General features: G+C 40.7%; 3 protein-coding genes across 3 annotated transcripts; 2 read left to right on the top strand and 1 right to left on the bottom strand.

Moving 5' to 3' along the window:
• Positions 1-1129: 1129 nt before the first annotated feature.
• Positions 1130-4707, top strand: LOC104441616 (metal-nicotianamine transporter YSL1). Its single transcript, XM_010054768.3, has 7 exons — positions 1130-1823; positions 1936-2108; positions 2198-2292; positions 2399-2533; positions 2644-2833; positions 2931-3051; positions 3442-4707. Exons 1-7 carry the CDS (start codon positions 1454-1456, stop codon positions 4365-4367), a joined length of 2010 nt encoding a protein of 669 aa, XP_010053070.2. The 5' UTR covers positions 1130-1453; the 3' UTR covers positions 4368-4707.
• A 23-nt stretch (positions 4708-4730) lies between these two features.
• On the bottom strand, positions 4731-14617 carry LOC104441617 (protein HLB1). The gene is made up of 14 exons (XM_010054769.3): positions 14179-14617; positions 13063-13188; positions 12731-12800; positions 12059-12172; positions 11672-11755; positions 9131-9181; positions 8896-8925; positions 8563-8625; positions 8364-8429; positions 8093-8221; positions 7647-7682; positions 6941-7060; positions 5890-6078; positions 4731-5118 (listed from the first exon to the last, which is right to left on the bottom strand). The coding sequence occupies exons 1-14, from the start codon at positions 14271-14273 to the stop codon at positions 5008-5010; spliced, it is 1284 nt and encodes a 427-aa protein (XP_010053071.2). The 5' UTR covers positions 14274-14617; the 3' UTR covers positions 4731-5007.
• A 28805-nt stretch (positions 14618-43422) lies between these two features.
• Positions 43423-44361, top strand: LOC104441615. The gene is made up of 2 exons (XM_010054767.2): positions 43423-43660; positions 43843-44361. The coding sequence occupies exons 1-2, from the start codon at positions 43442-43444 to the stop codon at positions 44173-44175; spliced, it is 552 nt and encodes a 183-aa protein (XP_010053069.2). The 5' UTR covers positions 43423-43441; the 3' UTR covers positions 44176-44361.
• Positions 44362-51808: the final 7447 nt, after the last annotated feature.

Genomic DNA, 51808 nt, shown 5'->3' with positions numbered 1-51808 from the left:
TCTTTGGGAGCTTCAAATACGATAATACGAACTTTACAGGCACGAGGGCACCGGTTGCACGTGCATCGACAACTATTAAAGAACTGCAAGTGACTGTATTTGCACCCGTCAATCTTAAGGAGCTCATGACTCTCTGATTTTTCGATAAGGCTTCATGATTAACCCACTTGATGGTTGGTGAGTTCTGTGGTTTCAATCTCTGCAACCAAGCCTCTCAGTTGAATTCTGGAGTGCCGGGGCAAGATGAAGCTTTTCAATGGGCAAGCATGATGTCCATATCAACTCAGTTCAAAATGAGGAGATCTCTCAGGACCCTTATTGTCAAAGAGTTTCCTAAGGACATGAATTAAAGACGGAGAGGGAAAGGCAGTAGACACGTGTTGCAGAAAAAGGCCAAAAGATGAACCAATTGAAGCACAAGTAATAAATGATGAAAGTAAAATTGAAATTACATGAGATGTAAGATATATGTGGAAACCCAAAATGGGAAAAATCATGAGAGGAGAGAGGTGTTTCACTATCTATAACAAAGAGCGTGAGAGTACAATCTAAAAGCTCAAAAATTCACATGGTAAGTCATAAGATCTAAAAATCCAACAAGAAGATAGGAAAAAACAAAGAAGGGAAATAACATGGACGCAAGGGTTAGAGATGTGACATGAAACATGTTCCTTTTCTAATCTCCCTTAAAAAAAAAAAAAACTAAAACAAAAATGAATGGTCTAAAATATCTCTCTAATTTAAAAGTAAGAACTCAACAACACACCATCTGATAATTTGAGATATTTACGCATTCACTAAATGATGTAATGTGCCAAGGAAGAGTACCTCTAGCATCGATGCACTAAGCAGGCTTTGTGCTTAATAAAATATTTTTTTTATCAAGATATATATAAAAATTTCAAATCACATTCCTGTATCTCACCTTTTCAGCTAGATAGCATCCATGCACTAAGCAGGCTTTGTGCTTAATAAAATATTTTTTTATTAAGATATTATATAAAAATTTCAAACCACATTCCTGTATCTCACCTTTTGAGCTAGATATTCTAATTTTTATTTAATATCTCCTGAGCTAGGTTCCTGCGTCAGCCGCTTCCCGCCACACTTATATATCACGGTCCCTATGGCTCGCTGCAGCCACACGCAGGCATTGGTCTCCCCCATGTGCATGAAAGATATAGTTGCGTTATGCTCTTGAGAAAGATTCCAAATTGCATTAGGTTCATGGCCTCAGTTACTTGAGCAATTTGATAGGAAGAGACACCCATTGAACCAGTGCACAGCCAACCAAACACTTATCTGTCCGGATTGCAAAATTGTTCTCACTAGTGGGGTCTTCAAGAACACGAAGAACCAACCTTAAAACTCTCTCTCCTACCAAGGGGATTTCAATATTTTTCTGAGTGCAGGTTGAATTAGTCCTCTGAATCTCTGAGCTTTCTTTACCACAATGGAGAACAAGGAAACCATGCACGAGAAGAAGGAAATCGAGAGAGACAACTTGGAGAAGTCGTCGCAGGAAGGGTCGGAGTCGGGTGGCTCGGGAAGGACCCCGCCATGGACGAAGCAGCTGACACTGCGCGGGGTCGTGGTGAGCATCATGATTGGGATCATCTTCAGCATCATAGCCATGAAGCTGAACCTCACGACCGGGCTCGTCCCAAACCTCAATGTGTCGGCCGCGCTCCTTGCCTTTGTGTTCATCCGCACATGGACCCAGATGCTCCACAAGGCCGGCTACGTTACGAGGCCGTTCACCAGGCAAGAGAACACCATGATCCAGACGTGCGCGGTCGCATGTTATAGCATTGCTGTTGGAGGTTAGCTGGACGTCATTTGAATCAGTGAATGACTTAGCTAAAGGTTTTGAAAGCATCTCGTTCTTGCTTCCTTTCTTAATCAAAATGGCTTGTTTTCTCTTTTTGCGTTCAGGTGGATTTGCCTCATATCTGTTGGGCTTAAACAGGAGGACGTATGAGCTAGCAGGAGTGGGCGCTGAAGGAAATTCCCCAAAGGCTGTGAAGGAACCTGGGCTTGGATGGATGACTGGTTTCCTCTTTGTGGTCTGCTTTGTGGGTTTGTTTGTGTTGATTCCACTCAGGAAGGTACGCTGAGTTTGAGCTTCATACGGTCGGCAAAGAGTTTGTGTTTGATACAAAGAAACTATGGTTTACAAGGAGTTCTGTCGTGCCAGATATTGATCGTCGATCTCAAATTGACCTATCCCAGCGGCATGGCGACGGCGGTGCTCATCAACGGCTTCCACTCACAGGGAGACAAAATGGCCAAGTATGTATACATTAACCCAATACGAAAATCTTTCAGACCATAGATACCATGAATTGTTCTTAAACAAGCAAGAACTCTAAGCAGCAAATGCGGTCGTTGTGCGCAGGAAGCAAGTTCGTGGGTTCATGAAGTGCTTCTCTTTCTCATTCCTGTGGGGCTTCTTTCAGTGGTTCTACAAGGGGAAGGATAGTTGCGGGTTCGCGCAGTTCCCCACTTTCGGCTTGCAAGCTTGGAAGCAAACGTGTGTGGTTTGCGCATTTTTTCCGTTCTTATGCTCAGAACTTCCATGAATGTAATTATGACTAACTAGTTAACTTCACTGCTCTTGTTTGCTGAAACTTGGTTCTTCAGATTCTTCTTCGACTTCAGCATGACTTTCGTGGGAGCGGGGATGATCTGTTCCCACCTGGTGAATCTGTCTCTGCTTTTCGGCTCAGTGATCTCCTACGGCATCATGTGGCCGCTCATCGATATCCACAAGGGAGACTGGTTTTCCAATGGCCTGGAAGAGAGTAGTATGAAGAGCTTATATGGCTATAAGGTCTCTCTCTCATTCTCTAGTAAGCATAGGTGAAAGCAAAGAGATGCCGTTCTCAAATCTTCTCGCTCTCTTGTTCATTTATTCATTGGTCTCGCAGGCGTTTATCTCCGTGGCTCTGATCCTCGGCGACGGGCTCTACAATATTGTGAAGATTGTGTGTGTCACAGTCATTAATATCCATGGAAAGATGAAGAACAAAAACCAAAACCTTGCTAAAGGTAGATACTGTACAACCTTAAAGATCAAATCGTCTTCATTGCCATGGCTTGTCTAGTTGGTCAATAAATTCATGTTGCACAAATCTAGCTGTAGGCCATAAGGACTGGCATCTCGCAGGATCTAATGATCAATCATATTTAGATGAAGTCAAATTGCGAGTTTTATGCCTTGCCGTGGAAAAAGTGATCAGGACAGCATTTTTAATCTGTGACATTCCAAGCTTTAGTTCAATTGAAGTTGCCCGTTGTCAAGTGTTTTTAAGATGCTTATGATAGAACTCCAAACTTCTAGCACATTTCTTCTCTTTAAGCAGAGGTGTGTGCCTGTGCATTCCCTAAGTTTGTCTCCTGGATTCTTCTTTCTGATCTAATGTTTCCACTTCTATCCAGCTGAAGACGAACAGAGCCAAAACCCTGAGGACAAAAGACAAAACGAAGTCTTCCTGAGAGAGAGCATCCCTATGTGGATAGGACTCGCCGGATACGGCCTCTTCTCTGTCGTATCCATAATCGTGATCCCCATCATGTTCCCTGAGCTTAAATGGTACTTCGTCCTCGTCGCGTACATTCTCGCTCCTTCTCTAGCTTTCTGCAATGCGTATGGAGCTGGACTCACTGACATGAACATGGCCTACAACTACGGCAAAGTGGCTCTCTTCATCCTCGCCGCCATGTCGGGCAAGGAAAACGGCCTAGTTGCCGGCCTCGCAGGATGCGGCCTCATCAAGTCCGCCGTCTCCGTGGCATGCATCCTAATGCAAGATTTTAAGACGGCCCATTTCACGCTCACATCCCCTCGAGCGATGTTTCTCAGCCAGGTCATAGGCACAGCCATAGGATGCGTGGTGGCTCCCTTAAGCTTCTTCCTATTCTACAAGGCGTTTGATGTGGGCAATCCTGATGGAGAATTCAAAGCGCCGTATGCTCTGATCTACAGGAACATGGCGATCCTGGGTGTCCAGGGGTTCTCGGCTCTGCCTCGCCATTGCTTGCAGCTCTGCTATGGGTTCTTCGGTTTTGCAGTGGCCGCGAACCTCATAAGAGATCTTGGGCCACGGAAGGTAGGGAAGTGGATGCCACTTCCGATGGCGATGGCTCCTCCGTTTCTGGTGGGGGCATATTTCACGATCGATATGTGCTTGGGGACTTTGATCGTGTACGTTTGGCAGAAGCTCAACGCGAAGAAGGCGGAGTTGATGGTCCCTGCGGTGGCTTCAGGGTTGATATGCGGAGAGGGGCTGTGGGTTCTTCCAGCTTCGGTCCTAGCCTTGGCCAAGATAAAGCCACCCATTTGTATGAAGTTTGTGCCTTCCTAAAGGCCCTAGCTTAAACGTTGGATAGTTACGATAGAATATTATTTTTCTGCTAAGTAGATGACAGCATGGAATCTACCATTGGAAAGCTCTTGTAATACGCCTAGGAGCGGGAAACTCATAGATTTATGATTATCAGTCCTCAGTCCTCCCACTAGATCCTAAACAAAGGAAAAACCATATCCACGGTTCTGTAGCTCTCCAAAAGATGCCTGAAATGGCAATACGAGACCCAGAAAAATGCCCATGTAACAAAATCAATAAGCCCATTTAACGGTATGTATTTTGCAGAAAATCAATTTACATGTAGAGCGACTCATTAGTTGATCGCCCTTCATGAGAATAATGCTAATGTTGCCGTGATCATAGAGGCGAAGTTCCTTTATTGCCTTACATCATATAACCGTGACATAGAAAAAGTGAATAAGAGCAATTGAACAATTACAGGAGCTGACAGCTAAAGTTCGAACAACTAATTGAACAGAACCCCATGTATGTCGAATCAGATAATTGTCAAAGACCACTTCTGTAGGAAAAGAAAAGTGTGTAATATACAAAAGCCGTCTGGGAAACCGCATTTCTATAACTCATCATGATCTCAAGAAGATTCCCTAATAATACATCCGCAAGTGACATAAAAATTTCAGCCTGTTATGATACCTGCCAATACATCACCCTTTCCTCGTGCATAAATTGTATATACCAAACGGATAGCATCGAGCCAACCATCCAAGGACTCCCAGGAATCGGCTACCTGAATGAATCATGGGCAGATGTCACTTAGAAGTTCCCTTAGACAGAACCTAGCATACTCAGAATAATTTATACATTTAAAGAGACAATTGCACCTACACCAAAAACATGAAAAAGACAAATGTACTGAATTTCACTATCCCAGCTCCATGATGCTTTTGACTAATTATTCTCAATAGGCAAGAAGCATTCAATAACTTAACTGAGAGATATTGACTTATAGTTCACACCGAATGTCGCAAAACCTTTTCAACTTGATAACATCCACAGATGTCAAGATCACAGAAAATGGGAAAAATGCTTTAAATGAGTCATTGACACAAGCCACACAAAAATTGTTCTTTCATAAGAATTACATGCCTTGACCTTTACATGCCATAACATCATCCAACTAGTTTGCATCATAAACAATATAGTTCACACCGAATGTTGCAAAACCTTTTCATGTTGATAACATCCACAGATGTCAAGATCACAGAAAATGGGAAAAATGCTTTAAATGAGTCATTGACACAAGCCACACAAAAATTGTTCTTTCATAAGAATTACATGCCTTGACCTTTACATGCCATAACATCATCCAACTAGTTTGCATCATAAACAATATACTTCAGAAAATGCTAATTGGAATAGCTGTGAAAGTAAGCCAGTAAAAAAAGGAGAGTAAGGGCACTAGATACTAGTCATGAGTCAACCTAACTGTCCCCTAATGATATTGCCCTATAAAAGGTCAAGCCAGCAGTACATTACATCTGAGTTGTAAGCCACTTACCATGAAAACCGGTCCATGAATCGTGTCAATACAGAGGCCTGGACCAGGTGGTAAAGTCAGATCTGAACATGCCGATACAGACACAATATCTGGAATGTTGACTTTTATTGCTCTTCTGTCAGCATGGGCTAACTCTCCAGATCTGTTGGAAAGACCTTGAGGTGCTTGTTTTTGGTCAAAAATGTTAAGCTGCTACGAGAGAAGGGAAAGAACACCAATATTCAGCAGCAGCAGAGCAGTGGACCATTTTCTGGCTCGATAACAAGATGGACGCAGCTAGCACATGGCTTAAGGTCTAATTCTATTGTTGACTCACTAGGGGTCCGTTTGATAACGTTTTTGTTCCGCGGAATAATTTCTTTTCAAAAAGTTTTTCTATTTCTATTCCTTGGAACAATTTCTCAGTAAAAGGACACGTTTAGTAACTATATAAAATTTTTATTCTTGGAATGGGAAAAGAATAAGAATGTGTTCGGTACAACCTATAAAATTTTTTGTAATGAAGAATTTCTTTTAATTTTTTAATAATATTTTAAGATTTTTTTCTTTTTTCTTTTCTTATTCTTCCTTGCTGCTGTCCGCCACTGTCTGCTGGCTGCTGCGGTGGGGGTGATGGTGAGGGGCAGTGAGCAGCAAGGAAGAAGAAAAGAAAAAAAGAAAAAAAAACTTATTTCTAGAAATTATTCCTAGGAACAAGAAGCTATTTTTTTCTACTTCTTGTTTCTATTCCAAATCTATTCCTCGGCCACTTTTCTATTCCGAGGTTCGGAAAATAGAAAAATTAGTTGACATTACCAAATGGATTTTTTTTTTTTTAATAAATAATTCTGAAGAACAAAAGAATAGAAATTGGGAGAAATAGAAACATTATCAAACGGAGCCTACGAGGCTTGGCATTACATCATTTTTTAGATTCAACACCAACCAACCATCAAATTTGGCAAAATGGAAGGCAAGGAATGCTAGGCTACCCAAATGGGAAGGATAGTTCCAGAAACGTATTGAGAGTAGATATACAAGAAATCCACCAGAAAAGAAGGATATACAGCACCTGCTGAAGACCTTCATGGTTTAGAACAAATTGTGATCTCTTCCAATCACTGTGAGGTGCAACCAGGCTCCCCACAGGTGGTGCCATCAAATATCCGACCTTAAGATAAGGCAATGGTAACTGCCAATGCCAGAATAACAATAATTGATCCATAAAAACAAGGAAATCAGGTGCAAAATGAAATCAAAATCCAATATTTGTTCAATTAGAGAAGCGTAATCAAGAGAACCTATGCAAGTATTAAATTGCTAGGGTGATCCACTTAAATAACTAAAAGAGTCATCAGTGTCAGAAAAGTGTGGCAGAACAAGAGAACTTTTAAAGTCATAAAAGGGAGATTGGATCTTCGACAATGTTTGTTCTGGTTCTATCTTATTTCATAGTGACGGAGGTCTAGGTAGGCCCATAGAATGAATAAATCAACATGGGGTTTTTAGTGTTTGCACAAAGAAAACATTGAAAGTTAAGATAAGCAACGTCTTTCGAACTTTGAACTTTGTCACCCCACAAGGCACATTTAAGCCCATATTGCACGCAATTGTCAAAGTTCATTTATAATAACTAGGAACAGACTTCATTACTAGCTTAAGTCTGAATTCTTCATTGATTACAGAAGACAAAGCAGTAAGATGCCACCAACAAGCCTTATGAGATAAAGGGTTGATGAATATATTAAGTCCCATAACTGGTGTACGGTATTACTAACCATGGATCTTACTAGCCTCAAGGCACTGCTGTAAACCTGTAAGAAGGAAAAACAACAAAAGCTTAGTAGCAGCTCAAATATGAAGCAAGTTCTCATGAATACATAAGACTAATGCTCAGGACCACCCATTAATTTCAAAATTATTCAGAAGGGCAATTTTTTCTCACTGTCCTAAAAAAAGGGCAAGTTGTTTTTATTTCAGGATATTACAGACATTTTCTATATTAACTAAAACAAATGCAAAAGATCTTGAAGAGATGGGGGAGAGAGGAGAGGAGAGAAGGGGGGGGGGAGGAATGTCCTAGTTTATGCCAAATTAGTTGATGTCTCAAGTCCATGTTTGACAGATTTTCTACATTTGATAACAGTATAAAGAAATCCTGTACAATCAGGACAAGTGTGTTAGCCAAGCAGACACTCCAGAGGCAAACGAGAAAGGCAAATACCGAGTAACTTGGTTTTAATGCATGAGCAGCTGCAATATAGATAGCTGATTGGCTGTAAAGTTCATTAGGAGAAATTTCTTTTGCATTGGCTGATCCCCCCGTCCTTAGTGTGTCCTCTGCCAACCCATACTGCCAACATTGTTCCAGCAAATAGAATAAGTATCTTCTCTCTCTAAATATATCGTGCAGAAGTTGCAATAGAATTTTTGTTATCTGTATAACACACATTGTTTAACTATCTATCACAGTAAATAAATTATATTATACTAACCAGAACGGTCCCAAGGTTGTAAATTGCTCGATGGAAATCAAATTGTAACTGTATTGCTGCACGAAACTGCATCATAGGCAGAAAAGAGATGCAATGAAGTAGAGTTGGCCAAAATTTTAGAGGAGAATGCTACGGAATTAGATTAAGCTACCCCTACACAATCAGTAAAGTTCTGCTAGTTCTGCAATAATTTGCACACCTTGCTTATAGCAGTTCTCACTATGGTTTGTTTCTCACGAGCAGGAACAATTGCACTGAGTTCCTACATAGAATGCTCAAAGTTAAAACTAAAAGAAAAATTCTCATATTCAGCTAAATAATTCGCCAATATCTGCAGGAATACAATAATTTGAAAATGGATGACTTTTCCTCTGGAGTTTGAGGTCATCTTGCAGAAGGGGCAAAACCCCCTCAGTACCTTTTATAATAGAATTTTTCTCATTCTTCAGAAAGGAAAAAGATAAAGAAAAGGAGCAAACAGAGTACTTTTGCGACAGTATCGTGAATCTACTGGCTGCTCAATGAAACATACCTGTAAAGCAAGCCCCCAGTTGTTAAGTGCCTGGAAAAAAATAAAAAATAAAAAGGTGTCAAGGTTTTCTCAATATATTGATCTGCAACTTCTTGGCTTCATTGTGAATCACTTCCAGAATGAGTCATGAAAAAACCACATTCAAAGGCACAAAATATTGTAAATACTGAAAGCTGTAGCAGATATGCTTAAGATGAAGTTCAATCAATGAAGAACTGAACTACGAGGAGCATACCTGAGGACTGTTCCAATTAAGTTGGACTGCTTTTTCATAGTTTCTGGTTGCCTGCGAAACAAGATGAACAGCTTACAATACAAAGCGGCATAGAGATTTTGAGTAAATCAAACAAATTTATAATGATTTGAAATTGGCATATGGTCTAGGTTCTACCATTTTAGACAAACATAGTATCTCTTAGTATACACAGAATGCATTCTTTCTTATCATGATTGAGAAACATCAACATTTTTAGGCTCAGAAGTACAACTAGTACTACTACCAAGACCTCATCCATGGGCAAACCTAGGATGGCTGGTAGGGTACTCCTTGCCCTGGCCCACCAGTGATTTAAGAAAATGTTATATTATCTTCATCAAATGACTGGGCCCAAAAAGGACTATGCTCACCTAGACTCGCCCGAATTGTAAGGTTTGGTGGGCCTGGATGGACAAGCTAGCTGTCGGGCTGTTGCTACTACTACTATGACGATGGAATGATGATAGGTCCCATCCCATTAAGGGCCTATTTGTTAATTTGCCCAACAGTGAAAATTTCTATTCTTTTGTTCCCCGGAGTAAATTTGGAACAGAAATGCATTTGGTAAAAAATTTGTTCCCAAAAACAAATTTATAATTTTTTTGTTCTCATAAGTAGATTTGGAACAGAATCGAGAAGTTAAAAAAAAAGTTGATTTTTTGTTCCCGGGAACTATTCTAGAATCAAACACCTATTTTCTCTCTTTTCTTTTCTTTTTCTTGTTCTTCTTCCATCTTTTTTCTTCTTCAATTGCCGCCGCCGCTGCCATTGCCATCTGCCGCCATCTGTCGTCTGCTGCCCACTACCATCTGTCACCGGCGACCAGTCCAGCGAACTCGTCGGAGGCTTGCCAGGCCAGGGCAAGGTACAACGAGCTCGTCGGAGGCTCGTCCAGCCACCGGCAGGCCAAGCCTCACTGGTGGCCAAGCGGGCCTCGCCATATCGGGCAAGGCCGAGCCTCACCAATGGCCAGGTAGGCCTTGCCAAGGGCCGGCGACGCTCTAGTGAGGTCACCGGCCCTCGTCTAGCCGATCACCGGTCATCCCAAGGCCGGCGACTAGCAACCTTGAAGCAGTTCTATTCTGGGAATTGAAATTTTGAACAGTTACCAAATGTCTTAAAATACTTAGAAATTGTTCCCGGGATCAGAATAAAAAATAATCATTTATGATCAGAAATTATTCCTTCGGGAACAGAAGCGTTACCAAATGCACCTTAGTTGGCATCAATTATATGGATCCTCTTACACCATTTTCACCTTATTTTATGGCGAATCGTCCATAAGCTCCAAATGATCAAGATGTCTTTCCTTATAGCCTCTTTTCATGTCTTTTTAGGCTTTCTCCTGCCCCCATTTAACTCAACTCTCCAAGTCCATCATTCAGTCGCATTCACGCAGAGCATATATTTGAGTGAGGGCAGAAAAGACAGAACACAGTCCAAAAGTTGTAGATGAGATTTTTAATATGGAAAATTTTTCTTTCACAATGTAAAACAGAAACTTCAAGTAACAAAATACCGATTGCATATCACAAACTACAACTGTAGTCTTTGTGTAGGGAAAACAGAAGTCTAGGCAAGTGAGGCGCAACCAGAAGATGCTTTAGAAAGAAGATTAAAGAAGGTTGTACGTTATTGAGGGGCCTCAAGTCTAAAAGTGGTGAGGCGGATGTAAATAAATCTCAAATCAAGCTTAAAATATATGATCCAAGTAACTGATCGTATTTGGTGGATAGACTTCGATATTGCTGTCACCTAGTTAAATTAAAGACAAATCATTGACAGGAAATGCCCATTTGAGGATAGCAATTGGGTGGAAAAGGAAGAAGTATAAAATTTATTTCACTGTCAAGAGGTCAAAGATAGAGCATGAATGCCCTAGCTGTTCCCAGAGAATCTTACAGGGATGTGTCAATACAGCTCCAGATGGAGCATTTGCCTCAACCGGAAACTACTCTAAAAACTTCTGCTAAAGTACAGTTTTAATGAGGACATAAGATCGGTTTCTCGTCTTGAATAAATATAGGTCAGGATTTAGATTGAGTCTAACTCCCATGAGTAGTCTGACTTATAATTTGATAGTTTGAGTATCTAGGCCGTTGTCAATGGTCAAGCTCCCAAGATATCATAATTGAGTACTTAATTCTTGTTCCTGCTCTACTTTGATTGTCATTATAACAAATTTCGATTGGCTAAAGCATTAAAAAGCATTTCCATTTTGCATCCACAGGCTTCTTAAATTTCAAATGCCTAATAGGTACAAAGTCAGTTTTAGGGGTTTTTGTTTAGATCAAAACATTTAAGAGATAAACAGCTACATTATATTGAATGGAATGCATCCTGTGACTGTTAAGCCCTTGCTGCTTTGTTTGAATGATTAAAAAAACATCACACTATAACTTATCATTATGGCCCTACCAAATATTAGCTCAATTAAATAGCAGCAGAGAAGACTTAACAGACCAAGCAAAAACAACCCCAAATACAAGTAAACCTTTAAAATAAAGATGAGGTGAAAACCTGCTTCCAGAACTCTTCAGCCTCCTTTGTACGACCTCGCATTTTAGCCCTGTCAGATATAGCTATTGCCCAGTTGTAGAAAGCCTGTCAGAATAGTAAAACAAAAAGAAAGCGGTGACCAATGATAAAATGCATTCATGAACCAATGAAGTCATCAGGCACACGGTTAGACATAGTAGATTATCCCAGCTCCTAATGATCACGAGATATCTTATCTAATTCATGTGTAAACACGCAAGACCTTACAAAATGCTCATCAATATGTAATTCATCTAATTCAAAATAATTCTTCAGCTCCAAAGTATTCTCCAACAAAAAATGGGTTTCTCACAGGGTCCTTTATGAGTCAACATGTCAGTCTATCCCAGAGAAATCTTGCTTGCTTACATCATGAAGTGTAGGGCAAAGACGGGTAGCCTCATCATATTTTTTACAGGCCTCCTCAAGTAAAGCATCCTTCGAAGGTGACGTAGAATCAGGACTAACAACATCCGCACTTTCCTGCACGAGTTGAACTCTAGTTAGACATAATAATCACATAGCATAGAGGATGAGTACACAATCTTCTGAAATGACATGACACCAATGACACTTTTTATGATTCTGAAATTACATTACAGAAGAATACAAAAGAAACTTAACCATATGATAATGAGACCATTGTTAAACTCATCAGAGTTCTTATCACATTTGTTATGCTAGCCAGCATAGAGGAAAATAGAGAAAGAGGCTGTGCCAAAGTCCACCTCATACTTCAATATTACAGTTAGTCAACTGTAACTGACATAGGAAAATGTAGAACATAATAAAATATGTCCCCTGGCACTTGGTACTTTCGTTTCATCAATAAAAAGAAGTCTCATGTTAACAAAAAACTATCATGTATGCTCAAGCAGTAGTCCATGTACAATATCACGTAGGCATGATAAGAATCATCATTTTCCACGAATAGGACATTTTCTACAGGACTATGTCACAGCTCAGAGGAGATTTGCTGTGGATCCAAGAAAGTATCATAAATTTATACAATGAAACAATAAAATCAAACAGAATCCAGACCTGAAGAACCAAAGCCCAATTATATAATGCATCATAATCTCCTGGATTTCTGGAAATTGAACTAGCATACCTACAAAATATCATTATTCATTAAGCATCACATAAGTTATTACCTATGGAATTAATAAAGAAGCTCAATCAAAGACAATGCTAGTGCTGATTCATGAGCAACCCTGTATACTTTATGACAAGGAAAGAAATATGATCGAGAAAATGTCATAGGATGCAGTGAGATGAAATTTTTTTTGTGCTAAATGTGTTGGAGAATAGGCATCTGGTTATGATTGAATATCATGGTTCCAACTACTAGTTATTATGATACATGACAGCACCTTCGAGCGGCATAGGTAAGAATACGTTGACGAGACCTGCCCTCCTCATCAACACCAGTAACGCTATCAATCAACTCCATTGCAGCATTATTCTGCTCCGCATTAATTTGTTGCAAGCTTTCTTGACTGAATAATACAAAATACACACGATATGAGGCTTCATAAGATAACACCAAAGAATTATTGGAAAAAATAAAAATTCACAACAAACAATGGCTTCCACTTCTCACAATAGGACGATAAATAGAGAAAGAAGCAAAGAAGGCAGCTATAACTTGACAAGATTATAAATTCATGTAATTATACTGGCTACTTAACCCCAGGAATGAGAAATATCACAAGCTACGAAAATCATCATCAGCTGTGACAGATGCCATTAGAGTTCTCAGAGGCAAGATAGTGATCAATTTTAAATAGAGCTTTTTCATCTTGCAAAATCTCAACAACCATTGCAAATATAGTCGAAGTTGAATAAAGCAGTGTTTTGATGCCCCAAATATGTCAATTTCAGACCAAGTATCCTATAATTACCTAACACACTCCTCCAAAATAACATAGTCAGCTAATTATTAGCACAAATATTGCAGGATATAGTAAAAGTTGAAGCCTTAAAGCTAGAGCGAATGATCCGCCGCACAATTTCACAGTGGAATGCCTAATTCACAACTGAATCATCCGGTGAACCTGAGAAAATTTAACTGCAACAAGGAAACAGCTGCCCCCTACAATTGATGTAAATTTAGAACCATGATCACCCCAGACTAGAATATATCATATTTTCTCGCCCTGAATTAACTGCAATAAACGACCGATAAATTTTAGGATTAAAACTCCGACAAATGCTTCACGTTCAAAAATTGTCTCAAACACGCCCGCGCACGGTAGATCAAAAACCCCTAAACCCCAAAAGTCAGATCCTAACTTTCCCCAACAAACTTGGAAAGTCCCAATCTTCACAACGCCAATCCAGAATCCCCATAGAACTTCACCGGTCCTCGAGGATCCAATCAAAAATGCCACAAAGGATCAGCGCCATTCCGATTCTAACCACCGCGACCAATCATTCCCGCTCACGATCTCAAGCTCAACTCAATCAAGCGAAACCAGAGCTCTGACCTGTACGGAGAATCCACTTCCCGCCTCTCCCCATCCGGATTGTTCGGGCCCTCGGCCGCGTCGTCGTTCTTCAGTTCGTTCAGCAGTTCCCGCATCGTGAACGTGCGGTTCCCTTCGTCCTTCCGCAGCTCCGGGCGCGCGGGCGCCTCCCCCTTCGGAGAAGGGTCGCCCTCGGGCTCGCCGGATTGGATCGCTGCTTCTTCTCCGGGCTCCCCTTCTTGGGATCTGCATCGCCCGGCGCTACCTCGGGCTCCTCCGGTTCCGGCTTTGGCTCCGGGTCGGGTTCGCGGTCGGGTCCTTTATGCAGTTCGGGTTCTTCGGTGGTCGTAGACATTGGCAATGGCGGATCCACAGAGATAGAGAGAGAGAGAGAGAGAGAGGGAGATCTGTTAAACAAGAATGTTACGAAGGAGATGACTGTTGATGTTTGGAGCTAGAGAGGAAAGTACATGTGAATCTGTGATTATTCTTAAGGTCATAATTTCATTTTTGGCCCTCTTTAAATTTTAATAATATACAATTGAGTCCTCTGATAAATTAAACTCGTGCAATCGAGTCCTCCTTCTTCTTTGGCGTAAAATCTCTCTTGTCGCGTGGCTGGATTGAAAGAGGACGAACCGAAGGAGAAAGTGAAGAGGGCGACCAAGTGATGCCAAAAAGTTATGGGGGCAAAGAGCTGTGGCAATACTAATCATTCGTCTTGTCAAGAGCACGTTGCATATGATAAGGGTCCTTGGTCCTTGCCTGAGCTATGTTTGCTAAGGCTGCGTTTGTTTGTATTTCTTTTTTGTTTTTAAACACCTTTTTAGTTCTTTTGTTTAAAGAAAAAAAAAGCAAAAAAACACAAATTTTGTGTTTTGTTTAAAACACTTTTTTTCTTATTTTCTTGTTCTTTTTCTTTTGGCCGGTTGCTCGGCCATGGCCGAGGCCCTACGCGTCGACAACCGGCCAACGAGGGCCTGTGGCCTCGCCCGGCCACGGCGAGGCTCGCCGGCCCACGGCGAGGCTCGCCGCCCCGGCGAGGCCGAGGCTCGCCGTCCCCGCCGCCTCGGCCTCGCCATGGCCGGCAAGGCCGACCTCGCGCCGGCCCGGGCGACCTCGATCTCGCCCGGATCCGGCGAGGCCGACCTCGCCCGGCGGCCGGCGAGCCTCGGCCTCGCCGGATCAAGGCGAGGCCGACCCGCCCGCGACCGGCCAAAAGAAGAAAAAAAAAATGAAAAAGAAAAAAAAAAAAAAGGAAAAAATAGAAAAAATAGAAAAAATAAAAGAAATAAAAATTATCCAAATTTACCAAACATGTTTCGTTTATTTTTTATTCCCTAACAAGTTTACCAAACGCGTTGTTTTGTTCAAAAATTGTTCCCCTGAATGTAAACACTTTTTCTATTTCATTCCCCTAACAATTTTTAAACAAAAACGCAAACAAACGCACTCTAATTAACTGAGCGATTGTGGTAATACTGCCACCAAAATATGTTCTTACCCAAATCAATCAAGAGAATGATTTGATTGAACAAATTGAACAAAATGGAGAACTTCACAAAACAAGAGTTTGAATACTCAATTGTATCAATTATAAAAGATGGAAGATCAAGTACGAAATTGTCCCTTTAAGAAAGTGTCGAATTCCCTTAAAATGCACCAACTTTAGCTTGAGTCTCAACTATGGTCCAAACTTGTGTTTTATCTCATAAAAAAAGCTTCACTTTAACACAAGAACCAATATGGGCCTCAACCTTTTTTTGACTTATAAAAGAGCAACAACTTTAGTTGGAGTTCTAATTTTGGCCCAAACTTTTTTTGACTCATAAAAAAGTTACAACTTTCATTGATATCCAAATCTGGAAAATAAACATCTTGGAAATATATTTTCTTAATTTTAATTGTTTACATCGTTTAGCAAAGTGAGTTAATGAAAAATAATTTTTTAGCAATCGAAAATGTCTAGTTATATATTGTTGTTAAAATAAAGATGTTTTAACCGATTCGTTTTCCAAAGTGATAAAAGCAATTAAAATTAATATATATATTTTTCAATATCCACAAAATTAGCAAATACTTAATATTGATTCATTGCAACCATCTTCATCACATTGTAAGCAAATGTCCAACATCGTAAATCGCAATTCCTTTTAACATATGATAATTATTTGCGTCATTTTTTTGGGTTAGTAAGGGTGCGTTTGGCTGCACCCTATTTCTGTTCCCAAGAACAGAAATTTCTGTTTTTTGTTCCTGGGAACAAAAAAACGAATGCAAACGCGTTTGGGTGCGTTTACCTTTTTTTTTGTTCTTTTGTTCCAAGAACAAAAAAGAAACAAACAAGAAACACAAAAAAGTTGTTTCTTGCTTTAACAAAATTTAGAAACACTTCTCTTTTTATTTTTTTTCTTTTCTTCTTCTTTTTTCTTTCTTTTTTTTTTGGCAGGGTCGCCGGCCTTGGCCATGGCAGGCGACCGGCCGACGAGGGCCGGCGGCCTCGCCCAGATCCGGCGAGGCCGAGCTCGCCTGGCCCGGCGAGGCTCGGCCTTGCCCGGCCACCGCTGTCGGCGTAGCTGCGGTGGCCCGGCGAGGCCGCCGGCCCTTGCCGGCCGGCCACCGGCCATGGCCGAGGCCCGCGACCGGCCAAAGAAGAAAAAAAGAAAACAAAGGAAAAATAAATAAGAAAAATAAGAAAGAAAATAGAAAAATAAAATAAAAATATTTAAAAATTAAAAGAAATAAAAATTATACAAATTTACCAAACGTGTTTCTATTTTTTATATTTCGAATAGATTTACCAAACGCATTTTTTGTTCAAAAATTGTTCCCTAAACAAATACTTTTTTTATTTTTGTTCCCGAAACAATTTAAACGAAACGTTACCAAACGCACCCTAAGTGCGAATGGTAACGTTTCTATTCTTTTTGTTCTAGGAAAAATAAAAAAAAGTGTTTCTTCCGGGAACGGTTTTTGAACAAAAGAACGCGTTTGGTAACGTTTGTTCCAGGAATAAAAAATGAGTAGAAACACGTTTGGTTAAATTTTATTCTTTTTTTGTTTCTTTTAATTTTTTAATATTTTTATTTTATTTTCCATTTTTCCTTTCTTTTTATTTCTTTCTTCTTTCGGGTCGGCGGCCTTGCCCGGCCACGGCGAGGCTCGCCGGATCTAGGCGAGCCCAAGCTCGCCCCCGCCAAAGGAGGCTCGGCACCGCGCCCGGGCGGGCGAGCCGAGCCGCCCGCCGTCGGAGCCGAGCACCCGCGCCCGAAGCCCGCAGCTCGACGCCGTCCCGATCCCGAAGCCTCTAGTGCCGCGCCGCCATCGCACCGTCCTCCGGAGCCCCTCGCCGGAACCCTAGCCGAAGATCTCCCCTCGAGCAAGGCCGAGCCTCGCCTTGGCCGGGGAGCTCGGGCTCGCCCGGATCCGGCGAGGCCGAGCTCGGCCTCGGGGGGGACAGGCTCCGACGAGGCGCCGACCCTCGACGGGTCGCCGGCCCTCGGGCCGCCACCGGCCATGGCCGAGGCCGGTGACCGGCAAAAGAAAAAAAGAAGAAAAAAAGAAGAAGAAAAGAAGAAGAAAGAAGAAGAAGAGAGAGAAGAGAAACGTTTCTTCATTTTTGTTTTCTGGGAACAAGAAACAACAATTTGTTGTTTCTTTTTTTTTTTTTTGTTCTTATTTTGTTCCGGAACAAAAAAAAAAAAGAACAAACGCAACCAAATGAGTTTCTGTTCTTTTTTGTTCCCGGAACAAAATCCGTATAGAAGTGTTCCGGAAACACTTCTTTGGAGCGTTTCCATGCACGCCCTAAATAACGTATTCATTCACTTGAATAAAGCTTGTGAATGCATCTCATTAGCTTCATAGCAAAGCAACTCCTAAAAGCTTTGAGGAGGGTAGGAGGTCTAATCTATTGGAAGCTAATTCTTTTTTTTTTGGGTTTTAACAACCTAATCTATAACCGGTTGGATTTCCCATTAACATGGGCCAACTTCAGCTTTGAATGGGGCCTTAAAAGCTCCGTTGTGCTATTTTTAAATTTTTTTTTCTGGTCAAATAGAGGTATATATCATTACTAATATGAGTTTAAAAAAATCCATGAGAGGGGCATCTAAACATAGCAAAGCCCAAAGGGGTCGAGGCGGGACAAAAAGCCAATGATGAGAAAGGCTATGTAATCTCTGAGCTTTCGCAATCAAATCTGTAATGAAATTAGACAACCTGAGACAATGGGCTAGAGTAATATGTGGGTTGGATCGAAAGGAGGTCCAGGCAATCCTTGATTAGCAACTGCTCTTCTAGATAAAAGTGATTTAATTCGACTTTCGGAGAGTCTTCAAATTGGTGTTTGAAGTAAACTAGGGCTTCAATCGAGGCTCTTGCTTCACAGCTTGTGTCACAGATGAAACCTGGCCCGATCAAGCAAAGCTACCGACTAGGCGGCCGAACGTATCTCCACATACACTGGCGACTGCAACTTCAGTTGTTCCTTCAAAGTAAGCTATATCTATATTGATCTTTATAGTTCCCTTTGCTAGTGGTTGCCATGGTTGATTTGAGTTGGCCATTTGAATCCTTAGTTTTCTTCCTTGCTGTCACACCCCAAATCATATAAGGATGGGGGTGACATAGTCGTCCTTCCACTCGAAAGACACAACCTCAAATCACCCAAAGTCTAGCTCCTGAAATTCCTTATGATGACACTGTCGCTCTAATGGACACTAATTGAAAAACTTGAAAAACATAATAAGACGAAAGAAATGAGCTATCACGGCCCGGTGAGTAATATATTTTTTCTAAGCATATCGAGTAATCATTATGCACATTTAAAACGCAAACATAATTCATTTTCACCAAATTGAGAAATTTAACAAAATTTCAAGACCAAAATGCAATATTTCTTACTTTAACCATAATATGTTCAAAGAAGAAATATTCAAGATAATAATAAGCAAACATCAATAGTCCAGTCCATTAGTCATCTCTTAAAAATATACGTCAATGGTCTATTCTACTAATCAATCTTATAAAAACACACATCAATAGTCCATTCCATTAGTTAATTTCATTTCACACACTAATGGTCTATCCCATTAATCCATCTCATATGAAACTACATGTTGATGATTCATCCATCGATTAATCTTTTGTTTAATATCAAATCATGATCATGACACAACGCCTGAAAACAAGGCAATCAAGATTCTCCTCTTAGTTAGGTCTCCACATACTATTAGCCGGTGGCTCCACCCACAATGATATTTTACATTAATATGGACATATCCATAAGCCCCTCACTTGGCTTATAGCAATGTTGAGCATTAACACCAATCCACAACACTCCACAATTCACAAAGCCAAACCAAAATATAGGTTTCACAAATCAAGACATACAATCTTTCTGCAACTCGACTCATTCACCATAAATATTTTTCATAAAGCATTTCTCAAATCATTTCAAAACTCGTTTCTTAAACTAAAGTAAATTTCTCATACTTTTACAACACATTTCATAAACCAAGGTCACAAATCAATACATATATAAAACCTTTTGCAATAACTTTCCAAAAACATTTGGTAAACCATTTACAAGTACCAAATCATAATAAATGTTCGATCCAGATTTTATGCAACAAAACATACTTTCAATAATTTATTATATATCAAATCTTTGTAACTTTCACAACATGAGTTTATAAACTCATAGAAAAAATAGTATCACTCACTTGAGAAAGCCAAAATCAACCTACACTATGCCTATTCATCAATAAAATGATATATACTTGCCAACCAACGCTTACCCATAACAGAAATATATTGTTGTCCCATATGCCCAGCTCGCACTCTAAATTTGTTTGGGTTATAAATTCTTCCATGTATGTCAGTTTCAAATAAGCATACAATTCTTTCTTTTTTTTGGTCGAAAATACAATTACTATTGATTTACTTAGACAAGTTTGAAGCAAATACATCAAAAGCATCAGCGCATAATAAATCAAAGAGGGCAAGTGGGGGATTAGCTACCCAATTACTAGGAAGACAGTTAGATCTTTGGGCTTTTGCAAGCCAATTTGCTGTTCTATTGGATTCCTTGCTGCAATGGGCTAGAGATAGGCCTGGAAATTCCTTTAACTTAGTCTTGACCCGGTCCACAATAGCCTCCACTTCCCAGTTTATCTCTATCGAAGCCAGAACTCCTTGCATGAGCTATAAACAGTCAGAATGTACTTGCAAACTTAGATTAGATCTGGTGGAGAAGAACTCTAGGGTTTCAAGGAGCAAGAGCATCCGCCTGTTCCGCCGAGGATGCCGCCACCATCTTGGAGAAGCCGTCTACCAGTCAACCCTTGGAATCTCGATAGATGCAGGTGATGGATCCCTTAATGTTCATCCGCTTCCTTGTTCTCTTTGAAATATGATGTTGCGCCTTCGTTCTAGGCAAAGGAGGCATCTATGTTAATTTTCAGCGTATTTGAGGTCGGGGGTTGCCATCTGTAGGTTCGGGCCTCACTTTTCTTCTCTCCTTTTGATTTTCTATTCTAAGTGACAGTTTTCGTGTAAAGCTATGGCCTTGAACAACATTTGTTGTGGGTGTAGGAGACATTGTCCGAAGATGAAATGGTTCATGTCTTTCCAAATACACCACAGGGTTGTAGTGGTTAAATCAAACTTAAGACTTCATGGGTCTTCTTTTAACATATGCAGCCATTTATCGAGTCTTGTTAACCCGATTCTTGTAATTTTGATTTGTAGGGGGATAACGCTCCATATCCGAGCTGTCCATGGGCAGAGCAACAAAGTATGTTCAATGGTTTTGGCTTCCTGTTTACAGATAGGGCATAATGCGTCAGGTACTATTCTTCTCATGTGCAAGTTGTCTAGTGTAGGCTACATTTTGACATGCATTCCATAAAAATAGTTTAACTTTGGGTGGAGTTCCAGAGTGCCAAATATATTTTGGTGAGATGAAGTTGCTATTGTTGTATGTGGGCTGACTGATCTCTCTCTAGTGGTGAAATAACCACCTTTCACTGTATAGGATCCTGACTTGTTAATCCATACTAGTTTATCGTCTGTATTAGGTAGTCTAATAGGGGTTGCAATAATTTCATTCACTTTTTGATCATCAAACAATGACCTTACCATTGGTTCATTCCATTTTCCAGTCCTTTGTTCTATTAATGCGCCCACTTTAATTGGCTCATTTTTTGTTGCTGGGCTGCCAATAGTTCCACTATTTAACCATTTATCCTCTCTAATCGAGATTTTCTTACCATTCCCAACCGACCACATAACTTGCGGAGATATAGAGTCTCTTCTCAAGATAATGCTTTGACATCCCCACGAAAGTCGAGAACCTTTACCAGCTTTCCAAAACTCACTTTGTGGATAATAAAGGCCCTTCATCACTTGGTTTAAAAGGGACTGAGGGTGCTGTGAAATATGTCGAGCTTGCTTCCCTAACATAGCTTTATTGAAAGCTAGTAAATCTTTGAAGCCAAAACCCCTCTCATCCTTCCTAAGTTTCAAAGTTTTAAAGTTTCCCATTTTTTTCCAATGAACCCCAGCAGTTTTGTTACTATTTTTCCAGCATAAATTGACAATTTTCTTCTCAATAGCTTTGCAAATTGAAATAAGGATTTTGAAAATGGACATTGCATATTGAGGAATGGTTTGCACCATTGATTAAATCAATATTTTCTTCCATGCTTTTGACAACAAGTTATCATTCCAGCTTTCCAACTTCATGTTAACTCTGGCAAGAATCTAGGCGAACATATCTTTCTTTGAGACTCCCCAATCCGAGGGAATTCCTAAGTACTTTCCCGTTTTCTTAATTTCTGGAACTCTTAACTCTGAAGCTATATTTCTTCTTAGATTCATTGGGCAGCTTTTACTGAAATATATTCTTGATTTATTGAGATTAATAGCCTAACTTGATGCAAAACAATATTGGTGTAGAATAGCCACCAGATTTTGACATTCCAACATGGTACCATTGAGAAAGAATATAGAGTCATCAGCAAATAGCAAATGTAATAGAGTAGGGCAACTGCTATTAAGCTTAATTCCTTGAAGTGTACCATTTGCTATCGCTTGTTTTATCAAGTGAAAGAGGACGTTTGCCACTAAAATAAAGAGATAAGGGGATAACGGATTACCTTATCGAACCCCTCGTGTTGGCTTGAAGAAAGGCAAAGATTCCCCATTGAAATTTATGATGAAGAAAACCGTTGAAACACATTGCATCACCAATTGTACCCACTTATGACAGAACCCCATCTTGATTAAACATTCTTGGAGGAAGTCTCATTTAATCCGATCATACACCTTTTGCATATCTAGCTTTAGGATAGCTTGGAACTTACTTTTCCTCTCACACGTTCGCAACCTATGAAGTACTTCTTGCACAATCAAAATATTATTTTGAATTTGTCTACCCCTCACAAAAGTGCTTTGTTATTGTTGACACCTAATTTTGGAAAAATACAATTGCATTTTGAACAAATAAAAAGGAAAAAATGAAAATGGGGGAAATTGATTTGATTGAATTATGCAAGGAAATATGGAATTCGATGGATGTCGGATTTTGTTAAATACAAAGAACAATTTTGAAATCAAGTGAAAAATGGGCAAGAATTGAGCTGATTGCCAAATCATACAGATTTGATTTAATGTGACAAGAAATGGTAACTTGGGAAATGCCATGTAAAGAGACCATTTTGAATCACTATAAAATAGAGGCTCATTTTTCATGACAAAGGGGGCGATTTTCGAAAAATTGAGAGAATTGGTGCGAAGAGGGAATTCGTGTAAGAAAAAAAGAAAGGAAACCCCTTGTCATCGAAAAGGGCCAGCCTCTCCTTTCTCTTCTGACAAATACAGAGGAAAGAAAAAGTTAGCGAGTAGCGGGAGGAGAGACGTGAGGGGACGTGAGAGGAGAGAAAAAAAAATAGAAAAAGAAGAAAATCGGTCTTCTTCTACACGAGCTCGCCTCCGCTATTGCTACCGGTTCACCCCCGCCGATGCTTGCGCGGCCACCGTTGATCGAACCCCCCGAAGCCCGCTCGCCGCGCCACCGCGAGCACCGTCGCCACGCCTTGCCGCGGATGCAGCAACCCCTCGACGCCGCCACCGCACGCCTCCGATGCCCACCGCCGCGTCTCTGCGCCCGCTATCTGCTGCTGACCATCCTGACGCCGGCCTCCTCCGCACCTCCACCAACTACTTGAGCCCTGCTCCGAACACGCCTCTGCCGATGCCAGCGCCACGCCACCTCTGCCTGTTCGATGTTGCTGCTGTGTCACTGCTCCACGCACCAGCACCCGCAAGCACCACCGCGCAGCAACCTGCGACCCGCAGCACCCGCGAGCCCTCTCGTAGCCGAAGCCTGCCACCGTGATGCCCCCCAACCCACGCAACGTCACTGCACTCTTTGCCGCCGCAACCCGCGAGCACCAGCAGCAGCTTGCTCATTGCCATTGATCGCCCGGCACCGCGCCGACGCGGGCAAGCCTCTACTCCTTGATCACTAGCTATAGCACCACCTCCGAGCCTCCTTCCGGCGAACCTAGCAGTTGTCGACACACCCGCCTGCTGCTACCCCTCGCTAGTCAACGACTTAGCTCCGAACCGTAGCTCGCTAGCCTTCGCCCGAGCACCAGCAACACCACCCTCCCGCCGCCTCACCCACACCTACACCAGCGACGTCCGCAACTCCGCCGCCACGCCTCAGCCCGCGCCCCATTGCCTACGAGCTGCTCGCCCATGCCTACTTCCATCACGCTGCCGTCCTCCTCAGTTCCCCTTAGGTGGTTTAGTTTTATCTTTATTTTTCATTTATTTTACTTTATTTTATTCATTTTTTAGTTTAGTTATTTAAATTGGAACAATGGATGTCAATTTTCATTTCATAAATCTTGTAGGCATTATCCGCTAGGATTTTGTCCGGAATTATTATAATTATTAATTTAATCCGAGAGACATCGGATTATTTTTTTTAATTATATTAATTTTTGGGCTTTCGGTAGAATTTCAATTGTTAAATCATTATAATTATTAATTTGATCCGTAAGACTTCGGATTAGATTTTTAATTATTTTGGGATCTTTGTCGTGATAATTAGTGTTAGGATAATCGTTAATTTGACCTATGAGACAACAGGTTATTTTTTCGATTATTTTAATCCTTTATTTTTGTTGATAGTTTATATTTAATATTTATTTAATAATTACTTATCCTTTAAAAAAATCAAAAAATCAAAAAAATCAAAATTCTGCATGAGCATATAGGTTTAGTAAATCAGACATTTAGGTTTAGTAAATTAGAATTTTCTTAGGATTACATTTCTAGGATTGCATTTTTAGAAATAAGTTAGGGTTGAACCTAAACAAATTCTTTAGGGTTTTAGATAGTGTTCGCACATTTTAATTATGTCATTTTTCCAAAAAATAATTTTCTAAGAAAAGATAGGGTTTAAGTCAAATTAATCCCTAGAATAAATTGGAAGATTATCCCTTTTTAGATAGATTAATTAGGGTTTTCATAAATTCTGAATTTCAATAAAAAAAAATGCAAAAATACTAGGTGCATGTTAACTAGTTTGCATAATATGAAAATTTAATCAGAATTTGTTCATTAGTGAAGTTAGGTCATGAGGTGCATAATAACTAGGTTGCATAATAATATTAATAAGATTAAGTCATTATAATTTTCAAGAAAACCCAAAAAAAAAAATTATTTGCTTGATGTGATGCAATTTATTTATTGAATGTTTGAGCATCTGTGTGATCACCTTTTTTGCATAATAGTAATTTAGGTTAAAATAAATCCAAGATGCTTGCAGAAATATTTTGAAAATTAAAAAGAAATGGTACCGAAAGGGCATTAGAGAAATCTAGTATCACCAAGTTCCCGTATCCTTAGTCTCTAGTTCGTAGGAGTAAAATAAATTTCAATTTATTTTACTTAGGTGTCTAATCGACCTACCATAAATCGATTAGTGGCGACTCCTAGATAAAATCCACTTGCATATTTAAAAATTTAGATTTAAGTCGCGAATTGGTATGGGTTTGGGAGAGCCCGAGCTAAATTTAAAAACTTACTAGTCCATTAACCTAGTTTTAGATGGTGCACTCGAAAAATAGGTCGCAACAGCTTGACGACTCCGCTAGGGACTTGTGTTAAAATACTTAGTGAACTTAGGCCAATTTTTATTTTTCTTTTAAAATGTTTTTGTTTGGCAGCAAGGATCCCAGGTACGTCCCTAACATTTCTAAGGTGTTAAATGTTCTTGCAGATGGGAGGTATAAGGGGAGTAGTCTATGCTAACCTTTGTCTTGTAGGTTGGAGTGTGGGATTAATGATTTATTTTTCCATGATTAGAAGTGTTGTTTGCATTTAAACTGTTATGCATGTTTTATTGTTTTTAGCACTACACTATTGCACACACAACCTGTGGCTAGACTAGGGCTGCGATAGGATTTCTAGGATGGTGTTGAGAATGATACTTCATCCAAAGCGAGACTGCTATGTAGAGGTTGGCATTTTCTTCCTCGAAAGTTTTTCATGGTGTCGAATGTGTTTGTCTATATCCGCGAGACTGCGTGACTATTGTGCATTCCATTCGACTGAGCCGGAGTTAGGGGGACCTGACACGTTAATGCGAGACTACAACGGTCGGATCATCCTCTTAGCTCCACTTTGTTAAGCCATCTAGATAGAAATCGAGCATCACATTTCATGTGCATGTCTATGAGATTGCTGTTGATTTTCTTTGGTGAAGTAAGTCTTCTATCTCTATAGCATGCAATTTATTTTGTTGTACTTTCGAGTCGGTCCATGACAATCTAGGTCTCATTGATTTAATTCATTTGTCAATTAGAAATGAAATGAGGAAATTGCTGAATCATTTTAAAAAAGAAAGTTTTGGAAAATTTGTTTTCAATTCATGTCTAAGAAATTTGGTCTTGCTAGGGTGTCTATTTTTCTAACTCTCTTTTAGGAAATTCCCTTCTTATACGAACTTTTCATGAATAAATGAATGAAAAAAAAATGAAAAAATCAGATCATTGTCATGGATTGGCTATCTATTTACACTTCGTGCTTATTTTGTTCATTTCTTCGAAATAGGTGACAACGGAGCCGCCAAATTCATCCATTATTACACGATTAAGAGCTAGAATGGCCGATCAAGCTGAAATGCATGATCGCATGTCCTCCGTGGAAGATCAACTCAAACAGTTAGCCGCCTCCATGCAGCTTATAACAACTCAACTTCAATCCCTCCAGGTGAATCCAAATCCTCCACCTGTTCTCTCTGAGATAGTAGTCTCGAGGAACAGGGCCCAAATGAACGATAATGAAATGCCTGAGCTAGAAGATGACTTGGTCCTTGTTGGAAAAGCCAAGCCTGATAGCGTTCCCAAGACAGAGCAGGAGGAGTGCATTGCAAAGCTGGAAGAGAAAGTGAGACAGCTACAGGAGTCACAAAGCTCACTCCCGTTCGACCTCTCGGTCTATGAAAAGGTCAAAATGCCGAGCAAGTTCAAAATGCCGGAGTTTGAGAAGTACGACGGGATATTTTGTCCGAAATCTCATTTGCAGATGTACCATGTGCACATGGCCCAACACGTAAAAAATGAGCCCCTCATGATCCAATCGTTTCATGCGAGTTTGACCGGGCCCGCACTAAACTGGTATGTGATGAAGAACGTAAACCTCCTCGAAACCTAGAACGAAGTGGCAGACGCATTCCTCAAACAATACAAGTTCAACATGAACATTGCACCTTCCCAAGAAGATCTTGAGAGGATGGAGAAGAAAAGGAACAAATCATTTAAGGAGTATGCCGTGAGATGGCGAAATCTGGTAGCTCAAATCACTCATGAGCCTACTGATAAAGAATTGATGAAATTGTTCGTCAAGACTCTCCCGTATGAGTTCTGTAACCGAATGGCTAGCACATACGTTGAAGACTTCAACCAACTTGTTCCCGTAGGAGAATAAATTGAGATGGGGATAAGAGAATGGTGGTTTACTGAGCCATCTAATAAAAGGTTTTCTACCAAGAAGGAGAAGGACCTTGAAGCTGAGATTAATATGACTTATTCTCAACCGAATCGTGGTCACACTCCAGTAATTAAGATTTCTACTAAGCAACAAGGTGGAGACCATCAGCTCCCTGATCGATGGCGTAATGTTAGAAGACAGTTCACACCTCTTCTTGGACCCCTATCCAAAGTTTTGCCTATCCTCCAAAAGAAGGGATTACTCTCTACTAAGCCGAAGCAACCAAATCCCGAGCATTATCATGCATATAATCTCTCCAAAAAGTGTGACTATCACATGGGAGAGGTTGGTCACTCCACTGATGATTGCTATGTTTTGAAGCATAAGGTCCAAGACCTCTTGGATACAAAGGCGTTCTCTTTCAACAATAATCAGGAAAATCCTTTGCCCAACCATGATGGAGGCGCAAACGCTGTCGCTAAGTGAAGAAGTTCTTATCTTCTAAGACTTCAAGTTTTTTAGGATTTCATGCTTTCTGAGATTTCAATTATTGCTTTTGTTTCTAGGGTCTGCTTGTTTGCATTTTCCATTCCAATAATGTAATTCATTTGATTATATTCAATGAAATTATAATTTTATTTCCAATTTTGAGAGCATAATGAGGCACACCAAACCAGTCCGGTGACGATATCCAACAATGAAAAGAAAATATTATCTAAGGAGAATCTTGAGGACCGAGCTTCTTCATGCTTCCTCATCAAAAAAATCCAAAAAAAAAAAGTACTTTTGAAGCCATTTCCAAAAGCATGCATTAGGTTAGCACTGTTTAATTTTCTGACTCATTTACTTCATGTTTCAGAGCATTACTTTTTCGGTCTGATGAGAAGGCATTTGAAAAGGCACATTAGGTTGCAATGATAGATCAATTGGCTTAATTGTTACTCAACATACGTCGAATTGGGAGCACTACAGATTCTAGTAGTGACATGACTGAGATAAAATGAATGTGCAATTTGAATTCACCTTGATGTTGCATAGTATCATATTCATGCACGTTCTCTTGTGTAGGGGCAAAAGTGGATAGGGACAATCCAAAGACATCAACTGCCGAGGCAATCCCATTGTAGATGAATCCTTGAATGAATGTTTAAAACCATTTTGCAGTGTGGAAAACTATTTGTTTTGGAGTTGATAATTTTTCATGCCTAAAGCTGTTGAGCTTTTTTTTTTTTTTTTTTTTTTAAAGGATTTTGCATGATGACTTTTAGCCACCAATTCCACTAAAGAACATCAAGATGGACTAATTTAATGAATGATGTGAAATTGATTGAGCATATTAAATGAGACGAGTCGGGATGATGAAAGGCAAACATTATCCTATACACAGTCCCCTACTCATGCACTTGTGAGATGAGTGTAGGAAGGTTCATATACACAAGATAAAGAGTTCTCTCGCAAAATGTATGGCAGCTTGAAATGATGAGGGGCAATTCATTTCTTTATCCCAAACACTACAGGTGATTCATTGCTTAACCCTTTTGAGCCCATACACTTATGGATATTCTTTTCAAATTACTCCTGTCAAGAATCACCCCACATTGGGGCAAAAGGGAGAAGATTAATTGAAATTTTCTTGCTCTCACTTGCATCAATCTTCAAGTCGTGCTATTGCATTGAATTCATGTGTTAACTTAAGTGCCTTAGGATGACGAAGAGCATTTCTTTCTCTATCCTACATACTTGTACCATTTGCATAGCCCACTTGAGCCTACAATTTCATTTCTTTAAACCCAGTTGGTGATCATCCCCCACATTGAGGCAAGGCAGAAGACAAATGAAAACTCTTGAAAGTTTGAGTGTTATTCAGAGTGTAATTCCTCAACGCATGCACCGTGCGCAAGAATTGAAATCAAAATAGAACTAAGGGGGTGTGAAAAGCAGTGTGCCTGATAAAAGTAAGGCCAATGCCCATGAAAAAGAGATGAAAAAAATGCATAAAAACTAGGGGCATGAAAAAGTGATGTGCCTAGCAGAAGCAATGCCAATGAAAAAGAAAAAGAAAAATTCATGATAGATGACTATCAGTTGCAAAAGAGCAGTACTCAAAGAGTCAAGATCAATGGCGCATCCTTGGCGAAAGAGAAGACCAACGACAATGCCTAGATGATCGTCAGCTTTAACCCTTCACACATATTTTGAGCCTAATGATCCTTTCATTTCCCAACCCATGAACTTAACCTATGTTACGTCCCTTACAAAGTCTCTTCAGATTATGGCACTTGAATTAACGTAGGGGTTCATATGTTTATAAGCATCGTTCGAAGAAGTGCGAGCAAGATTATTTCTTTCTCATTTTGCAAGGTTCTTGACTTGTAAACCCAGAAATGATTGTGAAGCTATTCTTTCAATAGCCTGGACTCAAAGAGTCCTTTTGTTAAGCCGTTGACCAAGCCCACAATATGGTCCCTGTTGAAGACCTCTCAAATTGGTAAGGCCGTACCGCTTGCGAGAATACTCGAACCTCTGTCGATATGGTGAGATGGAGTGATTCTCTTTTAAATGAGAGTGAGTGAAAGTCATTTCTAACCGAAAGTCTCTCATTTAGTATTTTTAAGAAATCCATGTCATGAGTGAAAATTATCTTGAACGGTAATTCTCTAGTGGAAATTTGGGTAAGGCAAAGGTCATTATGCATAAACCCCGATTGAATTGATAAAAACTTCAGTGGATTTTGAAGTGTGCGTTCCAAAATAGCATTAATTGCTTATTTCTTTAGTTAATGCATTTTTGCTCTAATCATGTCTAACAGATAATATTTTTTCAAAGACCCAAGAGTTTCTGACATTGAGGAGGTGAGAGACCTCCACAAGATATCTAAGTTTCAAAGGACATATCCCCTAGAATTAGAGATATCACTAGGTAAGTATATCTCTACCCATACTTTAAATACTTGTCATTGTGCAGGTATTCTCTCCCAAGTGCATCAACACTTGACTCGGTCAAGCTTTCTTCTATATTGACCCGGTGTGCTTTCGCAGCTCGGTGTCCTTTATATTGACCTGGTGTGCTTCTGTAGCCCAGAGTCTCTTTTATCGACCTGGCGTGCTTCCGTAGCTCGATGTCCTTTAAATTGACCTGGCATGCTTTCGTAGCCCAGCGTTCCTTTCATCGACTCGGCATGCTTTCGTAGCCTAGAGTCCCTTTTATCGATCCGGCGTGCTTTCGTAGCCCGATGTCATTTATATTGACCTGGCGTGCTTTCGTAGTCCAGAGTCCCTTTCATCGATCCGGCGTGCTTTCGTAGCCTGGTATCCTATTTATTGACTCGACATGCTTCCATAGCCCGATGTCCCTTGATATAACATGGTGTGCTTCTATAGCCCAAAGTCCCCCTATCAAATCGGCGTGCTTTCGTGGCCTAGAGTCACCTCATTAATTTGGGAGACATATCTTTAAGGATCAGAAATGCCACCAGGTAAGTATATCTCTATCCATATCTTAAATACTTGTCATTGTACAGGTATTCATTTTCAAGCACTAGCACTCGATGGAGTTGCCCCCCGAAGAATTTTCCCAGATTCATCAGGCGACCGTAGAATGGTACGAGTCCTGAAAAATGAATCACAGTTTAGACGACCGTAGAATGGTATGGGTCCTAGACGATAACTATTTAGGCGACCGTAGAATGGTACGGGTCTTGGAAATGAATCCCAGTTTAGGTGACCGTAGAATGGTACGGGTCCTAGACAACACCTATTCAGGTGACCGTAGAATGGTATGAGTCTTGGAAATGAATCCCAGTTTAGGCGACCGAAGAATGGTACGGGTCCTAGATAGCATTCAGGCGACCGTAGAATGGTACGGGTCCTGGAAAATAAATCCCCGTTTAGGCAACCGTAGAATGGTACGGGTCCTAGACAACATTCAGGCAACCGTAGAATGATACAAGTCCTGGAAAATAAATCCCTGTTTAGGTGACCGTAGAATGGTACGGGTCCTATATAGCATTCAGGCGACCGTAGAATGGTACGGATCCTGAAAAATCATTTTTTTCGTCAAGGCGACCGTAGAATGGTACGGTCCTAGACAACCTCAATTCAGGTGACCGTAGAATGGTACGGGTCCTAGAAAACCTCATTTTTTCATCAAGGCGTCATTTTTTCATCAAGAATGGTACGGGTCCTAGACAACCTTAGTTCAGGCGACCGTAGAATGGTATAGGTCTTGGAAAACAGATCCCCATTTAAACGACCGTAGAATGGTACGGGTCCTGGAAAAATCATTTTTTTTTTTTGTTTAGGCGACTGTAGAATGGTATGGATCCTAGACACAACCAAACAATGCCATACTAGGCGACCATAGAATGGTATAAGTCCTGGGAAAACAATCACTTTACGAAGTCATGTTACTATTCCGGGCGACCGTAGAATGGTACAGGTCCTGGGTATGTAACACCAATCTATCTTGAGTTACTCTACCATTCTCGAAGGTAAGTAATTCCATGTAAGTTCCTTTGTCATTTGCATTAACATTTCCATGCATCATATAAATTTCATTTCCAAATGGGATTCATTTAAAAAAAAAATGTCACTCAATACATGTGCATGATTAACATTTAGGTCTCAACTTGTCTTTGAAGGCAATTTCTACAAGCTTACCTTCAAAGAGGGGCAGCTGTTGACACCTAATTTTGGAAAAATACAATTGCATTTTGAACAAATAAAAAGAAAAAAAATGAAAATTGGGGAAATTGATTTGATTGAATTATGCAAGGAAATATAGAATTCTGATGGATGTCCGGATTTTGTTAAATACAGCAACAATTTTGAAATCAAGTGAAAAATGAACAAGAATTGAGCTGATTGCCAAATCATATAGATTTGATTTAATGTGACAAAAATGGTAACTTAGGAAATGCCATGTAAAGAGACCATTTTGAATCACTATAAAAGAGAGGCTCATTTTTCATGACAAAGGGGGGCGATTTTCGAAAAATTGAGAGAATTGGTGCGAATAGGGAATTCGTGTAAGAAAAAAAGAAAAAAAGAAAGGAAACCCCTTGTCATCGAAAAGGGCTAGCTTCTCCTTTCTCTTCTGACAAATACAGAGGAAAGAAAAAGTTAGCAGAGTAGCAGGAGGAGAGACGTGAGGGGACGTGAGAGGAGAGAAAAAAAAATAGAAAAAGAAGAAAATCGGTCTTCTTCTTCACGAGCTCGCCTCCGCTGTTGCTGCTGGTTCACCCCCTGCGCCGATGCCTGCGTCAGCCACCGTTGATCGAACCCCCCGAAGCCCGCCGCCGCGCGCCACCACGAGCACCGTCGCCGCGCCTTGCCGCGGATGCAGCAACCCCTCGATGCCGCCACCACACGCCTCCGACGCCCACCGCCGCGTCTTTGCGCCCGCTACCTACTACTGACCATCCCGACGCCGGCCTCCGCCGCACCTCCGCCAACTGCCTGAGCACCGCTCCAAACGCGCCTCTACCGACGCTAGCACCATGCCACCTCTGCCTATTCGCCGCTGCTGCTATGTCACTGCTCCACGCACCAACACCCGCAAGCACTGCCGCGCAGCAACCTGCGACCTGCGACACTCGCGAGCCCCTTTGCACCGAAGCCTACCGCTGTGATGCCCCCAGCCCACGCGACGCCACTACACTCTTTGCCGCCACAACCCGTGAGCACCAGCAGCAGCCTACTTATTGCCGTTGATCGCCTGGCACTGCTCGCCCGACGATCGCGCTGCGCCGACGTGGGCAAGCCTCTGCTCCTTGATCGCTAGCTACAGCACCACCTCCGAGCCTTCTTTCGGCGAACCTAGCAGTTGTCGACACACCCGCCAGCCTTCGCCCGAGCACCAGCAGCACCGCCCTCCTACCGCCTCACCCATGCCTACACCAACGATGTCCGCAGCTCTACCGCCACGCCTCAACCCACGCCCCATTGCCTGCGACCTGCTTGCCCGCGCCTACTCCCATTGCGCTGCCATCCTCCTCAGTCCCCCTTAGGTGGTTTAGTTTTATCTTTATTTTTCATTTATTTTACTTTATTTTATTTATTTTTTAGTTTAGTTATTTAAATTGGAACAGTGGATGTCAATTTTCATTTCATAAATCTTGTAGGCATTATGTCATGCCCCGAACCCCGAGCGCGCACATCCCACTACGGCCGATCAAAAATGCAACATCCCGGGATATGTCGCCGACCCATTCATGTATTTACGCATGCGGAAGCGAAACAAATCCCCGACAACATTTAACTTGGGATAGAAAAGGTGCAATCAATTACAATATCAAACACCCATTTACAAACACAAAGGGTTTAAATACAACACTGGACTTTCTACAAAATAGACCAAATTTCTCGACAAAAGGGGAACTATCCTACAACCAACTAGCAGGACACGCTCTCCAACCCTTATGACTTCACCTCCGCAACTCCTTAAGGCCAACCAAAGCCATCCGGCCACTCCGTCCACCGGGGACCTGAAATTTTAATCCCACAACCGGGATGAGACGATGTCTCAAAAAGTTAAACCCCTAAACCCCTATTAGAAAGAAAATACACCCCGGGTGGCCTAGCCACATCACACGAAGACTTACCTCGCCTCGGCCTTCATCTGGTTAGCACAATTTATATAATTCAACCACGTACAATTATGATAACCAAACAACCATGGCACAATCACATTATCAACACAATTCAACCACTTGGATCGTCTCAGCGATCAATCGACTCGGCCGATTACATGTCATTCTAGCAAATCAATCATTGCTCTCAATCACGGCCCTATAGGAAGGTTTAACAATTAGTGGCAATCACGGCCCCACTCGGCACGACCTTTAATTAGGTGGTCCATCACGGCCTCACTGGGCACGACCTCTAATAGATGGTTAATCACAGCCTCACTAGGCACGACCTCTCCTAGGTGGTACATCACGGCTTCACTGGGCACGACCTCTCATAGGTGATTCATCACGGCCTCATTGGGCACGACCTCTCATAGGTGGTTCATCACGGCCTCACTGGGCATGACCTTTCCTAGGTGGTACATCACGGCCTCACTGGGCACGACCTCTAGTAGGTGGTCAATCACGGCCAATCTCCCATCAATTTCTACGCTTAAGATTTTATAAAAAAAATCCCTATTATCACAATCACACTCCATTTACCACAATCAATCATCAATATCAAATTCTAAATGCACAGCGATCATCACGAAATTCCGAGAATTTAGGGTCCCAAAATAATTTTTCGGATTATTAAATAATTAAGTTTATTCCGAAAATTTATTTAATAATAATATTCATATTTTTCACAATCCACATTCGATTTATAATATCCAATTGTCAATTTCAAAATCCGACTACACAAATGCGATCGGCACAAAATTCTGAAAGCAACCGGGTCAAAAATAATTTTTCCTTTTTTTTTTTTTAATAATAATATTTTAATAATTTCGGAATATAATATTATAAATTCCAGAATTCAAAATCATTAAATAATTCAAAAGTAAAACCCTATTATGTCACATCAAGGCTTTATATTAAAATAAACATACTTAACTTTAAACTAAACACACTTTAACTTAATTAAACATCTTAATATAATCTTCAACCAAATAAACTAATCTAACCACCTAAACTTACTGAACTTAGACTAAGCACACTTAGGCATCATTAACCGTCTAATAAAGGTTTAGTGAGTTAAACTCACCGGATTAGCGAGCCGAGCGAACCAAAACGACGAGGACGACGCGAGGATCGACTTTCCTCAATGCGGGCCGAGCATCCGGGCTCGGGAAGGCGAGCAAAACGGGCCAAAACCGAGCTGGAATACCCATTTTTCCAGCCGCTGGTTTGGGGCCGAGAAGGGCGGATCCGGCGCCGGTTCGGGTGGAGGAACGGCGGAGGAGACCGGCAAGGGCTTGGACAGGCTGAAGGGGAGGTCGACGGCAGCTCACGGCGGCGGGGACGAGCTCCGGCAGCTCCTGGAACCCACGGACAGAGGTAGACGGAGATGGCTGGGCGACTGTTCGAGCGTGAAACCGACGAAGAAGGACGGCTGCTGCTTGAACGGTTGCTGGCGGTGACTTCGGCGGCTTTCCGGCAGCCTTGGTGACGACGGGCGGCTTGGCACAACGAAGGACGACGGTCGGACGGAGGCTTGGACGAGTGGACGACGACGGAGAAGCGAGTTGGCGGGCGGGACGGCGGTGAGCGAGCGCGGTGCGCAAGCGATGCGCACGGACGACGGTGGCGGCGACAGACTCCGGCGATGAAGCGAGCGGCCAGTCGGGCGTGCGGGCTGGCCTGGTTCACACGGGCAGCTTCCCCCCTGGCCGGTTCCCTCTCTCTCCCCTCCAAGGTCCAAAGGAAGAAGATGATGTTGATGGGTCATCTTTTTAAGAGTTAATCCCCACCGTCCACTTGTCAAGATCTCAACCCTTGGCCTCAACTACCTGACATCATCCCATGTCATCTTCCACTAATTCAAATTCTCCACAACATTTTCCAATGGTTGCATTTTATTTTTCCGCCGGGGCATGAAACTTTGTACATTAATTTCATTAATTTCATTCAATTCTCTTCCAATTGAATCAAATCAAGTCCATAAAATTAATCCAATGTCACCACACTTCAATTCACATCTTCACTTGTCCATAAAATCAACTTAAGTCCCAAAAGCGCGACCAAAAGCGGCCTACTAATTTCTCGAGCCAAATTAGCCATTTCTTGATTATTTTGCTAAGAAGCTCGGCTTGCATGAAAAATCTTCCGAAGATAAGTCAATGATCCTAAAATGATTTGTGACACACCCAGACTTCCAATTTAACCGATCTCAATTCCACGATTAATTTCACTTTGGCACGATACTAGCGCCCAACCTACCGGTAGCCTTTAGAAATTTTCACGCATTTGACCCGTGGTTGATCATCTCAAGCCACAATGTACATCTTTGAAACATTGGCGACTTTCGGTTGTCGGGGTAATCTCAAGGTTTCAAATACGAACACAGTGGTACCCAATCGATAGAAAAGTCGGTCCAAAGATCGATCGACAAGAATTGTGCGATCGGTGGAATCACCCACACTTGATTACATGCCTCTGTCGAGTCGACATATTTCCGATATGTAATCGATTTTAATTGTGCCGTAATGACCCTCGTAGACTAGCTCGGTCGAAAGGTCGCTTCACAAATTCTCAAGTAATGCATTAAAACTCTTAACAAATTTTCCCTGGATAGACTAGTTTCCACATGAGCTAACTCAGAAAAGAACTATATGCGTGCCAACGAAATGCCCGTCTCAATTTATTGAAAATAGGATTGAAAAATCGGGATGTCACACATTATCCACTAGGATTTTGTCCGGAATTATTGTAATTATTAATTTAATTCGAGAGACATCGGATTATTATTTTTAATTATATTAATTTTTGGGCTTTCGATAGAATTTCAATTGTTAAATCATTATAATTATTAATTTGATCCGTAAAACTTCGGATAAGATTTTTAATTATTTTGGGCTCTTTGTCGTGATAATTAGAGTTAGGATAATCGTTAATTTGACTTGTGAGACAACATGTTATTTTTTCGATTATTTTAATCATTTTTTGTTGATAGTTTAGATTTAATATTTATTTAATAATTACTTATCCTTTAAAAAAACTAAAAAAAATCAAAATTATGCATGAGCATATAGGTTTAGTAAATCAGACATTTAGGTTTAGTAAATTAGATTTTTCTTAGGATTGCATTTCTAGGATTGCATTTTTAGAAATAAGTTAGGGTTGAACCTAAACAAATTCTTTAGGGTTTTAGATAGTGTTCGCACATTTTAATTATGTCATTTTTCCAAAAATAATTTTCTAAGAAAAGATAGGGTTTAAGTCAAATTAATCCCTAGAATAAATTGAAAGATTATCCCTTTTTAGATAGATTAATTAGGGTTTTCATAAATTCTGAATTTCAATAAAAAAAATACAAAAATACTAGGTGCATGTTAACTAGTTTGCATAATATGACAATTTAATCAGAATTTGTTCATTAGTGAAGTTAGGTCATGAGGTGCATAATAACTAGGTTGCATAATAGGCCCATTTAATTAGAATTTGCATATTAATAAGATTAAGTCATTCTAATTTTCAAGAAAACCCAAAAAAAAATTGTTTGCTTGATGTGATGCAATTTATTTATTGAATGTTTGAGCATCTATGTGATCACCTTTTTTGCATAATAGTAATTTAGGTTAAAATAAATCCAAGCTGCTTGCAAAAATATTTTGAAAAGTAAAAAGAAATGGTACCGAAAGGGCATTAGAGAAATCTAATGTAACCAAGTTCCCGTATCCTTAGTCTCTAGTTCGTAGGAGTAAAATAAATCTCACTTTATTTTACTTAGGTGTCTAATCGACCTACCATAAATCGATTAGTGGCGACTCCTAGATAAAATCCACTTGCATATTTAAAAATTTAGACTTAAGTCGCGAATTGGTATGGGCTTAGGAGAGCTCGAACTAAGTTTAAAAACTTAGTAGTCCATTAACCTAGTTTTAGATGGTGCACTCGAAAAATAGGTCGCGACAGTTATTTAGCAATAAGGCTTAGTAGCAAAGGTTTGAGTCTATTGGTTATTACTTTGGAAATGATTTTATAGACAAAGTTGTATAGGCTGATAGGGCAAAATTGTTCAAGCTTTTCGGGGTTTGGGATTTTGGGAATAAGGGTGATTTAAGTTATGTTCATATCAAGATTTAGGTATCTAGTATCAAAGAAATTTTGCACTTCCCTGAAAATATCCTGACATATATCTGGCCAATGATTTTGGAAAAACAATCCATTGAGTCCATCCAGTTCTAGAGCTCTAGTAGCTCCTAATTGTTGCATTGCAGTAGTAATCTCCTCCAAAGTAACAAGTTCTACTAACTGTTGGTTCATCGTTTCATTGACTGGGGTTGGAATTTGGTGTAGGATATGCTAAAAATTTTGAGATGCCATTGACTCATATAAATTTTTAAAGTATATCTCTATCATCTCCTTCAAATATTGTTCATCTTTCACCCAATCATCTTCTACATTCTTTAGCAAGGTAATTCTATTTCTGGTTTTTCTCTTAATAGCTGTTGCATGGAAAAATTTAGTATTTCTATCACCCCATTTCAACTAACTAATTCTAGAGCACATCTCCCAATATATCTCCTCTTGCCACCACAATTTTTCAATTTCTTGGATTATCTTCTTTGCTTCCTTACATTCTTGAGAGACTTCTGAGCTATTAGTCAACATTTGTAGTTCATTTCTCAGCCAATTAATTCTCATTTTAGCATTAGAGAATTTGTTTTTACTTCACTTAGCCAGTTGCTGAGTCATTATTTGTAGTTTTTCCACCATATTTAGTCTTTGGGAGGCAGATTTAGCTTAAGTTCTCTTGACTAGATTCGCACATTCCTCATCTTCTGACCAGAAAGCTTCATATCTAAATACCTTCCTCCTCCATTCCTTCCGTGGGTAGAGTGATAGTATGAGAGGACTGTGATCAGAACCGATGGCTGGTAATGCTATACATTTAACATTTGGATATGCAATTCTTCATTCCAAATTACATAAGGCTCTATCAAGTCGCTTCTTGACAAATTGTTCTCCTGCTCTATTATTTGTCTAGGTGAACACACATCCCTTGCATTCTAAATCCAATAAAAAACATTGATGTATGAAGTCTTTGAAAGCTATAAGTCGGTAATTTTCTACTCTTTTTTTACCAATTTTTTCCCAGTGGTACACAATTTCATTGAAGTCCCCCATGTAAAGCCAAGGTAGATGATAATTTACATTAGCTCTATGAATAGCCTCCTATAACATTACTCTTTCTTGAAATTCATTAGGAGCATGTAGAAATGTAATATGCATCTTCTATTTGGTTTCTTTGACTTGGCATTAAACATTAATGAAATTATTCGAGAATGAGTTGATGGATAACAATACCTGGTCATCCCAGAAAATGGCCAAACCCCTACAATTCTTTCTGGATTCACCAAAAAGCTATTTTGAAATTTCAACCTCCTTAAATGTTGCACATTTTGCTCTTGATTTTTTTTGTTTCCATTAGAAAGATGATATTGGGCATTTCCTAAGTCACTAGGACTCTCAAAGCTTGAATTGTCAAGAGTGTGCCAAACTCCTGAAAATTCCAACTTAAAAGCTTCATGGATGATTTGGTGGCTTATTAGGGTTAGCCATCAAAACCCACTGATTTGACTTCTCCACCACTTTAATAGGGGTCTCCACCGGCTATGTATTATCGAACACCGGTACCTTTGAAGTTTGAGCGCCATACGGATAGAATCTCTTCCCTTTTTTTAGAGGTGGATAGCTTGGTACCTTTTGATTTGTGTCTTATCAGTCCCTTTTCACCTGTTGGGGTCTCTATCATATCCACATCCACTTCCTTCAGTTGTTCCTCATAGAGTACCATAACAGACTCTTCATCTATGCAGCAACTTCCTCTCTTTTGAGAGCTTTTTTCTTCCATGATTAGTAGTGTTAGAGAAGATGTAAAATGATTGTTCTCTTGTTGAGTTGGATAGTCAGCATTGTTTTGCCCACAAATGGACATAATTTCATTCATATTTTGATCCTACAACTGCTTTTCTTTTTCAGGAACTAAAGAGATAGGGGTCTTTGCCATACTCTCATCATCTTCTTGTATTAAATCTTGTTTGCCATAGAAGATTTTTCCATACGAACTAAGTTCCCGCACTTCTGCTCTTAGCCATTGCCCAAATCTTCCTGGTGAGTCCTCTGCCAGCCTTGAATTCTCATATGGTATCTTTTTGCAAAATGTGGCATAAAGCCCAATTCTACCACATGAATAACAATAATGCAGAAGCCTCTCATATTTGAATTCTACCCATAGCCTCTTGCTCTTTAAATTGACAATAACCCCAATCTTGAGAGGATTTTCCAGATTTAGCTTAACTTTTGCCTTGCCAATCTTATAATTACTATTCCCTTTTACTTCTAATTTCACCTCTATTACCTCTCCAAGTTTCGATGCAATATATCCATCGACTTCATTAGTAACTCTCCCAAATGGGAAGCCAAAGAAATGCACCCAAAAAGCACAATGATTAAATTCATAACAAATCTCTAGGGTGTTGGGATCGCATTGTTGTAGCACTAGTAGATTACTAGAAAAGGACCATGGCCCAGAATCTAATACTCTTTGTTTTTCAGCTTCGAATTGGAATAAGAAGGAGAAATATCCCGGCTCTAATAATGTACAGGTAACATTTTCAGTCCTCCAAGCTCTTTTCATTGTATTTAAAAATGCTGGAAAATTCACATTCGGTCTAGAGTACATCTTCCCAAATAATATTTTCCGGCATTCTGTCAATTTCTCTTTAGAAATGTCACCTTTTAACATCAACTATATCATCTTTAGACCATAGCTTACCCAGACTTTTGCAAAGAGCCGCCAAACGACTCTCTTCCTCGTACTGACCTGCCATCTCTCGATCTCCAGGAACAGGGGCAAGAAGAAATAAAGAAGGATGCGTCCCTCAGAGGTGAAGTTACTTGGGTAAATTGAGGTAGGAACTGTGTTGATAGAGATCTTTGATTTCCTTCACACAAGCTAGCCTGAGGTGTTTGGAACTAGCTAGAAAGGAGAATACAAACCCAAATCGGTTGAAGGGAGCTCTGATGCAATGGGTGGATTTAGGGTTTCTCGAATGGGGAGAGGGAGGATTGTCAATCTGTGTAACGAGTGTTATGGAGGGAATGGCAATCACAACTGGGTAGAAGGAAATGTGATGGGCATTAGGGTTTATCCCTTACGCTGGGATTTGAACCAGACAACTAGGGTAGAAGAAATAGGGTTCTTATGAGAGATGGATTAGGGTTTGTCATTAGGGCTAAATCGAAACATATCCTTGAAGGTAGGAGAAAACTACCCATGCGGTAGAGAGAACGCTTGCCCGAACCTTAGAAAAAGAGTCCTTTAAATAAGCATACAATTCATAGAAAGCTATTTTGATGTACTACAATAACCCCAACTCAACCACCCCAAAAACTTATGGAAAACAACTGAAATTCAAGCCCAAAAGTTACTATTTGGAACCTAACCAGCACACAAAGAACTTCGAAATTTTGTTCCGGGCAAATCGTCAGCCCAAATCAAGATCCACAAAATCTTATAGTTTCACAATACCCTAAACTATCATTTTTATAAAAATACACAATTCAACGACTCAAAAATTGGATTTCACTGCACGAATCTCTAATAATTTCGAATTTCAAGCCCCTAATTGGAAATTACTCCGATTGAACAAACAAGAGATGTGAATGCTTATCGAGCATTGCGTTACATAATTGAGTTGGCTTGGCGAGTTGTACATATCACAATCGCGGCAATTTTTTTTCTCCTTTCTATTCTTTTCTTTTCTATCTTCTTTCCCCTTTCTTCTGCCCGTGCTCTCTCTCTCTGCTAAAGTCCACTCTTTTTTTCTTTCTTCTCCTCCCCCCTCCTTTTTCTTCCTCTCGCCCGAAAGCTCTCAGTCTCTCTTCTCTTCTTTGACTATTTACCCCTGGACCTACAAGCCAGATCTTGCACTCACAGTTAGCCATCTTGAGAAGTCTTTCGTGCATCGCGCGACCCTCTTCTACTATAAGCTCGGGATCTAGCTCTTGGACCGAAATCAAAATGTGTGAAATCTATATTAAAGCATGCAAAGTGGTTACTTGTGGAACCTTTTCCAATGTGTAATGCATCGTATTATCATAATTTCATAAAGAATCTCTCTAACATATACGTCACGAAAATCAAAAAACATATTCCCAATAAGGGATTGTAGATTAATCCTATAATTCCAATCAATCAATTTACAAACACGTTGCATCAGACTAACGCGAAGGTAATTTTACAAAGAGAGCTGCTACTTCCACACCCCGAAGACGCAGCCCAATTAACATCTACCCACCTAAATATGAAACCTACCCTCGCCCAAGTTCACCATTTCACTTCCTTCTCTCCCACTAAACTAGTCCGACGACGTGAGGTAACCTACACAGCCTTCGCAGTCGCGCGCCAAAGATCATGGGGAGCAGGATTATGCTACCTCTGCACGTCATCTGCCATTCAAGGAAAAGGTCGTGGTCGGGGCTGATCTCCGCATGGCAAGCATGAATCTCTTGAGCCGAAATCCTGGCGGACGCCGATGTTGTCGGCTTTTTGCAGGGTAGACAGCGATGACAGCACAACTGCTACTACCATTGAACCATACGTAAGTGCTCATATGTTGAAGAATCGAATTCTTGAAGCGTATGCAGAATACGCATAATTGCGTATTCAGCAGTTTTCTCTATTCATCGTGTGTTTATTGCACTTTTTAACTATTTTGCCTTTTCAATTTTTTTTTTTTTTTTTTTTTTTTTGCATGAAATCAATAGTTCACGCCCTTTTGCTTCCAAACGTAGGATCCCTTCTTCATAATGTGAAGTTCGCAAGGCTTTGCCATTTCAAGCTGAGTCGCTGGCATTATTTTATGTTGATTGTGTTTTTCAGCAGAAATCATTAGCTCTTTTGGTATTTATTTTTCCCCATTTTGGGCTCTCCAAATTTGCCAATGAGACTATAAAAACAATAATCAAACTATTTGTCATGACATGTGCATTCCTTTTCTTATTATTTGAGAGAAACTCATATTTGTGGATATTTAATCTAAAATTTACAGCATTTAAAAAAAAATTAAAAAAATAAATTGTGCACCTGCGCAGCACCTGCTTTGCATTTAGCTCAATATACATATATTTAAAAGTAATTTCAAACACACACAATATTCTCGATGACTAGCCTAATTTCCTATATGCTTCTCTCCACCTAAAAGGAAGAGGAACTTCAAAGTGGACCAAAACAGGTGACCTACTTCGCTTCAATTGGACCCTCATTATTAGGGTTTTGTTCATCTTTTCTATTTTTAGACGCCTGCAATGCGACAAAAATAAAACTCAGGAATCTTATAGGTAAGAACAAAAATAGACCAAAAGCAAGCAAAGCAGCAATAAATTTTCGATAGGTGAAGAAGCAATCCCATTAGTTGAGATTTATTTAATGGGACTTCCAATGATGGTTTTTTGCTTAAGCCCATCAAACATAAATTAGAAATTTGTCCCCCAGCTGGGCGTTACGTTAGGTCAACGAATTCTATTGGTTCATCCAATTTTGCTCACCAACCTCCTCCTCCCCCTCTTCCCCCTCGTCACTCTCTCTCTCTTTATATGATCAGTAGTTTCGCCACCACATTTCCCACAATCTCCGGCGTCCACCAGCTGCCTCGGTCTCTGCTCCACCGCCATCGGAAGATGTCCACCACCAACAAGTCGGCCGCCGACGAGCGCGCGGGAGCGGAGATCGTGTATGGCGCAGAGGAGTGCCACCGCCAGTCTGTAGAGCTCCTCCAGGAGCTTGGTTTTCCCAAGGGTGTCATGCCCCTTCAGGTGAGGCGTTCAACGCGATAATCTAATTCGACTCAGTCAACTCAGTTTCATCCGATTTCCCTTTCCCTTGCCCATAATGGTCGGCAATTCTTTTCTACAATTACATGTCCAAAGTTTGAGTATAAAGATTTTATGTCTCGCTTGTAAACCTCGAAATTCTCTGTCCGCGGTTTCTCGTCCAGAACTTGGAAGAGTGCGGGCGAGTGCGGGAGACGGGGTTCGTGTGGATGAAGCAGAAGGCGCCGTACGAGCACTTCTTCGTGAACACGGGCACGCGCGTGAGCTATGCGACGGAGGTCACCGCCTATGTGGAGAAGTCGAGGATGAAGAGGATGACCGGGATCAAGAGCAGACAGATGTTCCTGTGGGTGCCCATCGCGGAGATGAGCCTCGAGGAGCCGGCGGCCAGCAAGATCACGTTCAAGACGCCGATGGGGATCGGCAAGTCCTTCCCAGTCACCGCCTTCATGACAGACGAGGAGAAGAACAAGTACTTGTTGGAGAAGGGAAATTGAACAAATCAGTCCGGGGGAGAATAAATTCGAAATCTCTTCAGTTTCTGCTTATTTTGCTCTTTATTTTGGTTAAAGATGGTCCAATTGTTTTCTTGGATCAGACTACGGATATCTTCTGGCCATTCTGCTGATGAATAATCTTTGAATTGCATGGCATATTAATGTCATTGTTGTAGTTTCTCGTGAGGGACTTTTTTTTTTGTTTTGTTTTTTTTTTTTTTTTTGTGGCTAGAAATCAACTTTTTATTTCAAAACAAAACATTACAGAATGAATACAGTACCTATATTAGAATGATAGATAAGAGAAGACTCAATTAATACAATACTTTCAACTCTAGATGGGAGATCATGGAAAAGACAGTGTCTATTTGATTAAAAACCCAATTTGCAAGCGTATAAATAGCTCCATTCTTGGATATGCTAGATATGCTAGTCCAAGCCAAGCTCCAACCTAGAATTTGCTGAAATAGGAAGCGAAAATCTGCAATGAAAGGCTGAATGCTTTAAGGGCAAAGATCCTTTTGTTGAATGGCATCAATTAAGACTTTATAATCGCTTTCAAAAATCGCTTTTTGGCAATTGAGGGACTGAGCATAATTGCGGCGAGAAGGAGAGTTGCTACTCCCACTTCCACCGGCGAGTTCCAATGTTCTTTCCTTGTCCAAGCTTGCACAATTGAGCCACTAGCCGATCATGCAATCATACCAATGGCTCCTTTGTTATTTTTCCATGCCCCATCTATATTAAATTTCAATTCTTGATCCAACGGTGGGAGCCAGGAGTCTGTCCCTCTCCTAATAAGATTGGATCCTAGACTTGTTGCAATTGTGTTCTCTTCTCTGAACTTGTTTAAAAATTCCATGAACTCATATGAAACCAACTTAATTGCTCGGGAAGTAGTTGGAATAGCTCGATCATGTAATATGGCATTCCTATAGCACCACATTTTAGTACATAGAAATGCTGCAAAGAGGGTGAAGAGTTTGCAATTGAAGCCCATTCTCTGAGCAATCCACCTTGGGTCAAGAAAGTAGTTGATCATTTCCTTTGGTGTCAAGAAGTCTTGTGAGGGACTTACTTTCGCCATTGGGCCAAAGCATAGAGATCTTGTTCAGGTGTTCAAAGCAATGTGATGACTATAGTTCTTCATGGGCCTGATCGGGCCATATCGTTCGCCTATCTTTCGGCTCCAATCGAGAATTCAATTTGGATTTTGATTGCTCCTGCGTGAGCTACCATTCGTCACGTGGTCCAGAAGGAATCTTTCTGCGTTTTCTTTTAAGGTCCCGAAGAATTTCTTATGTTTTTTCCTATGTTATGAATGTGAATATAGACGGTATGTGGGAAGGGTTCTAAATTTGGAAAACTTAGAACGGCAAAAAGTCAAGACAATACTGCCGTTTGGTGCCCAATTCTTATCCACATCGAATGGCAATGCTCCCATCATGTGGTACGGGTGTTCCTGTATTTGTCAAAGTCCAAAACATCAGATTTCGACCTAGCAATGCATTGTGCAATTTTGCTAACCCAACTAAGGTCAAAGAGGCTAGGAAGATTCCAAGCAAGTGGGAAACTTATACGGGTGATCTTTTTCAAAAGAAAGCGGTTCCTAACTTAGAACCGAGAACAAACCCTATGACCCTAAGTTTCAAAACATTTTAAATAGGAACCGAATTGGCTGGTCTTGATCCGATTCCCAGTTGTTAACCCATTATATATTTTGGGTAAAAGAAAACCCAAATTGTTATAATAAAATATAAAAATTGCATTAATTCACTACAAAGACATTTGTTGATTAAGCGGTTATAGTGTTATTGTTTGTCCATCATGAACACCGCGATTCAATTTTTGAATGGGCGAAAAGTAATTTTTTTCCTTAAAAGAGACTTCGAAAGAGATTAAGGGCCGGTTATAGTCCGATTTCCGAGTCAACCTACTGTTGCCGACCTTGCAACGCAGTACCAAACCGGTTCTTCATAAAATAGGCCTTAAATCAATCGATCTAGGCCGATTTGATTCAGTATTTGGACTCCGGATCGGATGCTTACCCTACCTCAAAGCATGCACGTGAATGCAAGTTAAAAGAAGTTGAGTTGATAAGTTCACGGGCAACGTGGCTAAATTCGAGCAAGATGGCTTCCGAGCAATGAAGCAACGTGAAGAAACCGACGGCAATGTTTTGTATTATTAACTTGGGAGTTTCGGAGGAAGAAGGGGCCGCGCATATCGCCCACCAACTGCTCTCCGGGAATTGTGGGTATTTTGGAATCATTGCACGTTTCGTGTTCTTTTTCGTATCTTCTCACTTTCCTTGTAACTTCAATTTTAATATAAATTAATTTTCCTCACACTTACTTTCACAGGTTCGATGCCCCTTCGCACATTTTGTGCTCGATTGTGAAATGGCGGATCAATCTCGATCGCTCTTGCAATCGCCTGAAGTTGGATCGCCTCGGCACACGTGGTGTCTTGTCGAAGTCTCTTTTGGCATGCCCGGCATATCGATTTTCCCACCACGCACTAGGAAAACAGAAAGGTCTTGGTCTCTCTATGTGAGCCAACTAACTTCGTCCCAAGCTTGCTTAATTTTGAATTCTGAATTACGCATGTGTCTACCACCTCATCGTCAAACTCAATTTGGGTTGTCATATCTTTTAAAAAACAGTGACTATCGATGATTAAAAAAACAATACATATAAATTGAGTCCTGTCTAAGCTGGTGATAGATGAGTCAATTTTTCAATGAATTGGCATTGAAATTCCGGGAAGATAACGTGGGACATGCTTAGACCCATATCCGATAAGCCCGAAACGTGGGAGGATTTGGTGCTACTCGCTTCGGCCATTTTCCTTATGCATGCTTAGCAAAAACCAATGAAGATAGGAGAGAAAACAAAGAAAGTGGATTTTGAATTGGGCGATTAGTCGCGTGATGCTCGTAAGTTGTCATGGAACATGTCAGCTTCTGATCAAAGCCCGACAATGACACGGAAAAGAGAGAGAGAGAGAAGAAAAAACAGGGGCACTCGTAAGTTCACTGAGGTTTTGGATAAGACTCCGACCTCAGCTCCTTGCTCTCGCCATGCCCACGTTTTTATTTAAGAATCATGTCGTTAGCCAAATTCACTAATTTATAATCATTAGTAGATAGAGCCGTCTGATTGGTCGGTCAGTTCATTAATTATTTTACTCATTTCGACCAAAAAAAAAAGGGAAAGATAATATTCCAATTTTACAATATCTAAAACTCCTCTGAAGTTTAGACATCACCCCTTTTGGTTTATTGGGTTACTAAGATAACTATTGACAACTTCGACTAATATAATTGACTTTGAATATGCATGGGTTTGAACATTTGAATAGGGAACCTCCAATTCCCAAGGTGGGACACTTTCTACATCCAAATCAACTACATCGACAGTGGAGATCCAAGGTGGGACACTTTCTACGGCCAAACCAACTACATCGACATTGGAGATTGAGAGCGATTCCTCGTGGGGAAAATCCACCATCTTTTACAAGATGAAGATAGACAAGAAAAAAGATATCCAGATAACTGCATATTATAGGGCCCATGTAGATCTAACCGACTTAAAAGGCTACTTTAAATACAAATCTTGATGTCCTTTCCTATGTCCTTGAAAATACGAGATAGTCGAATAATTCTTAATTTAGGTTTCATAATCATGTGGCGCAGATGAGGGTGCCAAGCCAACAAAAGAGAGAGCAAACTTTATAAATGAGCCATCCAAAAAGATGCCCATCTCATTTGTTGGTTCGTGCACGTAGACAATACGAGATTCTTAAAGCGATAAGCACGGCCATGCTGTTACCATCCTAAGCGATGTGCCTGCCGAATTTTGGTGTCCATCTAGACATGACCGAGACGTATCAAGCTCTCGACAGGGACCATCCATCGACGAACCTGCCCCAGATTCTGGCACTACTCTTTTGTGGGGTGGTCCGTGTTGATAATTCAAAAGATTTTATCACGCATCAACTTTGGATACATCGTCTCTTCATCTTGCAAGCTTTTATGCTTAGGCAGTGAACTAAAGTGATTGACAGGTTTTCGGCATTGATTGAGAACAATGTTTTCGTCGGTATGTTCAGTGGCTTCTGGAAGGTTTATCGCATTCGTCCCGTGATGAGGGATATGCCATGTTCTACGTTCATGTACTATCTCCCGTTCATTTAGTCATTAGATTTGTGCCACGTGACATCCATCTCTCTTTCTCTCTCTACCCATGCCCACGGCAAGGAGAGCACCCCATGAAAGCCAGCACAGCCGCCGCCGCCGCCGGCCAAAGCCAGCACAGCTCGCCGAGATCGCTCGCCGCCGCCGGATCAGCCTCAAGCCATATATAATTAATGGGAAAAGTGCCACGTTTCTCTCAACACATGCCTTAGATCTAGGTTTTCTTATGCTCGGTCCGAGATCGTTAGGGTCTCAGCTCGACGATGGATCAAGGACTCGGATCAACCTCGAGCCATATATAATTAATAGCTCTCTTTGCGTCTCTCTCTCTAACGCATGCCCTAGATCTGGTCTTTCTTGTGCTCGGTCCGAGATCATTAGGGTCTCGGCTCAACCGTGGATCAAGGACTCGAATAAAACTCGAGCCATCAATAATTAACAGCCGTCTCCGTGTCGTCATTTCTATTGGATTAATCCCATATAGCGCCTTCAGAACTTGTTCCATTGTCCACTAGTCCCCAGTGACTGTTAAGTTCTTGTGGTCCTCCAGAGAACCTGGAAAAGGGCAAAAGCCGTCGAAATGAAGTAACAATGACTTTTATCGCTAACGGAGGTAAAAAAAAAGTGACCCTACCTCATTAGATGTTCAAGGCAATTTTTCAATTCCAGTTGGGTTGTATTAGTTTTTATTTATTTATTTAATATTTTATGATTGTTCTAAAATGTTAAGTTATTATTGAAAGGTGTGGAAAGACTTGAATTCATGATCTTTTGCTCTAATACTATATTAGATTTTATGATGCTACTGCAGACTGTTATAAAAACTTAATGTGTTATATATATTCTATCAGGCCAATTGTCCAGTCGAACCAGCCGATCAGCCACGAGTCATCACTACTACTTATCCTTTTGCTATACATAATAGGAAAGGAAAAGAGAAATGTGACAGTGCAATAGCCTAATGATAGGACACATCCGGGCGTGCTGGAAAATAATTTCCGGGATCGAATCATGCCCAGGTTTGGCAACACATGGAGAGCAATCCGACAAATTGCGAAATCACGTGAAAGTTTGGAAGAGATCAAGGAGATAGAGATGGGTCATGTGGTGGTGGGGGAGGGGGAAGCTCTTGCTTTATCCAGGGAGGGACCACACTCACCTTTGCTCGAGCATGACCTTGCGTACACTGCCCATTGTCCCTGTTAGAGAATTAACAGTCCCACAATCGATCAGTGTGCACGGGTCCACTCCACTCGCTTAAGGAGAAAACAATGAACATCTCTCCTACGTGCCGATTCCATGGCCCCGGCGGCTGTGAAACGAGTCAATTACTTTTCTATGAATCAATCAGTTCGAAGGAAATTGGGTTCCCCATTAGCCTGGAAATTATTGATAACGAGTGGGTCGACTTTCCCGCCGGTCAATATCCCCCGGATTACAAGTAGTTTTGCATCATTATCATGCTATAATTTCTAGTTTGTGTACCGAGCATATACCACGAGGTGCGACAAAATTCATTGTCCTTGTCCCACTGTTCCTTCCCCATTTGCGACCCAGTTCCCCAGTACCAGGAGCTCGACTATCATCCGCAGGAATATTCCAGAAAAATAATTATTATTAAAGAAGATTCACAAGGGCGAGGGACCCGACCCAGCAAATTTATTTCCCTTGAGAACAGGATAATTATGTTTATTTATGAAATTGTGGAAAAGAAAGGTGATTTGGAATGTTTAACTTCCGTATATTATACTCTTTATGTAACATCTCATTAGTGGATAAGGAGTTTCAAACTAATATCTTTGGTTAATTCATTTGGCCTTTTGATGAAGAGAGAGAACGGCCCGAGATTGGTCCCCATCGGCGCCACTAATCACTGCGAGGTGGTCACTGGGCCCTTCTAGTCCTCAAAGGAGGGAGAGAGGGTTAAGTCAAATGCGATCGAAAGAGATCACAACAAATCAAGGGGAGAGAGAGATGTCGTGTGATTGGGGCGAAAGAGACAATGGTGTCCAACATCAGGGGCTGCCACGGAGGTCGCCTTCCTCCAGTGTCCACCATTGTGAAGCTATTGGTGACAGTGGATCGATGTGTTGATAGCAAAGGCGACAAACATTTTTTGTCATCCCTTTATGTTAATGAGAATAAATTTGATAATGATTCATGCATATCAAAATCCATCATATTTGATTGTGTTGTGTCTCTTAAAACCCATCTCACCCTATTATCTAAGAGCTCGAGTAACATACGACCAAAAAAAAAAGCTTAACCCATTTTCCTAAGTCCAAAAATGAATCATGGATCTATTTTGCCACTTCTATGCCGTAAAATTTGAAGTCTGTAATATTTTAGTTAATTAATTTGATGATTTTACGTGAAATTCAATGATCGTAATTATTATTACCACTTTTATTGGCGGTTGCAATTTTTCAAAATTTTGCTTATATGTGTAATGATTATTGTCATTGGTGTCTATCCAAAATAGAAAATTGTCATTGGATGATAATTCCAAGTTTGGCAGCATCAAACTACCATGCTCAAAAGCACTAAGTCCACTTTAATCCAAAGTCCAAATTGGCATTGAGTGCAATCAATTTCTTGCAAAAAGCTGGCCATAAATGGAAATTTTCTCCACAGCAATAATGTGAGGATATTGTTAAAAAGTGCTCTAGGATCATTTTTTTTTATCGGAAAAGAGGATATATTTCTATTCAAGTTGGGAAAAAGGAAGAGCCCATTAGAAGGGCTTCATTACAAAGCAAATCTAGCATAACTTGAGGTGGACTAATAGCCCAATTCGGTGAAAGTGAGCCACATTCATGGGCCTTCGCGGCCCAGTCGGCTAGGGCATTTGCTTCTCTTCTACAATGTTGTAGCTTGAGGTTGCGGAAACAAGACATAATAGCTTCAAGTTCGGCGAAAAGGGAGCGGCATTCCCACTGCGGCAAACGTTCGCGGTGTATGACTTCAGTGAGGATGAGGCTGTCGGTCTCCAACAAAAGGTGGGAGCATGTATTTCCTTGTGTTGAGAGGTTCTTTAGGGTAAGTAGCATGGCTTGAACTTCAGTCTGAAGTGCAGATGTTGCAGGAACACTCCAGGTAAAGCCTCCGATCAGTCGGTCCGTATGATCGCAAGCAATGCTAGCAATCGCTCCCATTTGATTGGCGATAGGAAAAGCTCCATCAATATTTATCTTGATGGTGCCTTTTTGTGGCGGGATCCAGGTGCGATTAAGGTTCGGCAAAGGACATTGGCTTGATTGCTATTGCTGAGTTCGAAGATGGAGTTGAGCAGAAGCGAGAGCCGTTTCAACCAAGTGGTTCGGGTGGGTCTGTTGACGACGAAAGATGAGATCATTCCGAGCTTTCCAAAGCTGCCATAAAAGTGCTGCAATTATCTCAAAATTAGGTACTTTTGCCTTATGTGCAAGTAGATCA

The sequence above is a fragment of the Eucalyptus grandis genome, chromosome 4, assembly GCF_016545825.1.
Source record: "Eucalyptus grandis isolate ANBG69807.140 chromosome 4, ASM1654582v1, whole genome shotgun sequence".
Lineage (NCBI taxonomy): Eukaryota > Viridiplantae > Streptophyta > Magnoliopsida > Myrtales > Myrtaceae > Eucalyptus > Eucalyptus grandis.
This window is presented reverse-complemented; position numbering and strand designations above follow the sequence as displayed.

Coding starts and splice junctions, on each gene's coding strand:
- LOC104441616 (XM_010054768.3), top strand. CDS start 1,454: ATGGAGAACAAGGAAACCATGCACGAGAAGAAGGAAATCGAGAGAGAC. Junction 1,824..1,935: donor TTATAGCATTGCTGTTGGAG/GTTAGCTGGACG, acceptor TTTTGCGTTCAG/GTGGATTTGCCTCATATCTG. Junction 2,109..2,197: donor TGTTGATTCCACTCAGGAAG/GTACGCTGAGTT, acceptor CTGTCGTGCCAG/ATATTGATCGTCGATCTCAA.
- LOC104441617 (XM_010054769.3), bottom strand. CDS start 14,273: ATGCGGGAACTGCTGAACGAACTGAAGAACGACGACGCGGCCGAGGGC. Junction 8,626..8,895: donor ACTGGGGGCTTGCTTTACAG/GTATGTTTCATT, acceptor CATTCTATGTAG/GAACTCAGTGCAATTGTTCC. Junction 6,079..6,940: donor ACCATGAAGGTCTTCAGCAG/GTGCTGTATATC, acceptor CTCTCGTAGCAG/CTTAACATTTTTGACCAAAA.
- LOC104441615 (XM_010054767.2), top strand. CDS start 43,442: ATGATCAGTAGTTTCGCCACCACATTTCCCACAATCTCCGGCGTCCAC. Junction 43,661..43,842: donor AGGGTGTCATGCCCCTTCAG/GTGAGGCGTTCA, acceptor TTTCTCGTCCAG/AACTTGGAAGAGTGCGGGCG.